The sequence below is a fragment of the Sorghum bicolor genome, chromosome 1, assembly GCF_000003195.3.
Source record: "Sorghum bicolor cultivar BTx623 chromosome 1, Sorghum_bicolor_NCBIv3, whole genome shotgun sequence".
In the NCBI taxonomy this organism is placed as follows: Eukaryota; Viridiplantae; Streptophyta; class Magnoliopsida; order Poales; family Poaceae; genus Sorghum; species Sorghum bicolor.
The window spans coordinates 9,397,607-9,469,316 of NC_012870.2; the positions used below are offsets into that span (position 1 = coordinate 9,397,607).

Consider the following 71,710-nt stretch of genomic DNA (forward strand, 5'->3'; position numbering starts at 1 on the left):
TTGGTATCAAAGCCATACTTGACCCTAGGACGAGACCCTTAGGATTGGACGACAAAAATCAGGGATGAGACTTGTCTTTTCGGCCTATATTCGCCGACCTTGCATCTTTTGTGCATGGCTTAACCTTACATCTATTCTTTCACCACCTAAGCCTCACTAAGATCCTTTCTAACCCCATTCTTTGGTAAATGCAGAGCACCATGTTGATCGTTGAGATGGCTGTGGACGCCCAGCAGTATGGTGGTTTTGTGCCCCTGCTGTACGACGTGCTGACTGAGCTTGGAGTCCCCACCGAGCCGATCCGCTACGTCTGTCGTGGAGAGGCGGGACCGGACGGACAGCTTCAGGGTCACATTGTGATCAACCTCACCGTCCCCGCCAGCACTACGCTTCCTGGAGTGGCAGCTTTCCAGGAGCTGGCGATCGAGACTTCGGTCGCCAACTGCGTCCAGGCTGCGACTCGCCAGGCCCTCCGCCACGTCGTTCAGGACACGTGGGAGCACATCCAGGGCGGTAGATTCCGTCTACTTCCTCGTGTCCTGGACCTCACCTACGTCGAGGGAGCCACCGTCTGAGTGTTGGTTGCAGACCAGCTCGCTCAGGAGGAGACAGACCCCTGTCTTCAGTTCTCGGGCCGCTACATCTTGGCCCAGGATCGCTACATCACGGCGGTCGAGACCGAGAACAAGCGCTACCGAGACTTGGTGTTCACAGCCGACCACGTCATCGAGATGGAGCAGGTGAAGAAGAGGATACTGAGGGACGCTATCCTGACAGAGCGCCACAGCCGTGACCGCCTGGAGGACTTCAGCCGAGCTCGCGAGGTCGCCTTCAGGCACGAGGTTCAGGAGTGGCGGAACAAGGCCAGGGACTACGAGCTCCGAGGCGACCACTTGGATGCCAAGGTGCTTGAGCTGGAGGACCGACTTGAGCGCCAGCGCGTGCTCTTGGGCGAGTTCCGTCAAAGGGAGAAGGAGAAGATCTTCAGCAAGCTATGCCTGGAGACCCGCTACGAGCGTATGTCACAGGAGAACGAGATGCTGAGGGTTGAGTCCACCCACAACACTCGTCACCTAGCTGAGCTCATCAAGACCATAGAGTACTTCAGGGACAAGGCCCAGAGGACCCGTCAGGCTTGGATCGCTTCTGACAACAAGCGTGTCAAGGAGATCGCCCGTGTCCAGGAGCCCCTCCCTCCCAAGATGCGCAAGGAGGCGCGCAAGCACTCTTTCCGTCCTGCACCCACCACCCTCAACCTCACAGCTTGCCCTTCTGAGCACTACCCTGAGGTACCGAGGACCATACAGCTCAAGGCCGCGGAGGAGTACGCCGGCCGACTTCACCGCACTGACGCCGAGCTCGAGGCTATGGACAGGGACTCTGAGGAGGAGCTCCCTAGCTCTCGCCCCACCCCACCACCTTACGTCCCTACCCAGTAGAGTAGAGTAGTCGTCCTGATGATGTGCCCTGCGTGGCGAATAATGCGACATGTAACTCACTATCTGTAGTAGAGCGGAATGTCCTATTCTTTTGGAGCCTACCTGCGTGTAGAGCGATTCTCGCGAGCCCTCTGGTGTAGTTACCCAAGGCATCGCTGTGTAATGAACTCATGTAATGAATGTTTGGGTCTTAATAGATTTTATCGATGTTATTGCTTCTTTTGTATGAGTGTTGGATAGAATGTTCTATAAATTAAATTGCCTAATTATCTAAACACTGTTTTAACACATTAAATCGTGACCTAATCCATGCAGAGAGATGGCGTGCCGCCGTTCTGAACGCCTCAACGTTCGTTCCCCTTCACCCGAGGTGGAGTACCGCGGTCGTGGACGTGGGCGTGGTCGAGGAGCTGCCTCTCCTGCCCCCAGACTCGAGCGGGAGGGGGGGGAGCCCGCCCCAGGAGAGCCTGCCCTAGAGGAGCCCCACAGGAGAGCTAGGTCCCCTCAGCTCGGGGACAATGATGCACCACCACCGCCGCCACCGTCTCTGTCTGAGGTGATGGATCGCCAGACCCGCCTTCTGGAGGCACTGGCGGATGGCATACTGCATCGTCCTGGAGGAGGTCCGCCCAATGACTTCCAAAGGAAGGTAGAAGGCTTCCTCAAGCTGAGGCCTCCTACGTTTGACTGCGCTGATGATGATCCCATCGCCGCCGAGGACTGGCTGCGTGAGATAGAGAAGAAGCTGGACCTCACCACCTGCACTGATGAGGAGTGTGTGGGAGTCGCCGCTCACCAGCTCACTGGCGCTGCACGCACATGGTGGGACAGCTACAGTGACACCCACGAGAACCCCGGGGGCATAACCTGGGCTGAGTTCACTGAGGCGTTCCGTGAGCAGCATGTACCTGAGGGTGTCATGGACGCCAAGGTGGAGGAATTCCGCAACATCTCCCAGGGCACTCAGAAGGTACAGGAGTATGCCACTCGCTTCACCCACACCATGAGGTATGCTCCAGATGAGTCCAACACCGAGAAGAAGAAGATGTACTTCTTCAAGAAGGGTCTGAGCACGCGCCTCAAGGTGGCCCTCTCGGGGCACACCTGCTACACCCTCCGGGAGATGATCAACAAGGCCCTGGAGATGGAAAGGGACCGCCTGGAGGCCGATGCTCAGTACAAGGAGAAGAAGCGCCGGTCCGAGAGTTCTTCTCGTGGCCCGGCACCCCAGAGGCCACTTGCTCACGTGCCCCCTCCGTCGCGCCCCCGCTCTGCCCAGGGCGCTGCACCGGCTCCGAGTCGAGGAGGTGGTACCCACACCGCCAACTACCACCGCCCCACTCAGAGCCACCCCGTGCAGAGTACCAGCACGTGGAAGGCCACTGCACCCACCTCCACTGGCAGTGTGCCTTTCGCTTGCTTCAACTGTGGTCAGCCAGGCCACAAGGCGGCCTACTGCCCTGCGAAGGCTGCTCCACCACCTGCCCCGACTGCGACCAGGCAGGCACCTGCTCAGGGCACACTCCGCAAGCCAGCTGTGGGAGCCACCCGCGGCCGTCTCACACACCTGACAGCACAGGACGCTCAGGACGCCCCCGACGCGGTGTACGGTATGTTTTTGGTACAGGGAGTTATGGCATCAGTTCTATTTGACTCTGGTGCAACTTGCTCATATGTATCCTCTAGATTCGCACGAGAGCACAACCTACCCGTGTCACCACGGAAGGTACCTATAGACACCATATCTCCGTTAGGCAACCTCAGATGCACCCAAAAGTGTCAGGGAGTGAGTATCACCATTGAGGGTTACCCTTTTCTAGCCGACCTCACCTTACTTCCGTCAGATGGACTGGATGTCATCTTGGGGATGGATTGGCTGACCCAATACAAGGGAGTGATATCTTTGTCACCGAGGTATGTGGAGATAACGCACCCGAGTGGTCGTGTGCTTCGATGTGAGCCTAACCATGAGAAGAAGGCGCCCATGATATGCGCCTTAGAATCCAAGTCAGTTGAGGAGGTGCCTGTAGTGAGTGAGTACCCTGACGTGTTTCCAGAGGAGTTGCCGGGTATGCCACCTGACAGAGATGTGGACTTCGTGATTGACCTTCTGCCGGGTACGGGTCCCATTGCTAAAAGGCCCTACCGCATGTCGGTCGATGAGCTGGAAGAGCTCAAGAAGCAACTCAAGGAGTTGGCAGATAAGGGGTACATTAGACCCAGTGCTTCACCATGGGGTTCCCGTGTCTTGTTCGTAAAGAAGAAGGATGGCTCCATGAGGATGTGTATTGACTACCGGAACTTAAATGCCGTGACTGTCAAAAACAAGTACCCTCTCCCAAGGATCGATGACCTATTAGATCAGTTGAAGGATGCCAAGTTCTTCTCAAAAATCGATCTCCGATCCGGGTACCATCAGATGAAGATCAGACCAGAGGATATACCTAAGACAGCCTTTGTCACAAGGTATGAGCAATATGAGTTCACCGTTGTGTCCTTCGGACTCACGAATGCCCCAGCTTACTTCATGAATATGATGAACAAGGTGTTCATGGAAGAACTAGACAAGTTCGTTGTGGTATTCATTGATGATATTCTTGTCTATTCAGCCTTTGCCGAAGAACATGAGCAGCACTTGAGAGTAGTTCTAGAGAAGTTGAGGCAGAACCAACTCTATGCCAAGTTCAGTAAGTGCGAGTTCTGGCTTGAAGAAGTCGCCTTCCTTGGGCATGTTCTCACAGCTGAGGGAGTTGCAGTTGACCCAGCCAAAATAGAAGTCGTGAAGGAATGGTAGCAACCCCGTAATGCAACTGATATTCGCAGTTTTCTGGGTTTGGCCGGGTACTATCGCCGATTCATTGAGAATTTCTCTAAGATCGCCAAGCCAATGACCAACCTTCTCAAGAAGACCAATGAGTTTGAGTGGACACCTGAGTGTGAACAGAGCTTCCAGACCTTGAAACAGAAGCTCACCACCACCCCTGTGCTAGCCTTGCCTGACATTCAGAAGGACTTCATAGTCTATTGTGATGCTTCGAGACAGGGACTCGGATGTGTTCTGATGCAGAGTGGGAGAGTCATAGCATATGCGTCGCAACAGTTGAAAGACCATGAGCAACGCTACCCCACCATGACCTTGAGCTAGCAGCCGTAGTGCATGCCCTGAAGATCTGGAGACACTACCTGATCGGCAACAAGTGTGACATTTACACTGATCATAAGAGCTTGAAGTACCTTTTCACTCAAGAAGATCTGAACATGAGACAACGTAGGTGGTTAGAACTCATAAGGGACTACAACTTGGAGATCCACTACCACCCGGGAAAGGCAAATGTAGTTGCTGACGCCTTGAGCCGCAAGAGCTATTGCCAGAGTTTGTCCATGGAGACCATACCGTTGGAGTTGTGTCAGGAGATGGGAGATCTACAGCTGGAGATCATGCCAAAGGGCTTGCTCAGCGAATTGCGAATACGCTATGATCTGGAGGAACGGATTCGGGAGGCCCAAAAGAGTTGTCTAGTGATCCAAAAACTCAGTAGGATCATGGAAAGGGGTACGTCTCCTTGGTTTCACGAGGACGAACAAGGGACCTGCTGGTGCAAAAACAGAATCTGCGTACCTCACGATAAAGCCTTGCGAGAGGAAATCTTGACCGAGGCACACGACTCCAAGTACAGCATACACCCAGGCAGCACTAAGATGTACGCTGACTTGAGGAAGATCTTCTGGTGGAAGAACATGAAGAAAGACATCGCCGAACATGTGGCTCGGTGTGACACTTGCAATAGGGTCAGGGCAGAGCACCAGAGACCAGCTGGGTTGTTAAAACCCCTAGACATACCACAGTGGAAATGGGACAACATAACCATGGACTTTATCGTAGGATTACCCCGGTCCTCGCAAAACCATGACTCCATCTGGGTGATCGTCGATCGACTCACCAAGGTAGCCCACTTCGTGCCAGTCAAGACAGACTACCGAGCCGACAAATTGGCAGACTTGTACGTACATCACATCCTTAGGCTTCACGGGGCACCTGCTAGCATAGTATCAGACCGTGGCCCCCAGTGGGTATCCAAGTTTTGGCAGAGCCTGCACAAGGCAATCGGCACCCGCTTAGACTATAGCACCGTATATCACCCGCAGACTGATGGGCAGACTGAGAGAGTGAACCAGGTCCTGGAGGACATGCTCAGAGCTTGCGTACTGAAGTATGGGTCAGATTGGGAAAAAAACTACCTCATGCAGAGTTCTCCTACAATAACAGCTATCAGGCCAGCATTCAGATGTCACCTTTCGAAGCCCTATATGGAAGGAAATGTAGGACCCCGCTGATGTGGTCACAGGTGGGAGAGAGAGCGTTCTTTGGCCCTGATAAAATTAAAGAGGCCGAAGAAGGAGTCGCCCATGTGCGAGAGAACTTGAAGATCGCTCAGAGCCGACAGAAGAGTTACGCAGATAACCATCGGAGAGATCTTGAGTTCAAAGTGGGGGATCATGTGTACCTCAAGGTCTCCCCGCTACGTGGGACTTTCAGATTCCATGTGAAAGGGAAGCTCGCACCCAGGTTTGTAGGCCCCTACCGGATCGTTGCTAGAATTGGCAAGTTAGCATACAAGCTTGAGTTACCAGAAGAGCTAGACAGAGTGCATCCAGTGTTCCACGTATCTCAGTTGCGCAGATGTCTGAAACTGCCAGAGACACAAGTGCTCGTTGAGTCACTAGACCTACAGGAAACACTAGAGTACCGGGAGTACCCAGTCAAGATTCTAGACAGAGCCACCAAGGAAACTAGAAGCTCTACCATTCCCATGTGCAAGGTTCTGTGGAGCAACCACACAGAAAGAGAAGCCACTTGGGAGAAAGAGTCTGAGCTGCAGTTACGTTACCCCTACCTCTTCGAAAGGTACGTCACACCTTAAATCTCGGGACGAGATTCCAATGAGGGGGAAGGACTGTAACGACCCAGAATTTTTTTCCTAAAATACCCAAAAATACCACCTGAAAATTTTTCTAAAAATAACCCTTGTTTGGTGAATTCATACTAGGAAAAATCCCTTGTAGATGCACAAGTAGAGCCTATTTAATTTTTGAGCATATGCATATTTAATTCAACGTGTGATTTGGCTTTTATTGGTTTTATGTGATGAGAAATAAAATCAACAACCTTTATTTAATTCGTGAATCCTCTTCTAAAAGTCGACCCTTGGCTTGTGCTCGTGAGGCCTTAGACCCCTAGAGAACCCTCCTTTTTAAGTTGTGCACGAGTTGGTAACTAAGTTAGGCAATTAGCGAATCAAGGGGATGGATAATAGGATTAGCAGAAATTAGAAAGATTTAAGTTGGGGCTGGAAATTGAGAAATCGGCTTCTGGCCCAACCCCCGCGCCACGGCCCAGCTTCGCACCGCGCGGCCCAGCATCCCACCCTCGCTTGCGCTCCACTCCGGCACGGCCCAGCCCGCGCATAGCCAGCGGCCCAAGCGCTAGCGCGGCCCAGGACTCGCGCGCGTGGCCAGCGGCCGGCCGAGCGCTCGCCCAGCGCCCGCGCAGCTGACAGGCGGGCCCCGCCCGTCATCCCCCACCTCACCACCGATCCCCTGCTTTTCTTCCCCAGCGCCCCTGCAGCTTGGTGACGACACTGCGCTCGCCTTTTGACCGGACGAGAGCGGACGGGAGAACGCCAGGGCCTCGCCAACCACCCCCCCCCCGCGGCCCCAAAAACCCTAGCCTAGGGAGCACCTACGCCCTACGCGTGTCCCGATCACTCTACCACCGTCCGCCGTGACGCCATGGGCGAGAGTGGCTATATAAGCCGACTCCCCGAGCCCTAGCACAATCCCAACAACCCCGCCGCCGCGCTGCGGTACAGATACCCACCTCGGCACACATCGAGAGAGGAGAGGAGCAGGGAGGAGACGCGCACCGCGCGCCGGAGTCGCTCGGGCGCCGGAGCAGAGGAGGCCACACCGCCGCCTTCTTCCCCTACCTCGCGTCGAGTTCCACGGCACTGCGAACTCACCTCGGCACGGCCCCAACTCACCGCTGCACCGCCCTCTTTCGCCCCCGCCACTGCCGGTAAGCCGCAACATCGGTTAGCGCTCGCCACGGAACACTCGCACCATGACCGCCGCGCATACGCACCCAAGGCGCCGCCTTTTACCCCCTCTCGCGTCCGCCGCACACCTGCACACGCACGCGTGCACGCAGCGCACACCCAGGCCCGGGGAAACAAGTCCCGGCCATGCGGGGTCGCCACGAGCCTAGAGCCGAAGCACTGCTCACGACCGCCATGGGCGCGCCCTGCCCGCACCCTGGCCACGGCGCGAAACCCGCCTGGAGAGCGCCCAAGTCGCCACCTTGAGCACCTTTCGCACCCACCTTGCGTTCACCGAAGCGCGACACCGCCCGTGCGCGCAGCTTAGCGTGTCACGCGTGCCCGAGCAGACGAGCTCGCAGCCGTGGGCGCCGTGCGCACGAACACCACGGCGCACACCCCGCTCCGACCTAGAGGCGTTGCTAGGAGACCCCGGAACCCGACAACCGAGTTCGCCACACCCTAGAACGCGCCGTGCGCGCACTTCTAGCAAGGAGAGGGACACGGAATCGCCGAGGGCAGGGCACAACCGAGCGCCGCCTTAGCTGGTCTCCGCCGCGGCGCAAGGCACCCCGGTCCGCTACCGTCTGCAGGTGGAGATGGAGCCCTAACTGCACTTGGTGCACCGCAAACCGAAGGAAGAAAGAGAGAGGGTGGCCCGAGTCCACCTGGACCAAGCCGACGGTCCACCAGCCCTGCCGTGGACCGCGAATGGCTGTGCACCAGCACCCGTGCCCCGCTTCCTGGCCGACTGGGCCGAGTCCAGCACCAGCAGCCCAGGAGCACCAGCCCAGCAGCGAGCAAGACCCCGCCACCAGGCCGTCCTGGGCCGTCTTTTGCCAGGAGCGAGCCCGCGCCTATCCCCCCCTAGCCGCGCGTTGGGCCAGGAATGAGGCCCAGGTGGCAAATTGACCCCCCCTTGTTTTCCTTTTTCTTTTCTTTTTCCAAGTTTATAGCTTCCATAAATAACGTAAACCCCCAAATGAATTCCGAAAAATACAAAACAAATATCTAAATTCTTCTAAAAACAAGCTCTACGTCTTAGGCTTATTTATGAGTGCATTTGGTTCTTTCGATTCTTCTATTGGATTTTTGTGATATCTATAGGGGTCGCTCATTGCGACCATATGTCTCGTTTGACAGACCCGGAGGAGCCGACGACTGAGGAGTACGACCCTGACTACACTGAGGAGCTCGAGGACGACTTGCCAGGTGCCACGTCCCACCCAACCTCGTAGAATCCTATTAGTCATGCTATGAATGTAGAAGCTAGTGCTTTACTTTTATGCAATAATTTGAGATAGGTTGCATGGTAGAAATGATTGTGAGCCGTTACCTTGTCGCAACCTACTACCCTTGCTTACCCGCAGTTAGGATAGAAGCTTGCATCTTACTACTGGTACTCTACTCTGCATTATATCTGTGATGTGATGCTTGGTGGATAGTTGTTGGGTTGGTTAAGGCATGGAATGCCGATATCGGAATTTGGGGAGATCTTGGCGTGTGTTTTGGGTGTGTAGCGAGGGTTGAGTCGACCGAGCAGGAATGTACGACGAGTCTTGGGGCGAGTCATGCCGGGAGATGCTACCTGGGCGTTTCCCAAGAGAGATGCCTGTGGCGGGCACATGTGACAGGGTGAGGTCCCGGAGTGGAGTGTCTTCATGGGACGAAGCGCCGGGATGGGAGGTGCTGTTTAGCACGGGGTGACCGGATGTCCCGTGAGCGGGGCATCGGTCGACCCCATGTGAAGATGTCTTGCTTGGTCACTTAAGGACTGATATGTTCTGTGGACCGGGTCTTAGGAAGCCTTGCATCCCCACTCGCCTTAGCCATGGAACGGGACGGATGTACGACCAGCTAGGGCGGTGCCACTACTACTAGGTTGTTAGCGGAAAGTGTAGGGAGGTACGGGCATGGGACCCACACCCTAAGACAGCGTAGTGACCTTGGGGGCCCGGTACTACGTCTCACAGTCTCAGCATGCCGGTGGTACTCCGGCATGGCCCCAGTCCTGAGTGGTAGGGTGGCATCGTGTTTAGTTGGAAGGCAGCCCGGTATCAGCCTAGACGATGTACAGCGTCGATGATGGTGATCTTGTGGGTAGTGCAAACCTCTGCAGAGTTTCTGGTTGATCGATCGATACATATGCCGTTCGCGGCTATGGACCTTTCCTAAGTACAACTTCACTTGACTAGAGAGAGGAGTCTTTTCTACCTTCCCCTGGGTTGGTGTTGGATTCGGCGATGGCCGCTGAGGCAAGGCACGAGCGGGAGTCGTCCTTGCCGCCTAGAGAGTGAGAGTGTGGTGAGATGTGTGTGCTGGGATGGGAAAATGTGTGTGAAAGTAGTTGGAATAAAAGTTGACTTATTAATATAAAATTTGACTTATTCGCATAGGAAACTACAGCCATATGTTAGGTCTTTTGATTCAATCCCTTGCATTCCACCTACCACAAAGCTTCGCAAAAAGCATAGGGTGGGAGCCAGTGGCCAGTACAAATCGTACTGATACTTTGGCAGCAGGTTCTGAGCCTGAGTACGACTACGCGGGCGACGATTGGGAGGAGTAGGTGTCTCATCCTACGTTCAAGTTTGGAGGATCCGGAGTTCGCGCCTTCGCTATCTACCCGATGCTGTTCCGTATGCTGTGTGTGTGAGTGTGATTCCGCCAAGTGGCGATGTAATAATGAGTAAACCCCTCTTGTACTCTCTTTTGTTCGTGTATGACTTGTATAACAGCTGAAGTTCGGGTAATTCGAATTGACTCCTTCGCGCGTTAATTCGTTTTACAATTCGAATCTGGGGATTTCCCTTCGTGGAAATCTAGATCGTTTCACTAATCTTAAAAAAAAGTGTGCTAAGGGCGAGTAAAGAACTTGCACGAGTCCATTTTCTAATTTTCCTCATAAGCTAATTTCAAATCTAAATAACATATTTAGACCATACATGAAAATTGAAATCTCTCAAGGCTTTAATTGAAATCTCTGTGGTTTGGATGTATTCTCCTCAATCCATGTGTATTATAGTGATGGAGCATCCATGCTTGTGCGTGGAATAGTTTCCTCAATCCATGTGTATTGTAGTGGTGGAGCGTCCACACTTGTGTGTGGGATATATAGTTTGATGGCACGATTACTCCAAATTAACAAGCCTTTGATATCTAAAAATAAAAACAAATGAACATAGTCAACATATTATAATATATACAAAAACATAATCTCTACGGCTAGCATAATCTCATGTGTACTTACAGCCTCGTCAGAGAGGATGAAGGAGAGCCCCCCTATACGACAGCGCTACAAGGTGCCTTAGATGGCGGCGTCGGCTAGTATTTGACCCTTTTTAGGCTGCCGTTAGGACACCGGGATCGTTACCGGTGCTAGGTTGCTAAATTAGCTTCCGTAACACTTAGGATTTAGAGCACGTCCCGCGATTTCATTACGAACTTTTTGCTGCTGGTTAGCTCAATCCGGGGTTGCTATCGGTAGGCTCTGGCCGTCTCTAGCAGCGCGACCACGGACCACACAGCATCGCTTGCTGACCATACCTACTAGGAGCCGGCCTACCGCGTTTGATCTCTGAACGCCTCACATCACCCTGTCCAGGGACTATATTTCCGTCACTTTATATAGCTCCTGTCCATTGCCCACACTACACTGTATATACTGTATATATGATGCTCGATCTTCAAAGCCAGCCCAATCAGCGACCCTTCCTCCGTTGCACTCAAGCTTAGGCCCTGTTTAGTTCCCCATCCAAAATTTTTTCGTTCATCCCATCGAATCTTTAGACACATGCATGGAACATTAAATGTACATAAAAAAATAAACTAATTACACAGTTTGATTGAAAAACGTGAGACGAATGTTTTAAACCTAGTTACTTCATGATTAGCCTTAAGTGCTACAGTAACTCACATGTGCTAATGATAGATTAATTATGCTTAATAGATTTGTCTTGTAGTTTTCTGATGAGTTATGTAATTTGTTTTTTTATTAGTTTCTAAAAACCCCTCCCGACATCCTTCCGACACATCCGATGTGACACTAAAAAATTTTCATCTCCAATCTAAACAGGGCCTTAGGCCTTGTTTAGTTCCCAAAAATTTTCAAGATTCCCCGTCACATCGAATCTTTATACACATGCATGAAGCATTAAATGTAGATGAAAATAAAAACTAATTGTACAGTTTGTCTGTAATTTGCGAGACGAATCTTTTGAGCCTAGTTACTTCATAATTGGATAATAATTGTCACAAACAAACGAAAGTGCTACAGTTGCCAAAATAAAAAAATTCGCGAACTGAACAAGGCTGGTGACATATCAACCGCTAGCTCAAAAAGTTCTGTTCACATCCAGGGATAAGAAAAAGGAGAAGCTAGCTTCAGCGTGTTTTCTACCACCAAAATGTTATTGCACTATCTGATACTACAATTTAATTAGAAACTCACATTACTGTTGTCTGTCACCTTTATTTATTGACTTCATAAAAAAAAGGGCATATCCTGCCAGTTTATCTCATGTGAAAGGCTGCTGAAATACCATCAAACATATTTGTTTAAACATATCTGAAACTCATCTGATGCTAAATGGCCAGGACGGGATGGAAAAAACGTACTTGCCTGGGAGCTTGATGGCGCCCCAACTATGCCATGTTCATCGTCACTAGCACCCCTGTTGGTGGTACTGCCAGCGCCAACTTTTTTCTCTCCCTAATGCCGAGCTCAAAAAATGGCTACTGGGTGTTGAAAGGCGTCCCAAATAGGATAATGGCGATGGCCCCGGCCTCCTCTCAGATCACATCACAGAAACAGTAGCAAGGCTGTTTGGTTTTCCTATACGAGAGAGCTCCACAACTGCAATCATCTTAAAAGCAAATTTATTGGAGGCATCGTTTCTTTGCCTATCCGGTGTTTTCTGCACTACTATTCCGATCAGCTTGCCAACCTTATTTTCGATGATATCCGTTTGCTTCCTTTCATTTTCTTGCTAATCTTGGCAGAGGTTCTTGTGCAGACGCAGCAGCGTCATTTTGGTACCTGCTTATCGTCGATATCCGTTTGCTTCCTTTCATTTTCTTGCTATAATCGTCCTATCTTGGGAGAGAGGTTCTTCTCCAGACGTTAATTAGCAACTGAATTCTGGACTGCGCGCCTATCCAATGGAAAACGGAGTAAGTTGCGATACTATTTCCATATATACATGAGCGATAAATGACAATTGTTTTAGATGGAGGACTGGATGGCTCCACCAATAATTAAGCACAGACATGTGCATGAACATGAGCTATCACAGCAGACTCCAAATGCTTGGTTAGCTACTAGATAGAAATATGGGCCATGCTATTTGGTAATGAACTAGTAAGATTTATCAGTCATTTGCTTATAGAAGCCAAAATTTGGCAAGCTAAAGTGATTTTAGCACTGGCTACCTACAGTACGTGTAGCGGCTACATGTGGATGAGGTGGCAGCCATATATTGGTTCCACGAGGTTCAGTAGCTTTGATTAAAAAGCTTAAACCTATTGTATTTGTCTGAACCACAACATTTGCTGTGATTTTATCTAAAGAATAAGACCATATTGACTCTATTTGACACTAAAAAAACTAATGGCATATCCAATATCATACTCACAGCTATAAAGAGTTCGATTTTAGCATGTTTTATAATTTTGAGTTGGCTACCATCCAGATATATATTCCCAATACTCGCAGCTGCCATGATTTGATTATAACCAAATTTTGGCTAGGCTAGCACTCGAATGTTTTGGAGCAATCTAACACTCAATTTGATCTTTTCTTTTCTTTTCTTTTCATCTCCTCTTCTTCAAATCTCGCAACCTAAGAAGAAATTTTTTAATGAGGCAAACCGGCCAGATGAGAATGATGGTTGGATTCCGACAGCGTTAGAGGCGACCAGGCCAGATCGCAGCAGGGGCGCCCATGGCCATGGCGGCGACAGGGGGAGCGGAAAGAAGGAGGCCCTCTGCGGGCACAATAGAGTTTCACTGAAGAACATCGCCACTATCATGGCTATGGAGTTCTGGCAAGACTCTACCGTGCCGCTGCGGGTGAGGGCGGCGACGACGTGTTGAGAAAAGGAAGAAGATGTGAAGGAAACTCGAGTGCTAGGACGACTCAGGACACTCGAGTGAGGCATAGACAGATTCATATTAGGTCAGTCTCAATGCATGTTTCATAGGAGTATTATGCACATTAAATAGAGTGCCACATAAGCAAAATTGCTGACTTGGCAGGGTCATTAAATGAAGGAGTTTCATCAGATGAGAGAGAAGTTTCATTCCCATGAAACTCATGTGGCTCGGTTACCTAGTTTAGAGTCTTGATAACTGTGTCATAAAACTATGCATTGAGACTGGTCTTAAACCATCCTCGTATAGCACCCAACCTTTCGGTAATTTGACACATCTTGCAGTCTGATTTTCCCTCATACAATCTGCAGAACTCTCAGTTCGCAACTCGACCGGTCTAAAATTCTTCAAAAAAAAAAAAAGGAAATGAATAATGTGCAGCCACCAGAAATGTACGTGCTGTTTTGTGCGGCGCAGTTTTTATACCAGTAGCCGTCTTTTTCTTTCAACCAATAGTACCATGATCGAATGATCCAGACAGCTCAAGTGGCCGCCGTCGTCCTCTATCAGCACTAGACTAAGTTTCAACTGTACTCTACTACTCTACGGCTATATATAAACTAAGTTTAGTTGAGTAATTCGCCAGGAGATCGCTCGCATGACCCATCCAAATTCATTATTGGGCATCGGCCATCAAGTGGCTGGCGTAATCACCCGCAGAAGAAATCTCGCAAAGTATCTTCCAAGAACAGCAAACGGGATCTCGATAAGACAGCTATGAATATCCAAAAAAATGAAAACGAAATTTATAAAATACAGCACCACACGTATATATGGTGTCATGTGTTGTGAATAATAGAAGAACCCAGCAGGGGCCCTCGACCGGCCGGCCGGCGACGGTGGAAATCAGACGTAGGTTTTTCTGGAACCACCGTTTCATGATTGCTGCCAACGTCAGACGCGAAGTTGCCCCGAATAAACAAGCAGTTCGGGGGGAGTTCTTGTAGCTGTCATATGACCGGGCCGGGGCTTTTGCACGGCGTTTTAAGTTGACCGCCTCCAAACCAAAACCAGCTACGCCACGCCGTGGCCGTGCACTCAGGCGCCACACGCTCCAGCTAGCTGAGACCCGCCGGCCGGCTCCTTGATGCTTTCAACACTTCCTTGTTTATTGCAACTGGACGTCGTCGAAATAAAACTTTGCTGTCAACCTGCTTGTGTCTGCAGCTGCTTTGTTGCAGGGAATTGTCGGGTGGTGATTATTGGCCGCGTCAACAGTAGTAGGTTTTGTTGAGCTTCCAAGGACTAATTACGCATATACTACTACTACTTGATACTATATAGCCTTATAGGAGTAATTAAGAAACAAGCACGTGTTTTTGTCAATGCAAAAGGATTACAAACTAGTGTGCATCGTTATCCTTTCTTTCCTTCGGTTATAAGCTCGTTTAATACCCAAGCAAACTTATGCTACTTCCGCTGTATATCTTTCCTCCGATGTGCACGTGTTTTTTTCAGAGCCCATTAGGTGAGCATTTGGTCAATTATAAGATGATGAAGCATGTACAAATAATACTCACCACATTCGAGTCCGTGAGTACGCCATTCATCACAAACCGATATATAAGTTACTCCTACTAAACAAAAACAACTGAAAAAAAGCTAGTACGTACAAAATAAAACCACAATAAATAATAAAAACAGTAGCAGCACGAACAAAGCCGCTGCAGCGGTGGACGGACGGACGGTGAGCGCGTCAACACTCAACAGCGAAGAGCTGGAAGACCGGGCAAGTGGCCATGGCCGGAGGAGGAGGAGGAGGAGGCGGCGGCGGCGGCGTACCGTACCCTGCAATATGCTCAACAGTGTTGCATACGCGAATGGTTATAGCAGCGCTTCCCATAATTGGCCTCCGTAGATGCATGCTTGGTACGCACTGTATAGACGATAGTGATCTAGCAGAAACCACGAGGGAAAGACCTCAATCATGGTGGCCTACGACACATCACACATGCATGCAACCCCCTGCCTACGGCTGCCATTGCCAAAGCCAGCATGGAGCTTCATCTGATGTTTGGTAGCACTAACCCTTCTTTGTGTCCTGTACAGCACAGGACCAACCAACGCCTGCGTCCACCTATGTATGGCGCATTTAGGCTCGGATCATGTCTACTACTGTGATTATATATACTGGCACGAACATTATTTGAAAAGAAGTTTTTAAAAAATCGGCAAGCGCTGCTGATCTTAAACGTGGCAGCCAGACCGCTCCGCCGTGACATGGAAGCAGAACAACAGCTTCTGTGAGAGGGGAAAAAAAAAAAGGCAAAAAGCAGCGGGTGGTAGCTACGCGGCACAAGTTCAAGGCACCTGTCAAGCTCACGCGCCGAAATTCTTCACCCACCACTGTCCTCCGATCGGCCCGTCGCGGCAAAACAAGGCGTCCAGCCGTCCATGATGCTGTTCTCCCGGCCGCGCGCGCGACGACGCGGCGGAAACCCAAAAAGAAAGAAAATCTAAAAAATCTCGCGCCTGCACGGGGAATTCCGAATTCTGGTCGAGGGGAATCGAGGACTGGAAGTGGAACTGGGGACGGGCGGGGGGCGGGAGAACGTGCCGATGGGGGCCAGCGTCCCGGGATGGGGAAGGAAAACGAACCGAACCGAACGAACGGGGGCCGGGCGCTGCCGTTGCGGGGGCCAGGGCCCCGCCGGCCGGCCGCCTAACGGCCAATTGAAAAAAAGCGGCACGTCGCTCTCGCGTCCCATACGCCCACGCTGCCCTGAGCTTCCGCAGCAGAGAAAATCGTGGTTCGGGGACCCCGTTCGCGGCATAATCAGGCCGGACGATGGAGACGGCTGGGGCCTGGGGGGGCTTATAATACGCCCGTAGCTGAGCTGGACTGCAAAGTATCGTCACTTGTTTAATTGGGCTTCTTTCTTTTTCTTCATCACTGGTCGCCTAGGTGATGGCCTAATCTCTTTGTTTATCTGTTAGTATACACATATATTATGCAACTTGGGAGGGTCTATGTCTCGCAATGCATCAATATGAGTAGTTTATGTATCACCTTTTGGCTTTGGAGGGGGTGATCTCAGCTACGGGGGGAACGATCCGAGCCCGTATATTAGGAAAAGAAAACGCGGCTATTCATCGCCCGTCTCAGATGAACGTACGTATGTGGGGTTTCATTTGATTGCGAGGTTAATCATTTTCTTCTCTCTCTCTCTCCGATCCAGTAACTGTGCCCGTATGTCTGGTGTGGTTGCATACTTGCGTTTGTTTGTTTTTGTTTTTGCTCAAATACTTTTGCGTCGTCTGCGCAGAGGCACGAGCTGGATTATCGTCAGAGTTGTGCCATGATAGAGGGATTACTGGAGTAGCTTGCAAGCATATCGATCGAATCTGCAAGTCATTCAACGGTGTTTTTTCTTATAATAAGATCTTATTTCGTTTGTATTTGATAATTATTATCTAATCATGGATTAACTAGATTTAAAATATTTTTCTCGCAAATTACAGACAAATTATGTAAATAGTTATTTTTTAAATTTATATTTAGTACTCTATTTATATCGTAAGATTCAATGTGGAGAAAAATCTAATTTTTTTAAAAAAACTAAACAAATCAGCTAACAATATTTTCTCTAAGAATAAGGTAAAAGAAAGATAGAGACCCACGGCCACAGAGTACGAGGGAAGTCGTCACATGGGCGCCTTGAAGTTGGAGTCCTGGATATTTCTGGCACTTTCGAGCAAGGCCTTATTTAGTTACGAAAAGTGAAAAGTTTTCGGTACTGTAGCACTTTCATTTGTTTGTGACAAATATTATCTAATTATGAACTAACTAGGATCAAAAGATTCGTCTCGTGATTTACAGCTAAACTGTGTAATTAGTTTTGTTTCCGTCTATATTTAATATTTCATGCATGTGCCACAAGATTCGATATGACGGGAAATCTTGAAAACTTTTTGGTTTTCAGGGTGAACTAAACAAGGCCCAACTTGCCCCGCCCGGCCCCAAACGGCCAAACCCAACTCGCCTTTCCGAGAGAACAGGCGAGCAGAGAGGACCACCACACTCGGCGTTCATGTGCGCCGTGTTTTTTGCTTTACAATTACAAACAGCATGTTCCAAGTACCAGTAAACTAGGCGCTCCTACTATGCTAAGCAAGAGCTACCCTACACAAGTTGCAGCCAGATATCTAGGAGGTCTGTTGCCGAGATTCGAACCTAAATTTGTAGCCTGCCCACTTGTGTGATAAAAGAAGCAACGCTACTAGTACGTTACGCCTAATCGCATGTGCACATGGTTGCGAGCGACTTGTTGAAGTTGAGATTTTTTGAGAGAAGTTGTAAAACGTTCGATCCGACAAAGATCGAAGCCCACAAAGATCGAAGCCGTCCAGTCCAGTCAAGGAAGATACGAGTATTGTTCTTGTATGACTCGGCCCAGTTGGGGTGATACGCCTCAGCCCACTCTGTAAGCAAGCAGGAAAATGTGGCCCGGCCTCATATCAAGATAGGCATCATCGCCTCGAGGTTAACCTCGACGAAAAAGGGCCCCCACGGACCGGAACATCCTGGATGGAAAGCGGAAGGAAATATTGGAGTCTGATTTTGTCTCCACAATCGCAAAATCAGTTATCAGACATCTTTAAACCCTCTCTCTCTCACTCTCAATCTCAAAAGAGCATCGGCTTCTCTGACAATCACTGATTTATTAGAAGAGAAACGCTGATTTATTATGAAAGAAAAACGCTGCTAGCTGGCAGAAAAAAGTACGGCTTATAAGACAAGCGAACGATAGGCCGTCAAATCAGACTACGGCTTATATAAATCCCTACATAATATAGGAGCAGAAAACAAGCTTATGCTCTTCGACCAAAAAATGCTTCGATCTATGACTGTGAGTCAAATAATACCATGCATGGTATTTGTTATTTCAGTATTATACAAAGGTATGCTCAGTTCAGTACTCTAGAATCATTTACATGAAATCTATACAGTTAACAGTGCCCAAAACATAATAATGTCTCAGTTAACGCAATTGTCTAGGTGGACCATGGACCTCCTCGAGTTGCCACTAGCAATGCCTCATTTCCTAATATGCATGAGGTATTCTAGCACGGTCATTGAGACAAAATAGAAATCCAAAAACGAGCTCCAAGATATTGCGGGAAAAAAAACAAAAAACTAAAAAAAAAATCTTCATGCGGAGCAATCCAGCACCATCCCCATATTGACGAGCCAAGAAGTGATGCCTCAGGACAATAATTTGGTGTGTGAGCCTATCATCGCAGGATTTCCTTTCTTGCCTTGAAGTTGGGCTATAATGTTTTGTTCCTCCTATATTGCAGAAAATAAATAATTTAACCAAAGACTGTCTCTACATAAATGAAGACAGGAAGACTAGAGACCAGGCAAATGCAGAAGTGTAAGACAGTCAACAAATAAACTCGTCAAAGTTACCTTTCTAATTGCCTTCCTATGAACTTCCCCGAATCAACTGGTATAGGAGATAACGATAAGTAGTCTTGTTGTTTCACTGGCGTTTCTAAAGCATTGCTGCTGCGTTTTTTAACTTTCTTGTACTTCTTAGGAGCTGACCCAAATAGCTGAACAGTCAAACTGCCACCTGATGAAAAGTAAGTGTATCCTGTTAGCTCGAAGAAACACCTGAATTCAAGGCTGTGCGAGTGCAGAGGCAAAGAACTAAGAAAAGGAACATGAGCTTACATAATACAAGGGCAGCTCCAATACATGTGGTGTTATCCCATCTTTCACCAAGGAGGAACCAAGCAAAAGCAGCTCCCCAAACTGGCTCCAAGCCGTAAACAATTGCAGTTTCAGTTGCTGAAACATCGCCCATCGCTACCAGCTGCAGGAGGACATGCAAGCAGTACACATGCTTAAAACAAGCAAGCCTTAAACGAGAGGAGCCTTAAAACTACTAGAACACTCAAAGAAGTAGACTGACCTCTGCCCACATGCATAACACCGTAGAAAGAACTCCAGTGTACAATGCTGGTATCCAAGGAAATGAAGCTGCTGTATCCCAAAGCATACCGAAAGTCCAAGAGTCAAAGCTGGATTCACTAGTATCAACATAGCCGTCTTTGAACATACACCAGAGAACAGAAGAGAAAGCGACCACAAGGACCTGGTTATCAGAAGATTTTTTGTTCACAACTTGACATCACAATGGATAAGATATATAGCAGTACGAAGGATATGAGAATATCTTCACACAACCTCGAAGCTAAGAAGAGCTAGAAACTTCTTCTTGTCCGTACTCCTTGATATTTGCTCTGTTCTAAGCATATGGATCCCAAAAAACACGGCGCTGAAGAAGTTCAAAATATCACCAACCTTTGAACAGAACAAAAGCAGTCCAAAAAAAATCAATATCATATATTTTTAAGGCACAAAGCAAGAAATTCATAAAATATATCCAAATACTTGAAATAATGAAATCTATCAAATTTGAGGATCTAACATAACTTTTAAATACTTGAAATTAATTGGAAGATTGAAGACTCAACGAAAGTGTGATTATTGTTGCATAAAGAACCTTTTGAACAGAAGTCAGGAAAGCAAGAAAAATGTGCCTGAGATGTTTTACCACTCTGTAAGATCCTGAGAGCTATTATCACAACAGCCAAAATACTACTAGTAACAATCAGTACCCAAAAAAAAAAAAAAGAAGTTGTTACTTACGCAGGGAGGAGAGCCGCCACATTCCAGCAGGCCGATTCCAAATAGTGACATGATGGCTCCGAACCAAGTGAGTTTGGGGATCGAGGCACCAAGAAGGCCATCAATTAGAGGCACAACTATGACCTATACAGCAATAGATATTTAGCATTTGCCAGTTCAAGCCATTTCAGCAAAACCACCAAAATTCAGAACGAACTGGGCGCGAAACAGGATCTACCGTGATGGCCGTGATGAAGGATGCTCGGCCAGCATCAGATGAGAGCAATCCAATTGCTTGAGAAAGGTAACCTAAGCTAACCCAGACTCCCAGCTCCAGTCCTGCATAGCGTACACGGCGGTCCCCAAAGGCACGGACCGCGAATGGCACGAAGGGGATGGCTGCAACAACGAACCGCACCATGTTGAAGACCGCAGGCTCTGTCAGGGCTTCGACCTCTTTCAGAACCGGAATATCACTTGCTGGCAGAAAATAGGATAAAAGGTGAATTACAAAAGGCTCAATTTTACAGAGGCGATGCACTGCTATTTTTTAATACCAATAATTAACAATGACAGAATCATGCAGAGTAGAGTTTGAGATCGAGCAGCTGAGCATGTAGAACGAACTGCAGGGGCTGGGGGAGAGAGAGGGAGTGAGAGTAGGAACAAGAAAATGCTGGCACACCATAGATGACCGTGAGGGCGTTGAGGATGATGATGCTTCGTGTCTTCTTGGAGGCGAACAGGATCCGCCTCCACACCGGTCGGCCGCGCGCCGGCTTCTTCTTCCTCTCGTCCTCGATCTTGGCCTCCTCCTCGCCGCTGCCGCCGGGCCAGTCGAGCGCCGCGCACCGGGGCGCCACGAGCACCCTTGCCCGGCGCGGCGACGCTGCCCAGCGGCAGCGGGGCTCCGCGACGGCGAGCATCAAGCGGCAGGAGGAAGGCCCCGCCGCTGCCGCCCCAGCACCGCCCGTCTGCAGCAGCAGCACCCACGACGCGGGCGCGAGGGAAGAAGCCATGCCAAGACCGCTCGAGTCCTGCGCTCCTCCTCCTCCTCCTGCTGCTGCTACTACAATGGAGTGAGCAGGTGTAGCGGCCACTGGTATCAATGGTGTTCTCTGGACTGGAGGAGTGAAAAGGTGATAGGATGAAATGAAACTCGCAGGAACAAGGCCTGGGTCGTCGAAATGTCGGAACCCGTTGGTGGCGTTTGTGGTGATGGCGAAGAGCTTGTCTGTGGCGACGAGCGGGCAGAAGACAACAGGAGGTTTCATTTTCTGTGGAGGGAGGCGTGGAGCGGGGGGCGCGAGTGGGTTTCTGTGGTGGTGGGCCGGTGGGGGGCGTGAGATACTGGAGTTTTGCAGTGTCTCGGCCTCTCGGGATTGTTTCCTAGCGAAAACGCCCCGTGTCGACAGGTCTGCGGGTGCGGGGTTTTCAGATTAGACCGGCGCCGGCGAGTCGCCGTGGCCGTGGCCGCGGAACAGAGCAATCGTCGTCGTCGTCGTCGGGGAGGTACCGAGTACGGCGCATGTGATCCTCGCGTTTGATGTGCGCGGAGCTCCCGACTTGTCGAGCTGCCAGACGCTGTGTTGCGATCAGGACGGCGACCGTTTGTCTTGAAGCCACGATATTCTCGTGCTAATAGGCAATGGCACTGTTATTTGGCCTGTCGCCGCGCACAACTGCACGTCTGCACACGCTATCACTGGCTCGATGATGCGGCCTTTGAAAAATAAATATCTCTGGATGCGCTAGCACAGCAGCCCCATTCTCCCCTGTTGTTCTTTCCGGGCTTCCGGCAGTCCTCCTCGTCCAAGAGCGATGGAGAACTCGATCTCTAGCCATTGCTGCAGCATTGCCAACACAAAAAGAGACTACGGCTCAGCGTGTGCGATGCTTCAACAGACCTACACAAGTGATGATGGCAATTAGCAAATGAGGGCATAGATTCTACTAGAATAGTTCTAGTGGAGAAGTAAACGAGGAATGGGGGTGTCTAGACATAGATGGGCCTAATATCGGCCTAGTATGTTCAGCCCATTAGATTTGGCGGGTTGGGTTGGGTCGAGTTCTCAGAGAACGTCGACAAATACCATCCTCTAGGCCGAGAGGTTTGGGTGGAGGCCTGCCCTTGACAAAGGCATCACGCTTCTGATGGGCTAGGCCCAGGTAGACTCTTATAGTTATGTTCAAAACTGAAAAGGAATCATGAGACGACAAATTTTCTTTTTATCCCAGTTATATAAAACGATGTTGACGGGGCCCTCCAATGATACGGACGGGCACTATAGCCAAATCTGTCGCTAAAAAAATGGGCAGACACCATACTGGTGCAAGCATTGGTACAATAATAATAATGTAATGGTTTAGAGACTAGGGCCTAGTTTAGTTTCATTTTTCAAGATTTTCTGTCATATCGAATCTTACGGTACATGTATATAACATTGAATATAGATAAAGAATAACTAATTATACTATTTTCCTGTAATTTACGAGACAAACTTTTTGAGCCTAGTTAATCCACGGTTGAACAATAATTACTAAATACAAACAAAAGTGCTACAACAGCTAAAATCAAAAAAAAAAATTCCCCAACTAAACAAGGCCTAGAACCATACCGTCAGAGTAATTTACTTTTTTAAATAAAATATGTTTAAAACGAATGGTTTATCAAATCCGGATAGCTGATGCCGTGCTGCTAAACATATCACTAACCAAGTGTATCATGTAGTTAAGCAACCTACGCGAAGCTTTAGCAGATAAGCCTGCTATAAGCTTGATGTCACTTTCTGATAGGATTGGATAGATGCTTCTCATTCATAAAATATCTGCATTTCGGCCTTGTTTAGTTCCCAACCCAAAAGGTTTTCATCCGTCATATCGAATATTTAGACGTATGCATATAGTATTAAATATAGAAAAAAAATAAACTAACTACACAATTTAGTTGGAAATCATGAAATGAATCTTTTAAGTCTAATTAGTCCAAATCACGAAACGAATATTTTAAATCTAATTAGTCCATGATTAGTCTTAAGTGCTACAATAACCTACATATGCTAATGATAGATTAATTAGGCTTAATAAATTCGTCTCGCAGTTTCCAGCCGAGTTATGTAATTAGTTTTTTTTATTAATATCCGAATACCCCTTCCGATATTCTATGAAACATCTGATTTGACACCTAAAATTTTTTTCTCTCCAACAAACAAGGTCATATCATTCTTTGGGGGAAAAAATAAGGGGAACTAAAAAACTGCAAGTTGTCAGCAAACCAGATATGGACAATGCAGCATGCATGAATGCGTCCATGCACAAACACTTAGGGCGTGTTTGGATGCCTGCAGGTACCTAGCCTGGCTCGTCCAGCCACCAGCCAGCCAGGCTCAGCATGGCCAGGCCGGCAGCATGCAAATGTTGCTTGTTTGGTTACTTGCATGCGCCCAGCCAGGCTAGTAGAAGATATTGTTTGGTTGGTTGCATATGCATTGGGATTCAAAAAAGAGATGCATGGAGTGTGTTTGGTTGACTGCATAGAATAAGTTCCAGTTACCTCTTGCAAGAAGTGGTAACATTACCACCAACAAGTTCAGTTCAAGGGTTTTACATTACAAGCAATGCTAACTCTAACTGGACATCAATTTCCAACTTAGAAAAACGATTACCACAGACTGAACTAAAATAATTACATGAGTGATTTTGAATGAGATTTGTCTAATAGCAGGCTTGTCATGCATGTCAGTCTTAGCTTGTGGCTCTTTCTCTGCCTGGCCATAGAAGGCTTGATCACCTTCCTCTTTACTCTTGAATTTTTTGTAGCAAGCTCCATTGAAACCATTGACTTGAACATGTGCAATGTCCCAGCTCGCGTAGACACCAGGTTTGCGCCCACGGTGCACAACATACCATGCCATAACTTGATATTAAATGATAAATGAAACAACAAATAAGTTCATCATAGGAATGTTAAAGTTTTGAGGAACAGATTGAAAACATTGCAGAAAAATTCATCATTGGCTAGGAGGCATGTGCTTAGTTTTATGAAATCAAAATCATCACAGATAATTAACATCACATAAATTGTAATAGGGGCCTCAGATCTTAATGTTTTGCATAAATTTTACTTAAGACAATCATGGCATCCATGGCATCTGGAGGCCCATAAACTTCTTGCCATCACCTTGAGTCATGAACCCAATTGTTGCGAAGTAAAGTTTATGGTTCCTTCAGATGTGATGAATGACACAAAAAAACAGTATAGCCATCTCAAACATTTTTTGTCATCATAGGCCAAAACAAAACCTCAGAGTATGTAATGAAACTCATACATGGCATGGAAGAATGTGTAGTGAGCTGGCCACACAACAAAGTCAGTAAGAACCTTGTGTAGGCCAACTCACTATCACATTCTTTGATGACAGGCATGACATAATATAACTTAGTAATACTCATCATTGGCAAACAAACAATAAAAGACAGAAAAGTAACATCACTGGTAAATGGACATGTGCTCAAATATGAAATCAAAATCATCAGAGGCAACAAACATGTGCTCAGATTAAGAGACAAACACATCACAGGCAACAAACATGTGCTCAGAATAATAGTCTCAGGCAGTGCTCATAGCAGCTCAGGATAACAAGTTCAGATCACAGGCAGGGACACACGACCAGCTGCCAAGGCAACAAATACAAATTCTAACATCAGTTTGGTTGACCCCTAAAAGAATGCAAGTGTATAGTGGCATATCTAAGTCACGAACTACAGGTAACAATTAGCCATAGTAGAGAGTTGCAGGTTAACTGCACAAAAGAAAGGCAGGATCAAAGTCAACTGCACATAGAACCATTGCACAACCAAGGCCACCAGAAGGAGGAAGTTATGCACAAAAGGAGCCACCAGAGAACACCAGATGCATCCGCGAGGAAGGGGCAGTCACTGCACCAAGCCTACCACACAAAATACCACAAGGAGAGGCCAGGACTGCACACAAAAGATGGATCAACTAGAGAGCAAGCAGGTCACACATAGAAGTGCTTGGCCAAGAAGGTTCTCAACTAGAGCAAACGGTGAGAGTGATTCATCTTCACAAAAGCAGATCCTTGGGCCTTGTTGTTGAGAAGTTATCCATATGCACACAACAGTGCCTCATCACTGAACCCAGGCATAAACATGACAGCATCATACAAATCAGGATGGGAATCCTCAACCTTAGTTTCACGAATGGCGTCAGCAACATTGTTAACTGCCTGAGTCATCCCAGTGAAGAGGACAACATCCTCCTCAGACAACACTGACCTCTTCCTCTTACCTCCAGCACCTGGTTCAGACTTAGTTGGCTCAGTTCCCTCTATCTTCCCACCTCTAGTATCATTAGTGACCTCAGTCTTCAGTGAGCTTTCAGCAAAATCAGAGGGAGTGTCTAGAGCCTCATTAGACCCCATAGCATATTTGCCAGTTGCCTAGCCATTGCCAAAGATGATTTGCATCTCCTTAAAGTGCTGAATGGGCTTGTTAAGATATTCAGCATCTTTTGGGTGTGCCTGGTATTACATAAAAAATTTGTCATCTACTTGGGTACACCTACTTGTTCTATGCATTAACAAGATTAAGACCACATAGACAATACCTTGATGTGCCCATTGTAGTGCTCTTCTTCAAGCACGATCATGGAACATTCCTCATTCCACAAAGCACCACTAAGCTCCGTGAGTTTGGAGATCTTAATCCATTTCTGCCTCCACTTCCTCAAGTGGTTGTAGATCTGTGTACCAGTCACCTCATTCCCACTAAATTCTTGAAGTGCCCTTGCAACCTGATTTAGATGGACCTCCTTGAACCCTTTGTCTGTCCTCACCCAGTTGCAATCAACTGGCACATACGGCGAAGGATAAAGCCAGAGCTCACATCTGTCCACCTCATGGCACTCCTTTGAGCACCAGCCCCAGCGCCAACACCAGCCCCAGCGCCAACACCAGCCCCAACACCACCAGCAACACCATTCTGACCAGCAACACCAGCACCAACACCATTCTGACCAGGCAAAGCATCAACATCGACAACAAGGCCAGGGAACACAAGCTCATCCGAGACATTCATGTCCTCAGCCATATCCTAATTAGTTAGCAGGACACCCCACTCAGAATAAGAGACAATCATCTTTGCACATGTCTAAAGCCTCATGTAAAATTTCCCTATAACAAGTACGCACATGTATTAGGTTGAGTCTTCCGCATTGACAGATTTTAAGTAGTTAGCTAATGTAGTTGATTACCTGGTTGGACCGTTAACCCATCGTGCCTCTCTAGTGCATCAGTAAGGATGGTAGCATCATGTGCTGAACCCTCCCAGCCGGCCAACACGTAGGTAAATTTCAAATCAAAGCCAACAGCAGCAAAAACATTTTGGGTGGGGTGGTTCTTCCTACCCCTAAATGCTGCTTGTATCCTTGCTGGGACCCTAGCATGGATATGAGTCCCATCTATTGCCCCAATACAATCCTACATCCAAACCCAACATTTAGATGTTACTAAATATGTATCCAAATATGGGGCAACATCCTACAAACTCGATGGCTTGTTCATTACCTTAAAGTATGGGTACCATCTTGGGCTGTTGCTTATTTTAAGTGGTGTCTCATTAGATGGAGCTTTAATCAAGTCCTGCCTCAGTTCGCCAATGGCATACAAGACCTCTTTAAAATATCTATGCACTGTCTCAATGGACCTTCTCCAGTTGACATGAACAACTCTAAAGCGTTGATTATGGCCAACAATATGAAGAAACATTGCTACTTGCTCTTCTACACAACTATGCAAGCTATCTGTGAGCAAGTTTCTTTCTCTAAGCAGTTGGCATAGCCTAAAAAAAGGAGCTCTTCTCATACGGAGCATGCTCACACATTCTACATCATTATAGTTGTAAATTAAATCCAAGTTTTTTTGTCTTTCCTCGTCCATGATTCTCAAAGGACCATAAGTTATCTGACGCCTAGATTCATGATACATTCTAAGCCTAGCGAACAAGAGGGCGTACATAGCAGTGATAAGAGCAGCAGCTCGAGCAATCAACAATCGTCGCTGGTCCTCCAAAGCCATCTACCAAAGCAACACAGGTACAATGAACACAACCAAACAACAAAGCAATGCACGATAAGGCATTGAACAAGTGCTCAGAAAAATACAAACCAACAAGTAAGGCATGGAAAAAAATCTTTAGCAATGGACAGTGCTCACATTGTTTCAAAGATAATATGAATAAGCACGGGAAAATCATCATTGGCATTGGACAAATGCTCAGATCTAAAGACCATCATCACTGACTTGGACATGAGCTCAGAAGTATATTTCATTCACAGATCTAGATATACACAGCACCGACATCATCCATGCAAAAATATCGAAGTATAAGAAGAATAAGGGGGGGGGGTTGAAGGAGAAATGCTTATACCACACAGATCTGGCGGTAGCACCACAATCAAAAGCAGACGGACAGAGAAAGGACGACAGATCTGGAAAGCCTGCAACAAGTGAGATGAAATTGGTTACTAGGGTTACAATAACAACAAAAATGGAGACGAAATCATGGAGACACATACCTGTGCACGCGCTCAGATCTAGAACAAGGAAGGCTGCAAAACAACGATGGAGGAAGAAGATTAGGCCGGCTTCAATTGATGAACAACGAGACAAAGAAAAGTGGAGAAAAGAGGAGATGAACACCTGACGGAGGCTTCGAGCTGAGCGAATGGAGACCAACCGAGAAGGAAGGCGGCGGGGGAGGTGATATATAGGCGGTGAATGGCGGGAAAAGGGGCGGTAACCCTAGCGAGATGGCGCGAGCTCCCGCCGGCCAAGTTTTCGCCCCACGCGCGCCCTGGAGCTGCACCGCGAGAGCCTGGCCCGATGGAAATGCTCGCCTCCCACGTTTCTTCCAAGCCTGGTCGAGGGGGGCTGTTTGCACGGGCAGGGACTGGCTGGGGGGGGTGGTCCACGAAACCAAACATCGGCTGGCTGCATCGCGCTGGCCTGGCTCACCCATATGCAGGAATCCAAACACACCCTTAGTCGCTTGAACTTATTAGCCATTGTGCAATATATTTTTCTCATAATAAATCAATAAAAGATATTTTTAATATCAAAATAAGTTAAATTTCAGCAAAATGAGCCCACAATCCATTTTATTCTCTAGGTTATTAGAATGAAAGATGAGAAGAGTAATGAAGTGGCTCACAGAGAGAGATTTTCTTGGATGTTGGATGAGTTTGGAAAAAGAAAATTGATGCAGCCATGCCACCTGATATGTGATGCGTGGCCCCTAGTCATGTAATGAAATAACAATACTTAAAAATATAGATATAAACATCCCATCCTTGGAAAACAAGATTATAATAATCATTAAATCTCAACTTGTTCTCCACCAAACACTATCCTATCTGAACTAATGGGACGAACTTGAACAAGCTCTCAAGTTCTAGTAATTGGCCTTTAGTTATTGTCCATCTATGGGCAATACAATTGTACTATAGAACTAGAATACATGTGTATACACGTCACATAATTAAAATTGGCAGTAACACACGTATTTACTTGAGCTTTTTGAGCTTATAATATCACAACTTCAGAAAACTTATGAGGTTTGGTTCAAGCTTGAGCTTGGCTTGTTTTAGAATACGAGCTGATCTTAAAGCAAGCCTAAGATGGGTCGAGGAGAATACTTCAAGCACCTTGAGTTTTTTTTACAGCCTTATGCGTCAAGCCACCACAAAATTGGCTTGAGGATATGCTTGTTTAGTTCACCTCAAAAACAAAAAAAAATTCAATATTCTCCGTCACATCAATTATTACGGCACATTCATGGAGCATTAAATGTAGATAAAAATAAAAATTAATTATACAGTTTGTCTATAAATCGCGAGACGAATCTTTTAAGTCTAGTTACTCCATAATTAGACAATGTTTGTCAAATAAAAACGAAAGTGCTACGGGGTCAAAATCCAAAAACTTTTTGGATCTAAACAAGGCCCATGATATATACTAAGGTCCTCTTTATTAGTTTATGGTCTAAGTTGTCACTGTTTGTGCACAAAAATTGCCATACCTGTCTAGATTACTTTGGGCTTGTTTGAATCATAGCTGGATTATTACAATCTAGATTATATATGTGATTATTACAATATGAATTATGAACTATTTTTATTTCAAGTGAAAAATACTCACAATCACCAAAAAGCAGGTCCGAGGATAGAATGTTTGTAATCCATGATTATATCAGTCCACCTCATATTCTAGCATGTTTGGATGACAATTAGATTATGAAGCCAAACAAGTTGTTTATTAGATATCATTAGCGTGTTATAGTGTGAGATCTAGCTTGCTGGAAAGAAATGTTTGCTACATGTTGCTGCAACCAAACAACTATCTGGATTAGTCAACCTCTGACCTTAATCAAACAAGGGTAGTTTTTTGTTGTAAAACCAAATAGGCAATATCAAATCCGTGACGAGGCGATGACACAGCCAAGAACCAACATACCCTAGATCGTACCACTAACTATTTGGTGACACAGAACATAATTTTCAAAGATGACATGTCAAACTTCCTGAAATTCTTCGAAACCATACTCTCCCGGATCTTGCACCTCATTCCCCAATCCATCCACAAATGGAAATTGAAAGGGAGACATACAACGTTTTTTTTTCCGTGCTCAGGCTAGTATCAACGCCTCCTTATCAGAGCAGTAGAGTAGACTAGACAGGACATGAATGTATATAGGTTCTATTCTGCTAAATCTGTCAGCTATTCAATAATATTATTTTTATAATAAATTAATAAACAGTACTTTTAGACTTTTTTTTGATAAACAAATACACTACTACTGCTAATCGCCCTGCGATGATGTCGCACGAATGATTGGTGTCAAGAAAGGCCGGTTGCCGTCGTCCCAGGATCAGGATGTGGCCGAAACCGAACCCACCAGGCCACCAACCGTCGATCAGCTAGCCATCTCTTGTGCGGCTCTGCCTATTCCAGCCGGCACGAGAGCGACCAGCGAAGTACGTGTTTACGAATGAAGTACTTATTAGTACTAGTTATTTGCATAACGTAATGTACTTCAACCGTTCAGTAAAATTAGTTTCTCAATTCTAATAATATAGGGAATAAAAAAAATTTCATCTCTAAAACTTCAAAACTCGCTAAATAAACGAAGAGCTCCGCTAAATAAACAAAGTGCTCCGCTAAACATAAAGAGAAAAACCAATGCTTTAGCGTTTGCCGTCGTGGTCCCCAGATTGATGCTCGATGCCACACCCACGCCAAGCGTCGCCCGCCTTCACGGCTGCACTGCACGGACGCATGGAGCCTGATATGAATACAAACTACCAACCGAATTCAGTCTCTCGCGAATCCAGATTTCAATCTGATCGACAAGGCCAATACCTAAACTCTAGTAGCAGCCGGACGTGATGATCGTCTTCGCGACGAGAAGAAAGGGATTGCCGTCGAGAAAAGGAGCACGAGAATCTCTTTGCGAGCGCGGGAAGAAGCCGGCGAGGCCGACCGAGACTCGGTGCGCGCACGAGAACACCGCGCATATATGCGCGCAATCCATATAATTTTGTCAACTTTCTAAAGACTAGGTAGCATGTCCGTGCGTTGCTACGGGATAATTAATATTTTATACTAAAAACACACGAGTCGCACGATAAGATAATAATTCTATAAAATTAAATACCAACGTTAAAATAATATTTAATCCAAAAAGTAAAATTCATAAAATTAACACAATCTTGGAGAGTCTGGCGTCGCAGACTCACAAACTCTATTGCAACATTTGACATAATACAAAAATAATTTGATGAAATTTGATAATATAGACACATTGATACCAACTGGTTTAAAATATACTACACAACTTAGTAATAGAAGACAGAAAAATGTTTCATAACGTGCATCAATCTTCAAGCTTGATAGTTTGAATCTTTACTTTCAGCTCGGTGTGTACTGCCAGTCTTCACGGTATTTATCTGTTCAATGAAAAGCACTTTAATGTAAGTCCATGATTGTACAAGGAAACTACCAGCAAAAATAAGATTACCAAAGATAACTTTGGAGTTATACAGTAACTGGGCAGTTCTAAGTCTCAGCCGCAAAAGCTACTTGTCCAAGGTTATATGTTTGGTTGTACAATACTACAGTGTACCAAGGTTTAGTTCAAATTAAGGGGTGTTTAGTTCCCTTTTTTTCTAAAAAATTTTGAGTTTTAGTTCATCATTTTGTAAAATGGAACTAACATCATGCAAAATTTTTGGCAAAAAGGTGGTTATTCTCCATTTTGAATTTTGGCCTCAAGAAGCCAAAAAACCCAAAAAGAGCCCTCTTGAGGCTCTTATGAGGACAATAAATTCTGTATTTTGGATGGAACTAAATATGACCTTGAAAATTTTGGCATTTTGCATTCCACTATTCCAAAATAGTTGGCATTTTGCATTTTTTTGAACTAAACACCCCCCTTAATAAGGCAAAAATATAAACGGAGAGTGATGACAAGAATTAATATAAGGCAATCCAATTACAAAAGATTCTCTAAAAGTTTCTGAGACCAAAACCTAATGAGAATCTAGAAAGAATCTGAGGCAATATAACAACTCCATTTTCACCCTGGCCAACAGAAAGTATTGCTACTCGCCTACTCCCTCCAGTATGATGTACTGTTCCCACTATTGGTAAAAAAACACACACTTCCAAAACTCAATATTTTCATTGCATGCTTGATCTTCTCCCGTGGTGTACAACCTGACTTCAAGCTTCTTGATATTTCCATAGATGGTGCTCTGAGTTGCTTGTGCAACTGGTAGTTAACTCCAATAGAGTAGACAGTTTCATATTATGTTCCATGGCATGACTACAAATATGCAGTAAACGGAGTATATAGTTAAAATAGATAACTGCAGATACAGAATTTACTTGGTGGAAACACTGAACCTAAGGAGGTATGATAAAAGTTAACTAAACTGATAAAAGGGTCAATCCTATTTTTTCTATCCAAAAATTTTATCATACAGAGCATAAGTCGATGCAAACTGAGTATCAAACTGACGAAGGGGTCAAACTGAGTATCAAACTAATAAAACCGGAGCTTAGCATTTCCGAAGGCATCATACAAAGCATGTTATAAGGTGCATTTCTGAAGGCATCATACAGAAATCTAGCTAGAAATTAGATGCGCTCAAATTACCCCAAATCTGAAGGCATCATACAAAGCAAACAATGTGCTTCCTTTTCTCTTGTTCAGTTTGAAGGTCTAACATCAAGTTTTAAACCATGGAATAATAGTAGCTAGTATGTGGCAATTCTACCAAGCATAAGCTAATACAATGCAACCCAACTGGCTTTCCCAGACAACATGACAATGAACTCACAATTTGGACATAAAATCAGAGAAGAAACATAAAAACAATATCCATGTGTATTTGAAATCAACACAAAACACAAACACCCAAGCAGTTTGTACAACAAACTACCATGTCTAACACATGGATAATGACATACGATCCAGACATAGTGCTTTGCCAACCATACGAAGAAAAGAAGATCCATGTTAGTATATCAAGAAAATAGATTATCTGTCACTCACAAAAATAAGCATAGACAAGTATGGGCTACCATCGGCTCAGTGGTGGGCCACTCCTGACCAACATCCTTTCTTACCGCGTTGCCACGGGCCACGACCACTATGGAGACATGTCAACGGTAGGAGTGCTGCAGCATGGATGTTCATCAAGGATAGTAGAACAAAGCTTATCCGCTGGCTCCGTAGACAACAGAACTACATTTTCATTTAAATGATAATAATACAAGATTAATTACTCATGAAGAAAATGTTTAGAGCATTTTCAAAGCTGCCACTCTAATTCAGACCCAAATGAAAGGAAATAGTGAAATTCATATCAACTTCACAAAAAAATCAACGAGAAATTAAAACTTGTACCATATATTACCTTGAGGGTATTTCAGTGAATACATGGTGGGCATCATCCTTGTCAACTTTTATGCCATACTTCACAAGCAAATTAACCTAGGCCCACACACACAAGCAAATTAACCTAGGGTAGTTTATTGTTTCATTAAGTAATACATGAAATCCAAGAAAAAATAAATCAAGGTTGGAGCATATTGGAACACTACAGTGTGATCTAGAAACACAATTGAACCAACCAAAAGATAATATATGCGTCTGCAAAAACATAGATTATATATGGGAAACATTTTATACTGAATCATGTGATATATTTGACACTGTTATTCTAGCCACAAACATACTTTGAATTGTGTAGTGATTTTTGAAGGCTCCAGGCATGCTAGCCCTGCTGTACCAACAGAATACAAATTTAACCATTGTTCTGATGATCGGAACAATACATCAAAATTAAAAGAGGCATTATTTGACCCTTACACCAGTAAGAAAGAAAACATCTGAAACACCACAAAAATATTTGATGTGGTTGTAGTAGTATAGGTCACCAGTTCATCAGCAGCATATCATCCTCTCATCACCCGTTCAGCTTTATGGAGGACCGTGTGCTGAAGCATGTGTGATAGAGACTCATTCCCTTCTCACTTTCCAGAAAAGGTGTTGCATTTTCATCTCTTCTTACTTATCCATCAGCTAGAAAAAATAGTGAATCAACAACTTACCCTAATCTACTGCTGGCTCAACAACTCATTACAATTGGTCAATTTTTTAAAATCAGCTAGCTCATGCCTACTTTACTGATACGATTCCCAAATTTGTCATGAAATAAATTCAGTCAGATAACTACTTCCTTTTGAAATTCAATCAGAACATATATCTCACATGATTGTTGTTGACTTGTTTCTCAAGATCAGAACATGGATTTCACATGGTTGCTTTTTCGCTAGAGCAGTACATCTATTTGTTTCAGTTGCAAAATTAAATAATGAAAATGACAATCAAATCAAATTTGACCAAGTGCTGAACTCTTGAAATACACTCCAGACATTGAATCTAAGTTACACATGCTACTGAGAATGATTAAAATTATATTGTTGCACATGGTTAGGTGAACATAATAGGATGGCCTTAGCACATGCAAACAAACGAAGCAGGAAAAGAAAATACAGTTTTATGACATACGGAGTAGAAGCTGGTGCAGATGATGACAGAGCAATCACACACTTTCGAGGTTTGGTAGCATGGAGACACAGCATGAGCCTCTTCGTGGACATTTTGTCGAACATGTTGCCCGCGTTACATTACCCACTTCCTTGCGATGAGATTTTGCTGGCTCATGGTGTTTCCATCGTAGCTCCCTGCTCTCCCGTGCTGCTGCCATCACCAGAGAAAATCAGTCGCCCAGATCGGGAGCGGCGGTGGCGAGGCAGTTTAGTCTTGGGCAACAGCTTGCTGGGGTGGTTCCCCCGACCTCCTGTGCCCACCGCAACCACATTGCGTGTTGCTGGTGACTTGGCCAAGTTCAAACGGCGGCTTGTCGGAGCGGCTCCTAGCACGGCGAACAACAGTGGGCTTCGACGGCGGAGCGTCAGGGCAAGCGGCTGGTGCGGCGCGTCAACACAAACCTGGCGATCCTGCGGTCCTGCCAACGAAAAGCAAACGAAGGGATGAGAAGGGATTGGCACACCTGGCGATCCTGCTGCGTCGCGTCAGGGCAGCGGCGGGCGATGGTGGAGGCGGCAACGTTCGATGGCGTTGGCCTGGTGGTGACGGATCGAGATTGAGGTGGACGGAGCCGAGGTCGCACGGAGGATGCCGCGATGTCGCGAGGGAGTTGCCCAAGGTTGAGGCGGTGGCATTGCGAGGAGGAGGCTGCGGTGTCGCGGTCTCGCTAGGGCGTCACACGAGGAGGAGGCGGCGGCATCGCGGGGGCGTTCACACGGAGCCAGGGAGTGGGCACAACGAGACAGTGAATCGGACCCACATGGCGGCGCCTTCCTCTCGAACTCGCGACAAAGCCGAGATCGCAAGGAGAGAGGCAGACGGATGGACGAAGCCAATAGTTGCACCAAAAATTGTCTACTCTTTAGTCTTTTTTATAGTTGTAGGAGATACCAAAGTCAAATGTCAAATTATTGAAGAGAGTTTTTTTTAAAAAATTTATCAAAAAATTAAAGATGCCAAAGCCTAATGACAACTCTTATTATTTGCATATTCCCGCGAACGACCCGTCTCGGCGAATCAGTGGGCGTGCACGGCGGATGACGGTGGGGCACGGGGCGGGCGGACGAATGCGGCGGGAGCCTGTGCCGTGCAAGCGACGCCAAAACGGGGCCGGCCGCGGGCGGAGCCTCGCAGTAAAGAGAAAAAAAAAAAACCCTTGGAACGGAGGAGAAAAAAAAAATCCAGCTCGTCGGCTTCTCCAAACACCAGCCAGGGGCGCCTGCGCGCCGTTCCTCCTCCCTCGGTCCCTCTCCCTCCTCTGACCCGACCCTACCCAATCCAATCCAATCCATCCCCTCCGACAGCCTCTCCAATCTCCATGAACAGCGGCTCGGCAGTACTAGTAGATTACTGCTAGATTATACTAGTACCCCATTAACGGAAAAGCGCAGGAGAGAGAGAGAGCAGAATGGAATCGTCCTTCTCTCCATGCCCATGACTCCATCACTAGACTAGAGAGAGAGAAACCCTTGTCCCCTTTTGTTCCTTACTTTTATCCCCCCATTCCGCCGAGTCCCCTCCGACCCATCGCCGGGCGTCGAGCTCGAGTCCAAGGAAGCGGCGGAGAAGGAGGGATCTGTTGGCTTCCCCGTCGGGGGCCTAGCCTAGGGGAGCAGGAGCCAGGAGAGATGCAGCGGCGGCGGGCCCACACGTGGGCGGGGGTGGGGAAGACGGCGCAGGCGGCGGCGGCGCACGCCGCGCTCTTCTGCTTCACTCTCCTCCTCGCGCTCATGGTCGACGGACGCACCACGTACTCCTGGTGGTACGCGCTCTAAACCCTAGCCTCCTCGCCTCCGCCTCCGCGTCCCCGTCCCCTCCCACCAGGCGGCTCTCGTCCCTCCCCCTCCGCTTAGATTCGATCTAATTGGTTTTGTTTCAGCGAGCTGGAAGGGGCTTCTAGTTGTTTGTTGGGTTGCGTTCTGATTTGGGGGGAGAGCGTCTCCCCTGCGATGCAGATGTAGTTTGGTGGAATTGGCCGATTCCTGTGCTCGCTTTTCTGCGTGTTGCGTGGGTGCGATTCAGGGTTGGCTGCTGGTAGCTGGTGCTGGATTAATCTGCTCAGCTGGCGTGTGATTCAGATGAATGTTGAGAGCTGTTGATAGTATGCAATTGATGCTTGTCAGTGACCCCAGTTATAATTGAGCTGACGCCAGCCAGGATTTCCTCACTCACTAGGATAATAGGCAATAGATTTCATTCATGACAAATTTGTTCCTTTAGGCATTGTTCCGATATGCCAAAAGAAACGATAAAATCTTCTAGCTAGAATTAGCTAATTCCGAATCGTAGATTACTCTATGAAAGCTACTATAGATAATCGACAATGGTGAAGCCGATATGATTTGCTAATGATGCTTCTTTGGTCATGTAGGATAATATTCATTCCACTATGGCTCTTTCATGGAATTGTTGCACGCGGAAGGTTTTCAATGCCTGCCCCTTCATTGCCTCATGGCCGTCATGTGAGATTCACATACTGGCTCCTCTATGAAACCTGACCTTCTCACTGTATGCGTTACCATTGCTCATTTTGCATCCAATTAGCCTGATTTGTTCCTTTTTGCTTGCAGTGGGCACCCTGTCATTCGATTGTTGCAGCACCTTTACTAATTGCGTTCGAGCTGCTTCTTTGCATATATCTTGAAAGCATAAGAGGTAGGGTCAGAATCCATTGGGTAAACACAACCTGTCCAGTGGCCACCATATTGAGATTCCTAGAATTGTTTAATCTGAGATGCATGTTAAGTTTCTCTGCTTTGTAATCTTGACACTTCTTTTCCTTTGTGTTTGCCCAGTTAGAAATCATCCGTCTGTTGATCTGAAGATCGTGTTCCTTCCTTTGTTGGCCTTTGAAGCAATTATCCTTATTGACAATTTTAGGTAACCAATTTGAGCTATTACCTTTTCTTTCCTGTGGATTGTTAGATTGTGTCACTGTAAGGTCTTTTTTTTCCCAGCGATGAGAATGCATTGCACATAACCAGGAGTTGCTATTGTCTGAACAGTTTGGCTTCTTACATTTTGTGCCACATGTTTTGTTATAATAGTTTTTAAATTTTAGTTCAATTTTGTATGATTTCAAATTTTATTATATATCTTATTATGTACTCCATCCTAAATTATAAGACGTTTTGGCTTTTCTAGATATATTGTTTTTTTTGTGTATCTAGACATGGCGTATATCTAAGTACATAGCAAAAGCTAGGTATCTAGAAAAGCTAAAACGTCTTAAATTTGGAATGGAGGGAGTACTTTACTTTGCCTATTCTTGTAATCGCTGTAACAGTTGACCTACTTGGTCTTTTAAATATCTAATAGACCTGTAGTAGCAGCTAAATGTGTTGTCTTTCAACATCCATAGTTCCAACAGTTGCTTGCTGTGCTAGGCTTTTCATTTGCCACAGTATGTCTAATAAAGAAAGATGTATGTTGGCCTTAAAACTATCTTGGTTATACATGGTCAAATCCCTCATATACCTTTACAGGCAGTGTAGCATGGTATTAAAAAGTGAATTGTCTATTTATATTGTTCCTTCATCATGGTGTTTTAGCTTGAGCTTTCTTCTGGAACCAATTATAAGGCTCTCAATTATCTATGCTGGGTAAAAACTACCTTTAAAAAGATTATATCATAACTTGTATTTCTATGTATATCCTCACCAGTCTAATGTATAAAATTGTATTTTTATTGCCAAGCAAATCTTTAAGCTATCCCTTGCTTCTACTGCGTAAGTGCTATGCCTTCGAGCCTTGCTTCGTAGGAGATAGGGAGGAGAGTGCGTAGCAAGGGAGCGGGGTCGATCTCGGCGTGCTGGTGCCGTGATCGATGCTGGAGCGTGACGAGCAGATGGATTCAGGCGCTGGGCGCCCAAGGGTGATTATAATAATCACAATCCCAGGCTAACCTTTATTGACACAATAGGGTGGCCTTATAAAGGCAATTACAAACCGACTCTTACTAAAAATACGGAATAGGAAATAAGCTCTAGAACTTCCAAGATTTCCAAAACTAATCTAGACTCCTGGTGACCGTGGCCACTACGACACGGCAGCACGGGTCTATACCCGTGGCCTTCTCTGGTAGGTATTTCCTACCATAACAGTAAGCCTTTATCGCTTTCCATTGCCTGCAAAACTACATGTGTAAGGCTTGGAAAACTTATTACACATGATCTACATTGATGGCTTGTCTTTCATTGTTCTTTTGACAGCATTACAAACATAATCAATTCACAAGATCCTTCTGTATGTTAAACTGTTCTGTTTGTGCCATAATATTGTGGTATAACTTCACACCTGTGTTTTTACACATTCAGGATATTGATCATTGTTTGAATCCTCTTTATCTTTTTCTGTCCAAATTGCAAACCTCATTGTCCAAAGAAAAATAAACTATTATTTGTTACTTTTGGAGGGTTACTGTATTATAGTCACTGTGGACATTGACATGGATGCATTTCTTGGCATGTTTATTTTTGGTTCAGAATGTGTAGAGCTTTAATGCCTGGAGATGAAGAAAGCATGAGTGATGAAGCTATTTGGGAGACACTTCCTGTAAGTCTCTCATACTAGTGGATCTGACTGCTTTTGGCACAATTTCCCCGTTGATTTGAATTGCAGCCCATTTTTTAGTAAAAAAAATGAACTTTAGATTATGAGTATCATTAACCAGGAAAATTTAAGTCGTGCAATATATTGGCATTCATTTGACTCTTTGGTATGGAATGGAGCATTGCATATGCTACAAATCAACATCTGAATACAGAGGACTAGTATATGATGCTATATATTGACATCATTGGAAAGATTATTATTAGGATAAAACAAGAATATCAGATTAACTGTTCAGACGTCTTGCATCACTTTGCTAAAGTATCATTTAAGAGCATCCCCAACCGTTTTGCATAGTTTGTTTGGCAAATGAGGAAGTTTGCCAAGTCCCAAATAAATATGACAAAAGTGAAAAGAGACAATCTCCAATGGTTTGACATTAGTGACTTGGCAAAATAGAAAATTGTGGACCACAAATTTTCTTTGCCGGCCTCTTTTTCTCCTCGCGCGCCAGGTGATGTTCGCGGCACTTCTTTGAGCGCTGAGGTCGCCCTCAAAGGGCCGTCCATGCGTGGCCGGGCCGAGTCCTTGGTAGCTGCAGTCGTTGCCGGCAAAGCGAACCATCAGCAACTTGATCTCTGTTCCTGAACCCTGACAAAAGGCATCAGTTGGCGACAAAAGCCATCAGTACAAATGAATTTGTGCAAACGGCACAGTAGCATGCACGTAGCCATCAACCCAAATGGAACACACTCAAACAAAACAGATCAGGCATCACTTGCTTGCTAGTTCGCGGCAAAACTGGCGGCGGGAGATCGGAGCACTCGCGCGACCTCGTCTTGGAACGATGCGGACTTCGCGGCAGGTTCTAGATGCCAAGTGCGGACGGCCTGGCATATATGCCAATCATCCCCCTCTATTTGCCAAGTTAACAAAATTGCAAAGCATAATTGCCAAACTGTTGGATAAGTATTTTTAAGATTTTTTTTGCAACTACATGAATGCAAAGCCTATTTGCAAAATGGTTGGGGATGCTCTAAGCACTTGGCCAGTGTAAGCTGTGTTAAGCTAGTTCCGATGCATTGTCTTCCATGGCTTTGCTATAGTATCATTTATGCACTTTTGGGCAGGTGTAAGCTCTGTTGAGCTAGTTCTGATGCAACTATTGCAAACTGATACCATGAACATATATATAAATTCATTGTTATAATATATTGAGTTTTATTTAATTGAAAGAACAAGCTTTTGCCAGGAGCCTAGGGCTTGTATTTTTTTCCAGACATGTTTGTATTGCTCTTTGATATTTTCTTTGCCAGTTACAGTTTTCTTTTTTGCATTTCATACAAATGCTTAATCAATGATCAATATAAAACATCACCTCTACCCCTCATAATTAGAAGCATTAAATGTTTCCACCCTTTTGATTTACTAGTAGCTGGGACCATCCAGATTCCAGAATGCATCATTTTTAACTGACTAGAATATAATATTAGATATTTATCTTATTACGTTTAACCTTGTAACCAGCATTTTTGGGTTGCAATTTCAATGGTGTTTCTTATAGCTGCTACAACATTCACCCTTCTCAAGCTGTCTGGTAAGTTTCCTTGGTTGCCTTCCAATCGTTACTTACAGAACTGACCTCCTCACTAGGGTTCCTTGATTTGAACCTTAGAATTTGTCACATTATTTCTTCTTGACTAGAATGACTGTTTATTACATCTGGTTTTTTATTTATTATAGTATTTAAAACAGAAGGGACTTTTCTTTTAGTGCTTGTGAAATCAGTTGAACTAGTAACTGTTTAAGTTTCACAATGTTGAACTCTCTCTCTCAGGTCCCTTTTACTTTTATTGTGCAATGCTCTTGTAATAACACATTGTTTTACATGGCAGGCGATGTTGGTGCTTTGGGATGGTGGGATTTGTTTATAAATTATGGGTGAGACTTGTTGCAGTGGCATTATTCCTTGTTATGAGATTTCAGTTAGTCTGATTTGGCACCTTGCTTATCCAGGATTGCGGAATGCTTTGCATTTCTTGTCTGTACAAGATGGTTTAATCCCATGATTCATAAGTCTCCCACTCATGGGGAGGCTAGCTCATCATCAGCGGCAATTAGATACCGTGATTGGGAAAGTGGTCTTGTCCTCCCATCACTAGAAGATCACGAACAAGAGAGGCTTTGTGGTCTCCCTGATATTGGGGGCCATGTAATGAAAATACCTCTTGTGGCTTTCCAAGTATTGCTTTGTATGCGGTTGGAGGTATGTTCCATCCCAGTCTTATGGCACATTGGTTGATGAATTGTAGAAGGATGGAATTGCAAGAAACTTTTTGTTTCTTCTTTTAAAAACCATCTCATGACATTATTTGAATAGGTCAAAAAACAATTCGACAATCATTGTGATATACAGTTTTATTCAAACAGCTGGAAAAGCTGAAGTCAATTCATAAATTTTGGCCAACTTTAGTTAGTTTTTCTGTGGCAAACTGTCCCAAGCCTTGAAACTGCTAGCAACTAGCTGACAAGTGTCTGTTAACTGATCAATAAAGAGCTTCAAACTCTCATCACATGTATTATTTTGTTTCAGGGCACACCAGCAAGCGCTCGCTACATCCCAATATTTGCTCTTTTCTCGCCACTATTTATTCTGCAAGGTGCTGGTGTCCTTTTCTCTCTAGCAAGATTAGTGGAGAAGGTTGTTCTGCTATTGCGTAATGGGCCAGTTAGTCCTAATTACCTTACAGCCTCATCAAAAGTTCGCGATTGCTTTGCTTTTCTTCATCGTGGTTCAAGGTACCATCTGATATCTGATATGAGCTAAATTTTGTCTCTGTTTTTCTTGCATATGTTTTTGCCCTGCTTGAACCATAGAGTAGCATTTTGCCCTAATGCAGGCTTTTAACTATGCAGCTTCTTTGTCCATGTGTTATGCAGGCTTCTTGGTTGGTGGTCTATTGATGAAGGGAGCAAGGAAGAACAGGCCCGGTTGTTTTATACTGAATCTACTGGGTATGTTACTGTTCGTTTAACTTCTGTTAATTTTCTCAATCCGTTGCTACTCTTGTTTTGCTGCATGCTTACATACTGTGCTGATTATTTACTCTTTGGTTGAAGGTACAATACATTTTGTGGCTATCCACCAGAGGTGGTTAGGAAAATGCCTAAAAAGGACCTCGCAGAAGAGGTTACATTATATAATCATTTTTTGTTCCAGAATTATTATCTCAAGAGACAAGACATTTGTTTCAGTTCACATCATCACAAACATTAACTTCCCACTTGCCCACTTTCAGGTTTGGAGGCTACAGGCAGCGTTGGGAGAACAATCTGAAATTACCAAGTGTACCAAACAGGAATACGAAAGACTTCAAAATGTATTGCCCCTTGCTGTGACTGCATTCTTATTTTCCATCTGAAGCATATTCACTTATTATGCCCTTACACAAAAGGAATCATTTAGGTCCAAGCTGTCAACCATAAGGGCCTTAGGCAGTGTAATCCTGATTCTAATGATAATATGTTGGGAACTAAACTGTTGACTTTGTTATGGAATGAGTTACTGCCATTGCTTACTGATAGTTATTACCTTTTATACGGGTCATAGATAGGAACTTGTTAAATTCATCTTCATTTCTGTTGACAGTCATGTTTTTCTCGTTTTTAGGAGAAGGTTCTTTGTAGGATTTGCTACGAGGGAGAGATATGCATGGTGCTACTTCCCTGCCGGCACAGAACTTTATGCAAGTATGTTTCAGTCTCTTTTGTTCTTTTCATATATGCACTTCCTAGTTAGCTAGGCAATGCTTGAAATCGCTACTACATATTGATTCTGATGTATTTTCTGTATTAGGTCTTGCGCTGAGAAATGCAAGAAGTGTCCAATCTGCCGTGTGCCAATTGAAGAGCGCATGCCTGTATATGATGTTTAAACCTCACTAACTCAGCTTAACATTACAAATTTGTACATGTGGGTTCTGTCATGCTGTGCATTTAGTCTCGATCACAACTTTAAGCTGATTGAGGTTTGCACTTCGGAAAAGGTCTACAATGTATGGGGGAAATACAAGTATATCATGTCTAACCAAAAGCATGGAAAGGTGGCTGATGAGCATTTTGTCATTTCAGTCCAGTTATCTACTGTAAGTATGTGGTCAGTGTATTTCCCTCCCCTCTTGTGATTGGTAGATGAGTCAGATAGCCTTGTTTGGGTAGAGCAGCATTTTCTCAGGAATCTCAGGGATATGCAGTTGTTGGGAAGAAAGTGAAACAAAAACAGACTGTAAATAAAAACATTGCCTTGTTTGAATGTAGTCCTTGTTTGAGAAGAAAGTGGAACAACAAAAGAAAAAAACAGTGCAAACCTCTGGTTGTGTCATCTTGTAGAAAAATATCTACCGAAATTTGTGATCCCAATGCTTCGTCGGCGGCCAGGAGGTGGCTTTTCGCAATATGAAGGGTCAAGCAAAAGCATCTAAGGGTTGTGGAAGCGTGTCGGGACAAGAAAGATTTGAGTCTGGTCTGTGCCAAGGAATCATTGGTTTTATACGATTTTCAAGCTGTACTGACTGAAAGTTTTGCGATACTATGGACTGCTATCTCCTTTTAAAAAAGAATACAATTACAAACTAGTGCTCGTCAAACTATTTTAAGTTTGTATCAAATCTGTATAAAAAGATATTAATGCTTATAGACAATAATATACAAATACTACTATGTTATGGAATATATTTTTTTATATCATATCTAACTAGTGACTTAAATAGTGATAATCAAACTAGTCAGATCGCCTTCAAATCAGAACTGTGTCTGTCTTTTTGGACGAAGGTAGGAAAATAAAACAATGAAGCTGCTATCGGCTATTAGTGGTGGTACGTTTTGTATTGCTTCCACAACTAGCCACCACAAAAGTTTAGCTCTGTGTTTGGACTTTGGATGGCTCCCTAAGCTCGCTGTTGCTAGGCGAACAAACGTTCGCCATATTTTGTTTGCTGCAGCTATGGTGTGGCAAATTGAGGGGACAATACAACAGGCCCAACCTACGGTGTGGCGAACCGAGGGGATAATCCAGATAGACCCGTAAACATATGCTCTCCGCCGCAAACGAATCTGTCTTTTCGTTTTTACTATGTATTTAAATTTATAATATACTATATACATAATAAAAACTACCCAATCTGTTCTAAATTGTAAGTGCCTTTTTAGATACATATATGCTATAAAGCTTTTACTATGTATCTAGACATAATGTATATTTAGGTACATAAACTATGTATATAGAAAATCCGAACTAATATAGGGAGTATGTATCTATAAAACCTAGAACGACTTATAATATAGGGAGTAGCTTCTTGTCTGGATCTGTTAGTTGAATGCTTGCTGAATTTATACTCAAACTATAACTCTATAAGATGTGCATTGTTAATTATGATAGTTTTAAGTTTAAAGGTTAATTGAATACATGCCATTATAAATGCTACTCCTCCATTCCAAATTGTAAGTCATTCCAAGAATCTTGGAGAGTCAAAATATTTTCAAGTTTGACCAAAATTATAGAGAGAAATACCAAGATTTGTAAGATAAAGTGAGTATACTATGAAAATATAATTAAGAAAGAATCTAATGATACTTAGTTGGTATGATAATAATAATTATTTGATCATATAAATTTGGTCAAACTTAGGATAGTTTGACTCTCCAAGATTCTTGGAATGACTTACGATTTGGGACGAAGGGAGTACATTTTAGAGATGCCATTACTATTCAAGACATTGGAAGCGCGCAATTACAATTTCACAAATCTTCAAAATATACCACTATTTACCTCTTTCATGCATTTACTTGAATTTTTGGACAAAATTGCCTTCGTCTTTCTCTCTCTCTCTCTCTTTCTTTCTTTCTTTCTTTCTTTCTTTCTTTCTTTCTTTCTTTCTTTCTCTAGTTTTGCACAAGCTCGCCATCGCCTGGGCATGGTTAGGGTGCACAGATATCTAAGCATGACACCTACTCATGCTCACCAGCCCCATGATCTTGCCACCCTGCTTGCTGGCCATGCACCTAATATGTTGCTCACTGGTCCGCAGCCATGGCAACACCACCCTTCTTGCTATCCCACATGCACTAGCCTAAAGTGTCGCGTCCATTGGCTCACCTGGCCACCACCGCGTTCGCGTTGATCGCGCACACCGCACAGGTAGGCCATTCATGGCCATAGACGGTGTGTCTTCAAGGTTGAGCATGAGAGAGAGAGAGAGGAGAGGAAGGAAGAAAGAGACGAGGGCAATTTAGTCCAAAAATTAAGATAATACATCGAAGGGGTAAAGCCAATTCACAATAATCAAAAGCGATCTAATGAAGCAAACTACCTAGCTACAAATTAAATGGGTACACATAGGTACTAACCTTAAATTACTAGTAGCAAATGGATTAAGCAAAATTCAGATGTCTTCATGAAGAATGCTCTCTAAATTTGATAAAGAACATGCATGAGAATCAAAGATAATAGTTCCAAGATAATATAACCAACAAAACCAGCTATAAATTGAAAGTATTTCTAGTTACCCATGTTAAAGCAAGAAGATCATGTCAATCCAATAAAACCCAAGTCTCCCATGAGCAATGTGGAGAAAAATGGTGACAACAATGGAAAGAGAGGTGGGGAAAGACGCTTTCTTGGATGGGTGTGCTCGGGCTGGGTGAGAGGAGTAAGGAGCTTGGGGTTTTATACATTAGCTATAACACTGCCATGTCAAACAAAAATCCAATAATGATGTTGTCATATCACTCCCGGTTCATAGTTCGAACCAGCAGTACAAATAAGATCTCAATCATTGTTCGAATACTAGGACTATGACCCGACAATGATAAAAATGCTCAGTAAATGGGCAAAAAATGCTCATTAATCTTGTGAAAAAAGTAAAGGTATGTTAGAAATTTTCAATAAATACTCGGAAAATATTGTAAATTTCCTGTACACATTCTCTCTCGGTTGCATATTATATGTTTGGGTTTGTGACCTGTCTTAATTATTAGACGAGGTGTATCCTTTTTCTGAGCGATGTATATGTCATTTATATTTAAACCATTCGATAAATTAAAGGTAACCATATACACAAAAGTTATGCTTCCATTAAAAAATTTAGATTTTTTTGGATCACTTGTAGTTATTATTATAAATTACTCAATGATAGTATGGAGATATAGCATCAAATTGTCCTCGTAAAACAATTGATTTTTTTCATTTATCTCTACGACAAATGATAAAATTGCTATATATGCCAAATATATTTTTCTTGTTTTTTGAATCTTAGTGAAGGTAGACGCAGTTCAATTTCGAGTTTATTTCCATAGACACTTGAAAAATTAATTTAAACTTTAAAAATAGTGAATTATTCTAAATGATTCAGAAACACTTGGACAATATATGATGTCTATTGCACGTGAATTCCGAAATATTTAGGGTACATAAAGCATAGGATATCAAAGACTTAAAAAAAATTACCTATACGATAATAAAGTCCTTAGTAAAAAAAGAGGTACAACCTTTTTCTAACTAGACCTATCTTAAAATCAAAGTCTACAAACACATTACAGTATAACCACTTCACGGATGTTTTTCCAGCACCCGAGTGCTTCTTGAAGATGCAAGAGCATGTTAGAGGGGTAGAGAAGCCATTAGGCCCACGAGCAGTAATGAGCCAAGGCTCAAAGTTGACTAATACTCTCTCTATTCCAAATTATAAGTCATTTTAAAAATCTTGTAGAGTCAAACTATTTTTAAGTTTGACCAAAATTATAGAGAGAAATACTGTAAGATTTGTAACGTAAAGTAAGTATACTATGAAAATATAATTAAGAAAGAATCTAATGATACTTATGTTGGTATATTATATAAATTTGGTCAAACTTAGGATAGTTTGACTCTCTAAGATTTTTGAAATGACTTATAATTTGGGATGGAGAGAGTAGTCAACTAAGGCACCCTAGTATTATATAATTAGTCAACTAAGGCATCGTAGCATTATATCGCTGCCAATGTGTCCCAGTGTGGCTCCGTCTTCATGGACATTCTTAGAGCATCTCCAACAGGCTACCTAAACACACTACCTATCCTATATTTGGGCAGTGAAGGCCAAAAAACACACTCCCAACAGGCTACCTATCAGACTACCTATTTTTGTTGGTCTAACAAATTCCTTCTTTCACTACCTACATCTGTTGGGCTAATAAATATGACTACCTATTTTTTTTCTCCCTCCCAGCGCCTCTCTTCTTTGCGCTTGCACGCACGCGACCTGCCCGTCCACATGCGCCGTCGTCCATCTCCATCACCGACTCCTTCCATCGGTCCGGTGAGCCCAACGCCGCCGCAAGGGAGCCTCGATGCAGCCGCCGGCCCAGCTCCACCGCATGTGGAGGTCCGCTGACCCTGCTCCATCGCATCTGGAGCTCCATCGGTCTGGGCATGTTGACGGTGAGTGGCACCTCCACGGGCCCATGGGATGCCAACCCCACCATGGCGCGGGTGCGGCCCCTTCCTACCGGGCGCCGGCTCTCCTCCTCCTGCAGGCACAGGCACGACCTTCCCTGGTGCGATGACTCTTGCCGGAGCGGCGGCTCTTCCCGGCGTGGTCCGATTCCATGGCCGAGTTAGTCGATGGCAACCAGGAGAGAAGGAGATGACATATGGGTTCCGCACGTCATTGACTGTTAAACTAAATTTAGGGACCGTGGTTTAGGTAGTAGTGTTGGAGACAATAACCAAATGTAGGTAGTATTAAAATAGCTGGCTACCTAAATAGAGAAATAGATAATGTGTTTTAAGTAGTACTCCTGGAGATACTCTCATAGCATATCTCGTGTGCGCCATTTTGACTAGTTGAGGGTCTCACATGAGCTGACACATTGAGACTTCAATTAGTGAAGCAATGAGCTAGCTAGCATCACATATTGGATCACATGTTGGACTACAAGCCGACGACAAGGGATCTCATCTGTCCATGGAGGCATCCAGACATATAGTATGTTTTATAACCAGAAGTAATGATGGTAGGTGGATTTAATGATGGAGAATTAATCAATTAGCGGTTAGGGCTTTGTTTAGTTTTTATTTATTTTTTTTGCAAAATATACACCGTAACACTTTCGTTGGTATTTGATAAATATTGTCCAATCATGGACTAACTAGACTTAAAAGATTTGTCTAAACTATGCAATTAGTTATTTATTTAACTATATTTAATGCTCCATTCATGTGCCACAAGATTCGATGTGACGAGAAATCTAAAAAAATTTACAAATTTTTTGATCTAAACCCAATGACACAAAATACAATAAATAACCCAAATAATCAAATAGTGATATCCTCATTTCGTTGCCGGGCCTTCAAGGCAATAATCAACAGTGATATGTCGGGCTTAACTGACAATGATATGTGTCTTCACTATGAATAAACTACCCCCGTCATTTTCTATATCCTAGACTTCTGAACCAGCTTTGAAAATCAATCATTGACAGCTGTAGCACAATTGCAATAATGGTCCGACAGTGATTGTGTATTCTGGTACAATGAGGCTTTGTTTAGATACACCCAAAAACCAAAAACTTTACAAGATTTCCCGTCACATCGAATCTTGCGGCATATGCATGAAGTATTAAATATAGATAAAAAGAATAACTAATTGCACAGTTTATATGTAAATCACGAGACGAATCTTTTAAATCTAGTTACACCATAATTAGATAATGTTTGTCAAATAAAAACGAAAATGCTACAGTGCCAAAATCCCAAAACTTTTTGCATCTAAACAAGGCCTGAGTGGTATATCTTGGAGATACTATATATAAAATAATAATAGCGTGTTTCCAGTATCATTAAATAATAATGATATATCTTTGAAACATTATAGGAACATTAGGAATATTAGGTTATTATGCTAGTAATTAATAGCTTACTGTGAACCAAATAAAAGAACCACTTTAAATTAAACCAATATATAGGAATATTAGGGTGGTTACTTTGTGAATCGTTTGTTAGTGGAAGGGAAATAAAATTAGCTGTTCCTTTTGGATAGTATATGAATCCAACATTCCTGCTGGGGATTGCCCGAGTTCCTGAAGGAGTTGAGCCATTGCTCACGAAATTCTCACGATTTCCGCGTTTGAAACGGGCTTTAATCTGTACAGTCGGCCGAACTATAAATAACCACGACCGCAGGAGTTCTGAATCGAGTCAAAGCCTATGCATATTCTCGTACTCCTAGAGCTGCACCCGTGACCCGACCGTGCTGCGTGCTGCGTGGAGCGTGCTGCACGCACACGTACTGCACAACTAGCTAGCTAGGGTTAAGCAGCTGCCGAATTCAGGACTGCAATCAAGGCCTTGTTTAGTTCCAAAATATTTTGCAAAATGGACACTGTAGCTCTTTCGTTTGTATTTAACGAATATTGTCCAATCATGGACTAACTAGGCTCAAAAGATTTGTCTCGTCAATTCCGACCAAACTGTGCAATTAGTTTTTATTTTTGTCTATATTTAGTACTTCATGCATGTGTGTAAAGATTCGATATGACGGAGAATCTGAAAAATTTTGTAAAATTTTTTTGGAACTAAACAAGGCCCAACGCAAAGTCTATCATCTACAGTATAGTGGAGTCAAGATTTGAAGCTGCGACCTGCGACTGCGGAGCGAATCACACGTCGTCCAGCGCACCCGCCTCTCCGATCCGGCCGGCGTGCTTAGGATTTGGAAGCAGGCGCCTGAAATCTTCCTAGACGGTTAGACCCGTCTGTCTCTGCTTGCCTGTCGGCCGGGCTGCATTAAACTGTTCTACAACATGGTAACCGCTGTCGTTTATCAAACTGTTGATCAGGCTTCCACATGTCATCGATTTGATCTGCAGTACTATACGTACGCATCTTCCAGCGCTCTTCTCCGATCGGCGTGCTTAGGATTTGAAAGCAGGCGCCGTGAAATCTTCCTAGACGGCGAGACCCGTCTGCCTCTGCTACTTGCCTTGCCAGTCGGGCTGCGTTAAACTGTTCTACAACATGGAAACCGCTGTTTATCAAACTGTTGATCAGGCTTCCACCGATGCCTCGCAGCAACTGTCATCGATTTGGCTGCAGTACTATACGTATGCTTGAGCTTTCGCAATCAAAATCGATTTTTTTGGTACTACTACTACTAGGCCGCCTTGTTTAGTTCCGAAAAGTGAAAACTTTTCGGAACTGTAGCACTTTCGTTTATTTGTGACAAATATTATTTAATCATGGACTAACTAGAATCAAAAGATTCGTCTCGTGATTTACAGCTAAACTGTGTAATTAGTTTTTATTTTCGTCTATATTTAACTTTTTAGTTTTCAGGGTGAACTAAACAAGGCCATTCATTGGAAGGACAAATGTCAGGGAGACTACTATTTTGACTACTATGCGTGATGCTAGCCATTCTGATTTCTAACGAAGCAGTTTCGACGCACAGCAATCACCAATCAGATATTGCACCACGTTGGTGGTGAGGTGAGGATGCTAGAAGGGCCACAAACTAAGGCCTTGTTTAGTTCGCAAAATTTTTTGTTTTTGGCTACTGTAGCATTTCGTTTTTATTTGACAAACATTGTCCAATCACGGAGTAACTAGGCTCAAAAGGTTCATCTCACAAATTACAGGTAAACTGTGCAGTTAGTTTTTATTTTGATCTATATTTAATGCTCTATGCATGCGACCAAAGATTCGATGTGACGGGGAATCTTAAAAATTTTTACGAACAAAACCAGCCCTAATAAGCATTGCCATGAATCCATGCATGCTTCAAGCAGCGGCCTGCCGCCTGCGGGTACGTAGCTAGTGGATCTGTTGATGTGGATGAGAGCCGACAGCCGGATCGGAGGCGTTTGGAGAACTGGCTAATGGGACGCGTCCGCGCGCTCACCGGGATGGGACAGCACGAGCCTGTAGGGGCCCGCGCCCGCATGGGGGGTGATGGGGACGGCCGACGGACGGGGTGTTGCGCAGGCTGTGCGCGCGCCGCACGCGCCTGGTCTCCCGCCCGAGAACGTCGCCTTTGTCCGGGGCCCCACCTCACTCTCTTCACGTCGATCGGCATCTGCGACCAGGCGCGTCCTACTGTCAGGAGGGCTCAAACGCTACCGGAGAACGGAAAGCCCGGGGGTTAGCCTCAGCCTCAGCTAGCACTAGCTGCGGCGAGCACATCGTCACCGATCACGCCTCTGGATCCGTCCATTCTACATTGTGTGCGGCCCAGAGCAGGAAGATACGGTTGCTCATTGGATGCAGAGCTGAGAGCACGGTTCTCGACCTCTTTTAGTTATCGGTGTGCAATTAACAAGATATTTTGGTATGTGGATACGCAAAACTAACGGACAGGAGGACCACCTCCCTCTCCAGATGCAGGTACAGATTGCCACATGGAATATGCGATACTACATCATACATCCACGCACCTTTGATTTCGACCTTTGCTTTCACTGACCCCCCATTTGCACGCGCGTATTGCCTTTAATTAATGGCAATACTTTTGTACACTATGTAAATCACACTAGTCATATATATAGGACAATTCTTTTAGGGATGATAGATCGGCTGGTCAAGCACTCCCGGTGGCACCCTCGTGGCCAGGGTTTGATACCTCACAAAGAAAAATTGTAACGCTAGAAGTTAAAAAAAACCTTGCCTACCTAGTTTTTTGGGATTGGGTGAGGAGTCCTCTACCTTCATGCGAAATGCCTTGGGGGTGTGTAGTATGAGTTTTTCTTTTAGAAAGAACACACCAAACCAACAATACTAGAGGGTTGCGACTTCATTCGGGTGCTTGCGACTACTTTTTGGCACGACCTATGTCTTCTCTTGTTCCATATCATTTAGGGATTGTGATAATATAAGTAAACTTCAGATTAATCTAACAGAAAATTATTGCGGTTGTGATTGAACGGTGGTTAAAGATGAATCTGAGAGGAATCCACTACTACATAATTCTTTTACCGCGGCGGGCAAAATTACTTTACCAAGGCGGGCAAACCGACCACCTCGAAAGAAAGGTCCTAATGCCCGCCTCAGTAAATCGATTGGGAAAAACAAAAAAATAAAAATAAAAACATGGATAAGCCCGCTGAGCCCATCCACGGCCCACCGAGCCCATCCTTGGCCACCGGATCCGCGCATGTGCTCCGCCGCTCGTCGGGGGCCGTCCTCCACCAAATCCACCGCGTCGACGCCGCCAGATCTGCTCGTCGGGCTGCCCATCACTAGATCTGCTTGTCATGGCCTCCCCGAGTGCCGTTGCAACTAGATCCACCTCCTCTAAGTGCTACCTCCGCCGCTGGGAGAGCTCTCCCCGAGCGCCGCCACAACTGGATCCGCCTCCTCCAAACACCGTCGCGACCAAGAGAGACCTCCCCGAGCACCGTTGTCGCGGATCTGCCAGGGAGAGATGGTGAGGGATGGATCTGAGAGAGGAGAGAGAGGATGAGGGCATACCTCTTCCATCGGGGCGTGAAGCTGCTGCCGTCGGAACATTTTGGGAGCGAAGATGCAACAGGCCTCTACGTGGGGAAGGATGGCGACCATCGCTGCCACCATGCCGAGGGGAGACTGAGGGACAACGTCGCCGTTGTGGGGGGAGAAAGGGGCGGGCGTCGCCCTGTGGGGAGATAGAGTGGGTGGGAGTGAGAGAGAGGGGGAGAGGCATCGGGCTAGGGAGGGGCGCGTGTCCCTGAGAGCAGCGGGTGTAAGAGGGGTGAGAAACCCTAACTGGCCAAGTGTTCATATATATACTTGAAGCGTGGTGTTGGGCCTCATCTCTGGTATTGGGCTGAGAAACTGTAGTGGGTTGGGCTAGATTTTAGGAGGCGGGCGTATAAAATAACCGCCTCAGTTAATGATTTATTGAGGTAGTTGCGTTATAATACCCGCCTTGGTTAATAGGCATTAACTGAGATGGTGAAAGCCCTAGTTTGGTTTTGGATAATTGATGAAACCCTAACTACTAACCTCTATACTAAGTGTGTGTAGACTTAATGAGGTTGGTACAAGCCAAGTAATGGAGCAAGTGATGATCATGGTGATAATGGTGATGACCATAAGGTGATCAAGTGCTCAACTTGGAAAAGAAGAAAGAGAAAAACAAAACCCTATGAAGATCAAGGCAAAGGTATTGATTAGGGTTTTGATTTTGGTTTTGGTGATCAAGACACCATAGAGGGTGTCATCACATTTAGGATAGATAGCCGTACTATTAAGAGGGGCAATCTTGTTGTGAAAACGGTTGTCTAAGTGCCACTAGGTGATTGGATTCCTTGCATATGCATTAGGACCTAGTGAACTAATTAAGTAACCCTTGAAAAATGTTTTTGAAATATGCTAACACACGTGCACAAGTGTTGAGACACTTTGGTGTTGGCACATGGAAGCAAGGGAAGAAAGTGTAGAGCGTTTAGTTGAAAAACAGCTTCCTGTGCACACCGAACGCGTTCGATATGAGGTCGGACGTGTCTGAGTTGAGCGTCCGGTGTGAGCATAGTTTTAGCGGACTCTCTGTGTTATGTCCGATGTATTTCGTCCGGAGCAGATGTTGTCTCGAGTAGCTTTCTGAGTTTGCGTCCGGTGCACACCGGACGCGTCCGAGTTAGCGTCCGATGCAAACTCTTCTTGCAGAGCTCTCTGAGTTTAGGTCCGGTGCGTGAGTCCGGTGCAACGTCCGGTGTTGTGATGTTTTGCAACGCTCTCTAAGTTTAGGTCCGGTGCGTTCAAAAGTGAGAGTCTGGTGCCTTGTCAGTGTTGAATGTAACAGCTAGTTTTCTAACGGTCAAGGGCACCGGACGCTGGTCTGGTCAATACCGGACGCGTCCGGTGTGAACTAGGACGCGTCCGGTGTGGACGCAGACAGTGGGGTAAGTGGCCATCGGCTATTTGATGCTTGGGGCTTCTATATATATGCCTTGGTTGGTTCATGCTCACTCTCTTGACTCTTTAACTTGTTGATACATCTTGTGAGCATACTTCCACACATCCCACTCACCTTGTTCAAGATTTGTTCATCCAAAGTGAGATTGAGAGAGATCCTAGTTGCATTTGCTTAGAGTTTGAGCATCTAGTCGCACTAGTGATCGTTGAGCAGCGGGTTTGCTTGTTACTCTTGGTGGTTACCGCCACCTAGACGGCTTGGAGCAGCGGAGGAGGATTGGCACGAGTTGGTGATTGTTCGTGGCCATCTCCCGGTGATTGTGAGGGGCCTTGTACCTTCCCCGGCAGAGAGCCGAAAGGTAACTCTAGTGGATTGCTCGTGTCATTGAGTTACCTCACTTGTGGGTCGGTTCTTGCGGTGTCCTAGTGAGGACGAGGTTCGTGCTACACCTCTTAGCCGCCGAACCACCAAGTGTTGGTCGACACAATGGGGACGTAGCGTGCCGGCAAGCACGTGAACCTCGAGAGAAAAATTGTTTGTCTTCATTGTGTTTGTTCATTGGATTCTCCCGGTGATTGGACTTCATATTATTGATTGGTTCATCCCCTCTACAATGCGGTATAAAGATCAAACCATCTCTCTTACATTCTCGCAAACTAGAGTATCCTACTTACTTGTTTAGAAACTTTAGATAGCTCTCCAGTGTAAGTAGTGACATAGCTCTTGTGTGCCTAGTGATCATATCAACTAGAATTGTTGGATAGGTGGCTTGCAAACACCCCATTAGAGCTAGAGCAAAAGGCTACGCTTTGTTATTTACTAACCACTTGCTCTAGTAAGTTTTGTAGAATTTTTAAATAGGCTATTCACCCCCCCTCTAGCCATATTAGGACCTTTCAGATGGTTATATTATATTGCCTGCCTCGGTTAATGAATTTTAGGTTAACCGTCTCGGTTAAGAAAAAATGACCGCCTCGGTTAACTAAAGACATTAACTGAGGCGGTCCAAAATTGTGCCCACCTCTAAGGGGATTTCAAAAAGGTCGCGGTTAAGTTGTTTCATAGTAGTGATGAAAATCTGAATATAAGTTAAGAGTAAACCAACATGATTATGTAGAATGCTTTTTTAGATTTATTTCAAATAGTAAAGCATGTGCATCATATTTAATTTGCATGCGGCACTAAAATCAAATTATTAAGCTGGGTCACACCAAGCAACCTTTGCACAATGTGTATATAGAATTAACTAATTAATGAGAATAAGGGGATTCCAAAGGCACACACAAAAATCATGAAGTGTGAATTTGGGTCAGCAGTTCCAAAAATAACAAAATTTTGTGTGCACGTGTCAACAAAACTGATGGTGCCAAATAAAAGAGGCAGGCCTGTGCAAAATGCAAGCACTGGATGGTTCGGTGCGCACTTTCCATGCCTGATTCGTTTGGGTTAGTTTTTCGTGTTGTATTCAGATTCTACCCTCAACCCTATAAATATAAAGGATCATGACCGATTAAAAATTCAATTAAACAAAACATAAATTGCTCTACTATTTTTTTGCTCTCTAGACCTAATATTTTCCAACCTCAATGTTCCTCCTCCTCTCTTGATCCAACAGCTAAGGGTAACGCCCTAAGCATGCTTGATGACTTGGGGAAACCCACCTATGTCCTCGCTTGGACAGGCCGAGAAGAGAGTTTACACGATTTCTTCTTGCTAGTTTGCTTATAAACTAGTTATTCTTTATCACGTAAGAGCAATTACTATCCTTTGTCGGTTTGCTCATAAACCTAACTGGCCAATCTTCACCACATAAGAGTGTTGATTATCCACTATCCTCGGCAAAATCAAAGCCAAACATTTTGGTGGACATATTGTTTTGTCACCGACGGATGGTCTGCATTTTCCCATATGCAATCTGTGCGTTTCAACACTGTTGTGTAGATTGTCTTACGCTCGCATTTTAGCCAACACCAGACTCTCTAGTGCTCCAACTTTGGACAATATGCGTTCCACATGTTCTAGTACTCTGGTGTTCTCCATGGTAATATTGTGAAAGTTTTGAAGAAATTTCACGTGCATCCATGGTTGTAAAGGTGCTCAGCGAAATGATCAATATGCCCAAGAGAGGAGGGGGTTGAATTGGGCTATTCTAAAAATTCTTGCCCTACACTTAGCCTATTTCACCCCTAGTGTCTAAGTGTGTTCTCCATTGTTCTACCACACAAAAGTTTTGCACCCTAGACTCTAATTATACTCTAGCATGGCAAATCTGAAAATGTAAAGACATGAAAGAATTTCTTGAAAGTAAATGCTCATAGTCATTGGTGGAGGACGGAAAAATAATTAAGATGTAGCGAAATCGATAACATTGATATCAAAGATTTCTCAGTATATTGGTTTATACAGATATAATATATTGTGATCATCATCTACTATATAAGTAAAGTCAATAGACTAACCAAGTGTTAATGAACATAGGCAATTACACTTGCCTATCTTTCTTTTCTGAAATGATTTCTTAATCGATTCCTTTGAATATCTCTCACTCAATGTAGCACACCATTAAATCATTAAGTGCAATTACATTTTGATAATCTTCATAGCAGAAAAGACCATTTTCAATTGATACTATCACCACCGGTAGTATCAATGCCAGCTCAATTATTCGATAAACCAAGGGGAATAAAATATGTCTTTCAAGTTCAACTAATTTTGTAGCTATGCTTCCAAGATCATGACAATCTCTAAACTCCACGAGTCTTCTCACATGAATAATAAAATAGTTGAAGTTGATCTTTTATTTCCTTCTTTTCGTTATAGGAGAAATCATAAGAATGTATCTTAGCAAATCGAGCAAGTTTGTCCACATCAAATTTGGAGAATGAATCTCTTGGGTCCAAACAAGAAAAATAAACAAACAATTCTGAAGATACCTCATTAAATCGATTATCCAACTCTATAGTTATAACATCTATAACAACATAGAAGGTATCAACACGAAAATGATGGTCAGGAGTGATGTTGTTCCTCCCCCTTTTCTTGAACTACCAAATCTCGATATATATTTGGTATTGGAATATCATTTCTCTACAAAATTTTGTGGCTTGTTCAAATAGTGTCTTCCAACCACCGTTCCTCAAATTCATCAAACGTGTTTTCACATCAATAAGCAAAGACATGTCTTTAACAACATTTTGATCCTTCCTTTGTAAGATAAGTTATAGCTCATTTGTGATGCATAGGATTTGTAACATCGTGTTCATAATAAACACAAAGATAAAGGACTCCATGATTTCCACCAATCCTCTTGCCCTACATGGATTACACAAATATTGATGCCCAATTTCTAGAACTTCAATCACTGCATCCCACAATAACTCAATACAAAGTAATGTCTTGTAATGAGAACCCAAACTTGTATCTCCAGGTCTAGCCAAGGATGTTGCCTAATTTTTCAACTAACCCAAAGGAATTTTGCATTGCTTATCTAGCAATAAATCCTTCCTCTTGCAAGATGAAGTAGTGGTGTTCACAATCAAGTGAACATATTCAATAGATGAGCAACATCTTGAGATGGAAACAACCACCAATTGAAATTAATGAGCAAAGCAATGGATATAGAAGGCATATGTGTCTCATCATGAATCAACTTTTGAAGCCCATTAAATTCTCCTCTCATATTAGAAGCAACATCATACCCGACCTCGCAGATTGGAAATGTGTATCCCATGCTCACCAAGCATACTTCAACAATTGATGTCTTCAATTCTTCTGAGATTATCTCCTTGACATGCTTAATACCCAAAAATCTTTCAATTACTTTTCCTTCCTTGTTCACAAACCTACAACACATATGATAGTATAATATGACTAGCTAATTTTAACAAACAATGTGATAACCAATCAACCATATATATAATAAATCACTTATCTCACAACCATGGCCATTTGTTCTTTAACAGATTTATCACGAGATTCATCTATAAGAATGGAAAATAGACAACCCTCCATCTCTTGATTTATTTCTTTGGTTACCTCTACTGCACAGCATTCTGCAAGTTCTTTTTGAATTATTGGGGAAGTCATCTTGGCATTCTTGGAACATGTTTCAACAAATGCAAGTCTGATCGACTTATTCATTCCTTTCTTTATACCAATCAAGAAACTCTAGAAAATTACATGTTGGCATTTCTTAGCATCACTCTATACTAAGTTGGCATCTCTAGCATGATGCCAGAAGTACTGGTAATTAAAAGAACACTTGTAAACTCTAAGGTAAGAAAGATTAAAACTTAGGTATCCGCAAGCGCATAGATAAATTACCATTGTAGCATTTCACCCGGGAGTATACCGAGTATTGTTGTTTATATTTAATCCCAAAGGAAGGATCATGAGGAAAATATTTATATGACATAGATAATATTGACTAAAAATGTGTAGATCTGTGATATAAACCAACTCTTGTTTTGCTTACCAGGGGTAAGTCAACTGATTAATAACAAATAATAAATGTAAGATAACAAAGGTATTCTAGAGATAGAAATAGAGACTCATAAAATGTAATATGACTAAGCTCAAGATTTAGTAAGAGTAAGAGATTTCTAAGTTATTCCTAAATACTAAGTCTTTTGCACATTCAATTATATACACTCTCATCTATAGTATAACTAACTTTGAATCTATGCATAAGGAACATTACTTAGGGAAGTTTGAGAACAAAGCCCGCCCTTTCTTCGCAACTGGGTTCTGCGTGTCATGGCCTCATCCCAGCCTCAACCTTATCATAAAAATGTGGCAATTATCACAACCAATCCTTTTTCTAGGAATGTCCTTCACTTTACGGTGGTGAGAGACATCATGATTCATTTCCTAGTAGACCAGTAGAGTGAAAGTGCATCTAGGTCCCCAAGTGGGGTTTTGGTGGTTGAATGAAAAACCAATTTAAGGACTTATGAGTTTGATGAGTCATTGAATAGGTATTGGAAATGATCATATCAAACTCTAGGTATTGCTCATATAAATAAGTAGTGATCATATCAAACTCTAGGTAGTGCTCATATTAATAGGTATTGAGGTTTTTTTGAGCTATTCAAGCTATTCAATACAAGAAGGGTGCAAGACAATTAGAGATCTAGTTCTAGCCATGCAGCAGGTAAGTTGATCACTTGCTCACTCGTTACATTTGATCTTTAACAACTAAATGGACTACTCATTGATTCATTTATTCAACACATGTTTTGTAGGCATTCCTAGAATATTCTCCATGCAAAGCAAATAGGATCTTTGTTACACTTCAAAGTGTTTTGAAGGAAGCCATGAAGATAAAAGGATGCAACAAAATCAAGATTCCTCACATGCAAAAACAAAGACTAGAGAGAGAAGACCGACTGTCATTGCAAATGTCTTATGAAGCTTCCTTGCTAGCCGAAGCAATTTAGTCTCCCTACAAATTAGAAGATGCAAGTTAGAGATACGGTGTACCTTCCTGATGCAAGATAGTTTATGTATCGTAGGTTAAATGCATGTACCTGTACCTTATTGATATTTGTTCAGGGTCTTCGTGTAAAAGGCCACAACAGGCACATCTATGAGCGTGACGGTGAGCTTGGAAAGCAAGCTTCTCCGAAGGTGTCGCCAACATGGAAGGTGCCGTAGCGAGCACACAGGGTCTCCACAGAGTCGGGCACCATCTCCACGGAGTTTGGCACCACCTTCATGGAGTCCAGCACCACCTCCATGGAGTCTGGCACACCACCACTACGGCTGGCACCACCCGTGGTGTCATCTCCTCTGAGTCCGGTGCCTCCACTGGGTCTAGCAATGACAAGCTAGCATCCGTGGCATGCACTGAGTCGAGTGACGACTCCTCCATGCCGTGATCGATCTTGAAGCCGTAGGACTCCATGGCGAACCCTAAACCCTAGTAGCGTCTACCTTTGTGCAGAGAAGAATTGGTGGTGAGACCTAAACCCTAACAGGATGGCGGTGCGTGGCGAGCTCTGTGTGGAGAAGCAGGGTGAGCTACAGCGAGGGGATACGAAGGGAGTTGAGGGGATAGCGCGTGCGAGTGAGTGAATGCGGGAGAGGAATCAGGCACGCATGCGAGCGAATGCGGGAGAGGAATGAGGCACGCGGGTGACCGCAACGGGCTCCATGGCTAGGGGCAATCGCGTCCTTAGGGACCCCTCCGTGGCTACGACGACATCCTTTGCAGAAATGGGCCAACAACCCAGAACATCATCTAATCTAGGTATGGAGACAATATTTGATAAGGAAAAATGAGACAAAAAATAAATACGGTTTGGTCTCATTAGTTGCTTGCCACATGAATAAGAAGACATTGTCTTTGTCAAGTATTGATCAAAGTAAAAAAATGATTAAGTGGAGAAATGGTAGGCCAAAGTGCATAAAGGAGAAGATACATGGACTTATGCATATATATGGTCTCATTATGTTGTCTTGCTTCTACATTGTGGAATATCATTTAACCAAGCAACTTGACATGCATAAGATGGATATACCAAAAGGGACATGTTGTTGATGGATATCAAATGAGAAGTCTCGAATGTGAAACTCGGTCAAATTGTTCAATAGTGAATCAATATAAATATATATTGTCGAGAAGTAATTTCATGGAAGCAATAAATTTTTTTGGTAAATAGCATTATCCCAATCCTTCCCTAGCCTCTCGTCGTGTATTGGTTATTTGTGTTGATTTGATGGCCCGTACGCCATGGGAACGACATTTCCTAGCTACCTGCGCTGCTTTGGGCCTAACAGTAAAAGTTGTCCTCGTCCTCTCCTTTTATCCAAAGCCAAGCGACGGGGAATGCATTTAGTTTTCATCTTCCTTTGTTTTCTTCTCTGGAAAAGAAAGGAATACTTTGCAGCAGCCTTTTGCTACAGCAACTCGGCATCATTTCCTCGAGAAGGCAGGAGGAACCATCAGTCCATCACGCGGAGGCAAGATATATCCACTCCAGAAAGAGAGGGCACTGGTGGCGGTGGGAAGGAGATGCTGCCTGCCATTGGTGGGAAGGAGATCAATGTGAAACTTCTCCAAGCCTTCGGGCAGTTGGAGCCTCTGCGTGCTACAGCGGCGCCCAGTTCTTGGCCGGACGTTGATCTGGGCGATGCTTAATGTACCGGGCGGGCGGGTGCGCCGATGGTGACCGCGCTGCGGTACGGACCACGGGGAGGCGGAGGCGGAGCTCTCCGCCGGCGGGCGACTGCGCTTGGTGCGCCTGCTCGCCATCAATGGCTTATGCACGGGGGCAGCTCGCTTGGAACGCGATTAGCTCCCCCGCCAACACAGCGAGGCCAATCACGCAACGCTCCTCGATCTCAAGGACGCCACTGTCGCTGGTGAGATTACCATCAAATTAAATTCCCTCCTCCCCATGTCGCATACTCGCATCATGCTTCGATCTGAGTTCTAGGCCCCCGGCCCAGCCATTCCAGAGTTTTCTAGTAGTATATAAGAACTGAAAGAGATCAATTGCTTCCATGTTTTTCTTCTTTACAAAGCAGGTGATGGATTATTTTACTTGTGCTCTACTAGACAAGTATGTACTGCCTACAGCATTAGTACTTCTCTTCTCGTTTTTCTCATTCCGTATAAAATCCTGAATAGACAGCAATATGCATGCTGTAAGCTCTCTGTACTTGACCATATTAGTTGGGATTTAGCATTCCAAAATATAAGATGTTTAGCTTTTTTAAATACATAACTTTTGTTGTATACTTATATATACGTTATGTCTAAATACATAGTAAAAGTAATATATCTAGAAATGCTAAGACATTATATAATTTGGAACGGAGAGAGAGTATCTAGTAGTATAATTTTGTACGTCTTATTTTGCTATTTCCTGTATAATGTATGATATGATATATGAAGATCCCACCCTGCAGACGGAACTACTATTCTTCCATCAGGTTCGCTTACAGAGTTGAACTCGATTAATTATTTTTGGACCTTTAATTTTCTTTTATCGTGCATTATTTTATAGAATAATGAGATAGGAAAAATGACATGGCCTCATCTTGCCAGAAAGTATTAAAATTGAAAAGTATTTTAAATTTTGGAGATGCTATTTGTTTGTCGTTGGTAACTCTTTCGGGTCCTTGGTTGTCAATAGCAGATCTATGAATAATAAAAAAAACAGATCCGGCACTTGTTTCCAAAAGGAAGTATTAAAACTGAAATGAGCACAATGAATCAATGTACTATGTGTATCCGCTTCTTCTTCGACCAGTTAACCTACTATTGACAATTTGAAAAGATATAAGAATACAAATAATTCTCAAAATTTGATAAATGTTTGTATGGACAAGCTAGACATGAAAAATCTGTTAGAAGTTTAAAATGTTTGGTTCTCTACAACACAATGCCTACTATGCATCACAGAATGCAAAGTGATCTTTGTCAAATTGTAGTACCCAGCAAAATCAACCCATGTTCATCATATGTAACTTCTATTTACATAATACCAAATTTTTATACTTCTTCTTTTTAGAGCAGTTTGGTGCTGAGTTCCGACTTAATTATTGTTAACCACTATATACAGCCATGCATCAGATTTATCATGTGAGAGGTCCTAACCACTACATATGTATGAATCAGCCTACAACGTCCACATCATGTATATAGATAACTTGTGCAGTTCTCCTAGTGTTTTTAAATAGTAATAAAACACACTATCACTAATCATAGCACATGAAAATCTAACTAGGAGGCATTTAGTAAGGAAAATTTATACTAAATTTTGAATGCTAAACACTAAGAGCAGTCCACCTCACTAGAAGAAGTCTAAAATTCTGGTTGTGATTGGATCAATGAATGCTTTGATTAATTGCCTCTTCCATATCTTTTTGCAGGTGATCACCTCAGATCGAGTTATGGGACAATTTTTAATTCATTTGCAGTTTGGAATTGACTGCCACACTAACAGTTTAAGATTAGCTCTGAAGCCCTAATAAGGTCAACTCAAGGCAAGTCTCTTCCCATAGTACATATAGTATTGTTTAACGGGTTCACTTGATCACAAGCATGAGTGTTCTAAATCTTAATAGCTTGCTCATCATTCCGTTCTTTTGTTTGATGTTCTAAAAGTACTTAGTAGATTAGTGGTGTACCTTTACATGCCCAAGGTTGACAGTTCGAAACATACTGATGCTAGAATTTAGAAACATTGGCACTACCAATAATACATGTAAACTTAAAATAGTGCATTTATAAGTTGAGTAAATATGAATCAGTGCTGAATTTCTCCAAAGTATTTACTGGGCATGTAAAGCATAAGCTAATCACCCCTGAAACGGATGCCACATTTTTTTTAAAAAATACGATATGAAATAAAGTTTCAGATGAGGAAAAGAAAGTGTTGGTATATACTTTCCAAAGTAAATTCTCTCCCATGAGAAAATCCGATGGCAAAAGAATACAAATTTTATATTTAGGAGCTAGATGGATAAGTATATAATTGAATAGACACAAACCGTACATATCCAGCTTTACTATTGTTGTAGTTACAGATTTTGGGCATGTTTGGATTATAGCCACACTCGGCCACACCAACTGTGGCGACGCCACACTTCTGTGGCGATGTTATTGGACGCCACAGTTGTGGCAGAATTTCAGTCTGTGAAAAGTTATGGCAGCCAAAGATAAATCACCAACCAAACATCATCCTCAGGAGCTGTGGCAGCCATAAAGTGTGGCGTGGCGCATGATGGCTATAATCCAAACATCCCCTTTATACACCATGAATGATTTGGGTTCACAGAAATGAGTTTGTTTGTTGTATGGTACTGCACCAAGTATCTAGGTTGTTCTTAGAAGAATATTTTTTTTTTGACGGGATTCTTATTAGAAGAGTTTTTAAAGAGGGAACCTGTGGTGTATGGCTAGTGCAAAAGGTTTGGACCAGCTTTTGACTGCTGCCTCCTAAAGGTTGTTTTAGTTTATGATCCGCTTGGACGTTTTGAGTTCTAGGCATAAGTGTTCCTTGAAGAAGTAAGGTGTGGAGTGAGTTTGTTTGTCTTGTAAATATGTTCTCTCATTAATGTAATGATATGCAGATCTCCAGTATATTCGAAAAAAACACAGGGTTAAGGTTATCATATACATCAGGAGAAAGCTATCATAAACCATTATTATCCACTGAAGTGGGCTGGGGGACTAAGTAATATATATGTAATATAACAAAGGGTTAAGGTTTTAATAGGTCAAGGTCTTTTTGCCCACGGAATAGCCCTTCAACTTTATATACGGCTGAAGCTTGACAAAAACCTACTACATAGCATCTTTTTAGATCTATTGGATAACAGTAGTGTTGGTAAATGCTAACATAATTGTTACGTCCACCTCATGGATCTCATAAAGAACATATTTTTATGGATGCTTCATTTTTTGTACATGGTTTGCTTCAATTAACTTAATACTAGATTACCAACTCTAACATGCGCCATTACCAATAATCAATTTACAAGACATGTGGTAAAACGTGATTTTTTTATAAATAAAAATGTGTATATGCATTTGCAAAGATATAGAATTTTCTAACAACTGGAGTGAATATATTGTCTAAGATTCTTCTTAATTCAATGATACATATATATAGTTCTGCATATCAGAAAAGAAGAGAATATTATCTGAGATTTTCCTGTTCCGAAGAACATAACTTTTTTTTAACAGACAGCCGTATGCTGTGGGCAGACAGAAGAATAGAGAGAAAAGAGGGTGGCAGACTGGCAGTGGCATACAGATAATAAATTACATCAGCTATATATTGTAATACGAGGAAGAGGCCCACAGCAAGCAGCTTCTACTCTGGTGCTGGATTCATCAGGTCAGATATATGTATGGTACTGCTAATTTTTGTTTTGTTTTTTTTTTAAAAAAAAACACTCTGGTGCTACATTATTCATCAGGTCAGATGTATGTATGGTACTGCTATTTATTTTTTTCCGGAACACCCTTTGATAGTTGGATGCCTTTCAAGCCGGATCGCATTCACGCACGCTTGGACGACAGCTTGGAACTTCAACCTGATCTGACTTTTGCAACAATGAGTGAGTATTTATATATAATAATGTTCATGACCAATGGCAAGCCAGTAAACAATTTTCGCTTATAACATGTGCTGAGAATTACTAACTGATTCCGACTCAAGATAGGAGTCTGCAGTGGTTTTGTAAAGTGAACCGAATGAAGAAATTACACTTGCATGTATAGATGACCGCAACACAAAGCTTAGTCTATATATGTTAATTAAATGGCTACCTGCTGCTTGTATCATATACTATATTGTAGACCTTAATCATGCTGGCGGTATTATAATGATTTCATATTATCAATCTTTCTGAAACAACATTAAACCACCTTGATCTTCTGTGTTTCATTCCATCTCAGACTTAATTACGACATATTTTTGCAAGTGATAAAATTATACATATGGCACGGATTTATGCTTAGTGAAGGAGTACAGTAAGCAATTTATATATTTTTAGATAATGATTAAGCAATTTATATATAAGTCTCATTAGTAGTTACTTGTTTTGGTTTATTAATATTGTTTTCCTATTAGATCTTTCTACTAACATTTGAAAAGGATCACTAATAACCTACTAATATAAATATCATTTGTGTTTCTCAACGAAACTAAGAAATAGTGACATACATTGTCAAAACTAGTGATTCATGTCGCCATAGGACGTGTACTTTATGTAATCTATTGCAGACTTGGAGTAGTAAATAATGAATATGGTTAGCCCCCTGCATTTCCGAGTAACAAATCTTATTAGTCAAAGTTGGCGGAGGTATATAGATTTGGTTTGTTAGATCATCTGTAGACTCGATATAACTTCGAGACAATCTGCATAAGTACAACTGTGCAAGACTGAATTTCTTTTGCTATAATATATCATGCCTAAATTTTGCATAAAGAGTCCTAAAATTTTGCATTTGTTACTACAGTGGCGTGCAGCTGGTTTCACGCTTGTATAGGACGGCTGCAGAACGAACAGTTCTTCGGTACAGTGTGCTGCTCAATGTACGTATTGATCCTGATGTGTGGTACGTACGTACGTATGCCTGTTGCATAGATACAATTGCTTTTGGTCGTTTTCAAATTTTTTTAAGACACAAAAGTACTACTACTTCAGAATGACAAGACTAGATACATGTGCACACACTGTTTGTCCTAGCTTGCAGTACAACATGTGACCGAGATGTTCCATTGCGTGGGGGTGGATTTAAATTATTTAGGCCTTGTTTAGTTCACCCCAAAAAGCAAAAAAATTTTAAGATTCCCCGTCACATCGAATCTTGCGGCACATGCATGAAGCATTAAATATAGATAAAAACAAAAACTAATTACACAGTTTAGCTGGAAATCACGAGACGAATCTTTTGATCCTAGTTAGTTCATATTTAGATAATATTTGTCACAAACAAACGAAAGTGCTACAGTACCGAAATCCGAAATCTTTTCGAAACTAAACAAGGCCTTAATCGATGTACAATTTACGTGCACAACAATTACTATTTACTGCTAGGGCCCGTCGCGGTGACACATCAACTGCAGTTCCTTGTTATGGTAGCGGAGAGGTGGCCAATGAAGGACTACGACATAAAGAGACAATAGGTGGGCTTTCCCCTTAGGCGCGCATCCTCTTTTTTTTAAAAAAAATTTGTGAAACTGCATATGGTTTCTGAGGAAAATAAATGAAGTTGTGATCTAAGTTGTGATCTATTCTAGACAGCCTGATAGAAAGTATATAAGGGGTGTTTGGTTCACTCGGACTAAACTTTAGTCCATATCGCATCAAATATTGGATACCAATTAGCAGTATTAACAAAACCAATTACATAAATGGAGGCTAATTCACGAGACGAATCCATTAAACTTAATTTATCCATGATTGCTCATGAGATGCTACAGTAAATATATGCTAATCATAGATTAATTAGGCTTAATAAATTTATCTCACAAATTAGCCACCGCATATGTAATTAGTTTATAATTAGCTCATGTTTAATCCTTTTAGTTGGTCTCCAAACAAGGACTAAAGTTTAGGCCTAAGATCTAAACATGCCCTAAATGAACATTGTGATCTCACTATCAATATTTACAATCATCCTATACTCTTTAATATTAGATTTATTAGTATCACAAAATATTCAGTGCAAATCATCCATTTGGTGCAACCGTGAAAACCTCCTTGAAATACATTACTACAAGTTCTAACTTTTTTCCCAAATGATGCATGTTGATTGCCCATCTAAATATATAACTATATTATTGCAAAAAGTTGAGGTGCAAAAACTCAATGTACAAAAATTTCTATGCAAATAACAAAATTCGGGTGTATATGCATTCGGATGCAATAGTTATGTGATTACGTATGTACCTTAAATTTATCATTTTTCATATCAATTTTCAGAAATTGATTTTGCATGTTAGCTTTTCCAAAAATGTATACATCTACAACTACATATGCACTATGGATGTGCATCATTTCATTTTTATTTTCTTTAAAAGTCTATGTATGTGTGTTCAAGGGGTTCTCATGATTGCACTAAATATTTTTGTCATTTAGTATAGCAAATAAAAGATGGGTCTTCAAAGATCAATAAGGGGCATGTGAAAGATAAACAAACCATTGTACGTACTCTCTCGTGGTGTGTTGTGCTTAACAATTTTAGTCGTCAGCTTTTGTCAAACGATACTAGGCTACCATTATCTATGTGATCAATAATATGCATGTGTCACTGTGCGCCCTCTAGTATTATAGATAAGCTGCTCGTCCTTATACTAAACCTTGGTGATTCATTGACCATCTATCCGGACAATAAAACCAATCTAGCATCCCTGTCAGGAAAATGATCAAACTCAAACGTAGCAATAATGAAACTACATAAATTTAAAATAGGCTTAGTAGATAAAGTTAATATATTCTGAAAAGAATGCTTTTAATAGACAATGCAAATTACACATAAAGTGCATACCATCATATTATTATAAACGGAAAATTGGGTTCATATCTGGAAGCTGCATGGCGTGCACACAAGTTACCACGTGTACGCCCTGATGTATATAGTTCTACATTTCTTTAAAAACACACATATTTTTGCGATAAATTTGTTAAATACACATAAACATCAAATGTTAAGATATTTAACTTACATTTGTGCAACAACAGTTCACATGTGAACAGTAAAAAAACACAAGGGATGTTAAGCATATATGCTTTCATTAGAGCATCTCCAAGAGATCTTCATATTTTGTTCCCCAAAATATAGTGTTTGCCAACTCCTAAATTAGTATGAGAAAAAAGAAGAAGTCATCCCCAAGAGTTTCTTATATTTCTATCCTAAGTTTTTATTTTGATACTTTTTCCTACGACCCGGTCTCATGTTTTGTATCAGAAATCCTAAGTTTGTTTCTGTACGTGTTGCAACCCTTTCATCAGATCTTTCTCTTTTTCTCACCTGGAACCATGTCTTTCTTCCTGCTTACTAGATGAGCTGGGAAACTCCGAATGCGCCGCTCCTAGACCGCGCGCATATATGCGCGCTCAGGATAAATTTTTGCATGGTTGGAAAAGATGAGGAGGAAAGATGCCAAATTATTGGAGAGAATTTTTTTTATTTTGCGAAAAAATAAGGTTGAGAAAGTTGGATGGCAAACTGTTGGAGATGCTCTTTCGGAATGCACTGGGAAATATGTTTATGGCAGGTATGCATACTTCAACATGATATTCGCGTATGATTTTTTTAAAAATCCTTTTAAGATGCACAAAATATACTTCGATGTTGATACACACACCTGAGTGTTAAATCAGCATGCCCCCCTTATGTTAACATCAAGGTAGCTACATTTGTTGACAAAATTAAGATGCCAATGCGCCATCTCACTTGAACATGATTGTGATGTCTCTGACCTATATGGCTTTTGTCGGCCGTGCAAGCAATGGTTATTCAATTGGCCATGATTATTCAATTGGCCATTTGAACTAATGCACGACATTTGATGTGCCTTCTGAAACCCTAGCACCCTCTCCATCCCAAAAATAAATCAGCTCCACTATCTTAAGTTTTACAGATTTTGTATTGAAAATCATCAACAATCACCCTAAGTACACTATAAATATAGTCAATGTCTATGTACAATTATAAGCGTTCATTTTATAAATTTGACCAAACTTAAAATAGCTTGACTTTGGACAACTATATAAATTGATTTATTTTGAGATGGAGGGGGTAATAAATAACCATAGCTTTCAACATATACTCTATGGCACTGAAAATGTAATCAGAAATCAACCAGAATATAGTTTTTTAGCCAGGATCATTATTACTGCATCGAAAAATATATCTATATGAGGCATCAAAAGGAACTTCAGCAGACGAGAAATGATGTCAACAGGGAATGAGAATTCGAGATATACAGAAGTAGTCTGAAAAAGTACGAAACAGATTTGCATCTCATCAAGAAATTAGTGCAAAACTGCAAATATAGAAGCTAATATAAATCATTAATAATAGGAAGTTCTAACCAACTAAATGATCTCGGCTTGTTTGATCCATGAATGGCGGTGTAATTATTTTATGAGCATACCATGACTATAAAAGCCACGCCATTAGGTGCAGATTTTAACATGCGCATACAAACGGGATCATGGAAGAGAGAAGAAATTGACCTTCAGGGTCTTTTACCTAGCAAAAAAAAGCCTCTTTCAGCATGCTATAGCTTCAGCCTTCAGCATTTTTTTCACTCTTTCATCGAACAACTGAACTATATACTGCTTGCTTTAATGCTTTGTCTCCATCATCAGATACTATTTGATCTCTTCCATCAGAGAGATTCAGTTTGGAAATCACCGAATCGACGACACAGATTAATTCCATTAATGAATCAACACAGTGCATGCTAGCTATAATACATCATCATGCGATGACCAAACGAAGTTCATCGTCACACAGCCAATTATACGAAGTCTAGAAAGAGAAACACGCATAGATTAACACAACAAATTATTGAGAAGCTCGTGGGAGGGAAAGGATAGATGTAAGTCGAAAGAGTAGTTCTAGTAGTACCTAGTAGTGCGCCCGTGTTCTTCAGTAGAAGCGTGAGTTCTGCTGAAAGACGACTCCACCGAGTTCCCATTGTTCTTGGCAGTAGTAGTTGCCGCCGCCGTATCCTCCTCCGTTGCCAAAGCCTAGGACCACCTCGCTCGCCCCTGTGATTTCTTGCATCCTTCCTCTATTGTTGAGAGTTGATGAGCACCTCTCCCTCTCCTCCAATTCAGCCTCCGCAGCACGCGGCATGTTCATGGACGACGATGAGTGGTGGTGGTGGTTCAAATGGTTCGAGCTCGGCCTGTCGCTAGCCACCGAGGCAGCCGCCGCCTCCACGTCAATTGCTGATGCAAGCTTTACCCAACGCATCCGGTGCTTCTCCTTGGTTCGCTCCCTCGCCCTCTCCCTCGCCTTCGCCCTCGTCTCCTTGTCGGGGACCGGGTGCGCATTATTCCCCGATTTTCTTGGCGGCTTTGGGGTGGTCGCCGCCTTCCTTGACTTGGCCGGCTTCTTCCCCTCGCTGCGGCCATTACCCTTGGGCTTCTGATCTCCCAGCTGCTCCGCCGGGTTGTGCTTGCCGTCGACGGAGAGGCTGCTGGAGCCATCCTCCACGCACTCCGACGACGCGTCGACGTCGTCGGCCATGATCTCCTGGATGGCGGCCTTGGACGTGTTGAGGAGCCATTGTACCGTCTTGCTGGCCTTGTCGAAGCCAAGCATGTCCTGGAGCGCGAAGAACTTGCGGGCGACGTCAAGGGACAGCCGCATCCGGCGGTCCCTCATCCCGCCGGCGGTGCATATCTTGCTGTGCCGGTCTTTCCTCGCGGCGGCCGCGGCCGCCGCCCTGTCCAGGCTGACGCTGACGCCGGCGCCTTGTGCACCACCACTGGCGCAGGCGACAAGCTCTGTAGGCGGCGCCGGCGCCTGCTCCATCAGCGGCTGCACCGGCAGGTCCTCCGGCGAGTTGATCACGGCTTGTGGAGGGATGGCGGCGGCGGCACTACCGATCTGGTAGCTCAGGTGAAAGCTGGCGTCGGCGGCGGCGGCGGCGAAGGGAGGGGAGCATGGGTAGCAGCAGTAGAAGCTGCTTGATTGGTCCGGCTTTGGGGAAGGCGGGCTGAGCTGCAGTTGTTGGTAAAGCGGTAAGTCCATGGGGCTTGAGGAATCACAGAAAGGAAACATGTGCTTTACTGATGGGACTCCAAGGCCCCTGAAGCCCTCTCCCCCTCTCCCCTCTCCCTCTCCCTCTCCCTCTCTAGCTAGGTCCTGGCACGAGAGCAGTGTGTGTCGATCTCTATGAGACTATGAGAGAGAGAGAGGCAGGAGGAGTGTGGCCTATGTCCTATGATCAGATGTGTCCAGCCATGCATAAGGTCTAGGCTTGTTTGAGAGAGAGAGAGAGAGAGAGAGAGAGAGAGAGTTAAAAACTGTCCAAGTGATCATACCATCTCTCTATGCAGGTGCAAGGAGAGGAGGCATGGGCTCATGTGCATAGGCTGTGTAAGAGAATTGTGCTTTAAGAACCTTGGGGCATATTTTCTTTGACTATGTGAGAGTGAGAGAGGAGACACTCGCCCCTACATGAGAGGGCTGTGCCATCTTATAGAGTGAGAGGAGGGCCG

General features: G+C 43.7%; 5 protein-coding genes, 1 long non-coding RNA gene and 1 pseudogene across 17 annotated transcripts; 3 read left to right on the forward strand and 4 right to left on the reverse strand.

Moving 5' to 3' along the window:
* LOC110436024 lies at positions 1,759–4,233 on the forward strand. The gene has a single exon (XM_021462208.1). It carries the CDS (start codon positions 1,759–1,761, stop codon positions 4,231–4,233), a length of 2,475 nt encoding a protein of 824 aa, XP_021317883.1.
* Positions 5,774–6,361, forward strand: LOC110436099. Its single transcript, XM_021462293.1, has one exon. The coding sequence runs from the start codon at positions 5,774–5,776 to the stop codon at positions 6,359–6,361; it is 588 nt and encodes a 195-aa protein (XP_021317968.1).
* On the reverse strand, positions 18,528–21,665 carry LOC8063402. The gene is made up of 8 exons (XM_002466550.2): positions 21,010–21,665; positions 20,563–20,804; positions 20,346–20,468; positions 19,881–19,997; positions 19,606–19,788; positions 19,365–19,506; positions 19,098–19,263; positions 18,528–18,974 (listed from the first exon to the last, which is right to left on the reverse strand). The coding sequence occupies exons 1-8, from the start codon at positions 21,596–21,598 to the stop codon at positions 18,956–18,958; spliced, it is 1,581 nt and encodes a 526-aa protein (XP_002466595.2). The 5' UTR covers positions 21,599–21,665; the 3' UTR covers positions 18,528–18,955.
* LOC110436118 lies at positions 25,448–26,435 on the reverse strand (annotated as a pseudogene).
* Positions 31,070–35,336, reverse strand: LOC110431794. Of its 12 annotated transcripts, XR_002449262.1 has the most exons (4): positions 33,780–35,335; positions 33,647–33,693; positions 33,325–33,401; positions 31,854–33,152 (listed from the first exon to the last, which is right to left on the reverse strand). It is a non-coding gene; the product is annotated as an uncharacterized LOC110431794 (long non-coding RNA). The 12 variants fall into 12 exon arrangements; XR_002449260.1 differs by adding an exon at positions 31,070–31,350 and having other exon boundaries at positions 32,990–33,152; positions 33,325–35,335; XR_002449257.1 differs by adding an exon at positions 31,070–31,350 and having other exon boundaries at positions 32,961–33,152; positions 33,325–35,335.
* LOC8063404 lies at positions 35,683–43,431 on the forward strand. Its single transcript, XM_002463975.2, has 14 exons — positions 35,683–36,285; positions 36,895–36,985; positions 37,094–37,178; positions 37,319–37,403; positions 39,008–39,077; positions 40,602–40,671; positions 40,970–41,015; positions 41,091–41,340; positions 41,668–41,873; positions 42,015–42,089; positions 42,195–42,264; positions 42,374–42,454; positions 42,745–42,824; positions 42,931–43,431. The coding sequence occupies exons 1-14, from the start codon at positions 36,152–36,154 to the stop codon at positions 43,007–43,009; spliced, it is 1,422 nt and encodes a 473-aa protein (XP_002464020.1). The 5' UTR covers positions 35,683–36,151; the 3' UTR covers positions 43,010–43,431.
* On the reverse strand, positions 70,071–71,288 carry LOC8062930 (transcription factor TEOSINTE BRANCHED 1). The gene has a single exon (XM_002466552.2). It carries the CDS (start codon positions 71,268–71,270, stop codon positions 70,128–70,130), a length of 1,143 nt encoding a protein of 380 aa, XP_002466597.1. The 5' UTR covers positions 71,271–71,288; the 3' UTR covers positions 70,071–70,127.

Coding starts and splice junctions, on each gene's coding strand:
- LOC110436024 (XM_021462208.1), top strand. CDS start 1,759: ATGGCGTGCCGCCGTTCTGAACGCCTCAACGTTCGTTCCCCTTCACCC.
- LOC110436099 (XM_021462293.1), top strand. CDS start 5,774: ATGTGGTCACAGGTGGGAGAGAGAGCGTTCTTTGGCCCTGATAAAATT.
- LOC8063402 (XM_002466550.2), bottom strand. CDS start 21,598: ATGAAACCTCCTGTTGTCTTCTGCCCGCTCGTCGCCACAGACAAGCTC. Junction 20,805..21,009: donor CGCCCTCACGGTCATCTATG/GTGTGCCAGCAT, acceptor ATTTTCTGCCAG/CAAGTGATATTCCGGTTCTG. Junction 19,264..19,364: donor TGGAGCTGCCCTTGTATTAT/GTAAGCTCATGT, acceptor ACTTTTCATCAG/GTGGCAGTTTGACTGTTCAG.
- LOC8063404 (XM_002463975.2), top strand. CDS start 36,152: ATGCAGCGGCGGCGGGCCCACACGTGGGCGGGGGTGGGGAAGACGGCG. Junction 37,179..37,318: donor ATATCTTGAAAGCATAAGAG/GTAGGGTCAGAA, acceptor GTGTTTGCCCAG/TTAGAAATCATCCGTCTGTT. Junction 42,455..42,744: donor AATACGAAAGACTTCAAAAT/GTATTGCCCCTT, acceptor TCTCGTTTTTAG/GAGAAGGTTCTTTGTAGGAT.
- LOC8062930 (XM_002466552.2), bottom strand. CDS start 71,270: ATGTTTCCTTTCTGTGATTCCTCAAGCCCCATGGACTTACCGCTTTAC.